At 36.3% G+C, this 72,089-nt stretch overlaps 5 protein-coding genes across 7 annotated transcripts; all 5 read left to right on the top strand.

Moving 5' to 3' along the window:
• Positions 1-906: 906 nt before the first annotated feature.
• LOC127805810 (NAD(P)H-quinone oxidoreductase subunit S, chloroplastic) lies at positions 907-1,927 on the top strand. Its single transcript, XM_052342595.1, has one exon. It carries the CDS (start codon positions 976-978, stop codon positions 1,687-1,689), a length of 714 nt encoding a protein of 237 aa, XP_052198555.1. The 5' UTR covers positions 907-975; the 3' UTR covers positions 1,690-1,927.
• Positions 1,928-11,998: 10,071 nt separating this feature from the next.
• LOC127805640 (secreted RxLR effector protein 161-like) lies at positions 11,999-12,439 on the top strand. The gene has a single exon (XM_052342390.1). It carries the CDS (start codon positions 11,999-12,001, stop codon positions 12,437-12,439), a length of 441 nt encoding a protein of 146 aa, XP_052198350.1.
• A 2,703-nt stretch (positions 12,440-15,142) lies between these two features.
• On the top strand, positions 15,143-17,105 carry LOC127805948 (uncharacterized). The gene is made up of 4 exons (XM_052342804.1): positions 15,143-15,332; positions 15,484-15,736; positions 15,835-15,893; positions 16,578-17,105. The coding sequence occupies exons 1-4, from the start codon at positions 15,314-15,316 to the stop codon at positions 16,811-16,813; spliced, it is 567 nt and encodes a 188-aa protein (XP_052198764.1). The 5' UTR covers positions 15,143-15,313; the 3' UTR covers positions 16,814-17,105.
• A 10,862-nt stretch (positions 17,106-27,967) lies between these two features.
• On the top strand, positions 27,968-38,351 carry LOC127806486 (BTB/POZ domain and ankyrin repeat-containing protein NPR1-like). Its single transcript, XM_052343826.1, has 4 exons — positions 27,968-28,774; positions 34,372-35,119; positions 36,896-37,102; positions 37,733-38,351. Exons 1-4 carry the CDS (start codon positions 28,244-28,246, stop codon positions 38,047-38,049), a joined length of 1,803 nt encoding a protein of 600 aa, XP_052199786.1. The 5' UTR covers positions 27,968-28,243; the 3' UTR covers positions 38,050-38,351.
• A 1,504-nt stretch (positions 38,352-39,855) lies between these two features.
• Positions 39,856-69,283, top strand: LOC127806083 (uncharacterized). 3 transcript variants are annotated; one of them, XM_052343085.1, is made up of 8 exons: positions 39,856-39,930; positions 40,054-40,141; positions 41,113-41,231; positions 58,954-59,036; positions 61,209-61,330; positions 62,085-62,249; positions 67,821-67,914; positions 68,779-69,283. In XM_052343085.1, the coding sequence occupies exons 2-8, from the start codon at positions 40,102-40,104 to the stop codon at positions 68,975-68,977; spliced, it is 822 nt and encodes a 273-aa protein (XP_052199045.1). In that variant the 5' UTR covers positions 39,856-39,930; positions 40,054-40,101; the 3' UTR covers positions 68,978-69,283. The 3 variants fall into 3 exon arrangements, with proteins under 3 accessions (XP_052199045.1, XP_052199046.1, XP_052199044.1); XM_052343084.1 differs by lacking the exon at positions 39,856-39,930 and having other exon boundaries at positions 39,939-40,141; XM_052343086.1 differs by lacking the exons at positions 39,856-39,930; positions 67,821-67,914 and having other exon boundaries at positions 39,937-40,141; positions 68,779-68,921.
• The last annotated feature ends 2,806 nt before the right edge of the window (positions 69,284-72,089 follow it).

The following is a 72,089-nucleotide window of genomic DNA, read 5'->3' as shown; positions in this document are numbered from 1 at the left end:
TAATTTTTCTGTCATCTTTTAATTCTTTTAAATTTAAAACGGTCCTAATGAACCAAACAGGCCCAATGTGTGTCGGTATCCTAGGCCGGCCCTGCCTGCCCATTAGGCTACTGGGCCAGCCAGGTATCATCAATTGTTTGTTTATGTGTGTAATATATACTAAAACTCTTTTTGGTACCATTACTAAATTTTATGTTATTAAATTAATAAACTATATAGTCGTGACATCTCGCTATAAAAAATAAAAAATAAAAAGTTTATCCTTGTAAAAATATAGATGTAAACTACACTCAATACTTGTAAAATTTGATAAAAATGCACAAATACCGTGACATTTAATAAATAATTGAGATTTTCTTTGAATTTATAATTCTAACAATATTTTTCCATTGTTTGTTTGTGGATGTTAAAATTTTCAATATCACAAAAGTATCTTCTATTTTCGTTCTCATCTCACTCTTCTACTAGTACAATAAAATAGTTAGATTTTAATTGTATGTCGGTCTCGTTTTCTCTTCAATGGTCCAATTTTTAATAAATTAAAAAAATATATAAATTGACAAATTATTAGATTCTTGTTATTTATCAAATAAAAATTAAAAAAGTAAATGAAAATGTAAAGAGTATTTTCGTTATATCAATAATTTTAACAATAATAAAAAATATAAATAAAATTATAGAATTTAAAAAATATTATAGTTTTTTTAAATATAAAAAATGTCTTTTTATCTCATACGTGGATAACGTAATTTACCCAAAATTTAAATACAAAAACTCGTGAAAAGATCGACCGAACGATGCTAGCTGGGTCCCACTTTGGTGGTACGATGAGTCGGTTCAACGATTACCATAATTTTATAGTTTATTTATTTTTATAACAACCCATTAAAAGGATGCTCCATCTGTGGCCAGAAATTGAAAACGTGAAGTTCAAAACTCCTCTCTCTCTCTCTCTCTCTCTCTCTCTCTCTGGCCATGGCTTCTACTTCTTCTTCTTCTTTCACTCTTCAAGCCCTACGAGCCCCTCTCCTTCACAAATCCCACTTTCTCGGCCAAACCCACGTCTCCCCAAATGGCAGTGTCGCCTCGCCTTCACCAATTCGCCGGAGCACTCTCAAAACAACCGCGAAATTCAACCTCTACGAGATCATGGGAGGCCGAGGTCTATGCAATGGCGAACAAGGCATCCAACAAGAGCTCCAAAAGACCGTCGTCGAAGAAACCCCATCAGCCGAATCTACGTCACCTTCTCCGCCGCCGCTGCCGTCGCCGTTAATCGCAGGAGAAGACGCATTCGAGAAGGAGTTGCTGGGCCTGACCGGCGGATTCCCCGGCGGCGAGAAGGGCCTCGAGAAATTCATCCAAGAAAACCCGCCGCCGGAGAAGAAGAGATCCTCGGAATCAGCGGCGGGATTCTTGATGGCCGGCGAGAAGCCGAGGCCGCCGCAGCTGCCGCTGCTGATGCCGGGGATGATCGCGATTGTGAAGAATCCGAACAACCCATACTACATGTACTGCGGGATTGTGCAGAGAATTACGGATGGGAAGGCCGGCGTGCTGTTTGAGGGAGGGAATTGGGATCGATTGATTAGCTTCAGGCTTGAGGAGCTGGAGCGGCGGGAGAAGGGGCCTCCAATGGTGAACCCTAGATCTGCTGTCCTGGAAGCAGCTTTGCCTGAAGAAAAGTGATCAGGAAGAATCGTTGTCGTCTAGTTTAGCGTTCTGGTTTTTGCCTTGTTTTAGAACTTTCTTCTCGCCGCCCATGTCGATGGTTTCCGCACAATGACTCCTTGTTTGTATATATATATGTGTGTGTTGTTGAAGGGATTTGAGGCTTTTGTATGTATGGCTGGCTGGCTGGCTGCTCTGTGCTAACTGTGAGGAAGGAAGGAAGGAAATGAAGGAATCGGTATAATGATTCAATTTATGTTTGTGTTTTGTTAGGTAGAAATTTCATTCAACAACAACAGGGAAGACAAGGGATAATAGGGAAGCCACCCAGGAAAGGAAAGGAAAGGAAAGGACATCTTCGAAGGACAAAAGGCTACCTACGTACGACAAGATAGGAAACAACAACAAATAACATCATCATACAATACAATACAATACAGGAAATTGATATTTTGCCCAACGCGAGTCCCACACCACCCCCCTGCACGTGTCGCCCCATCCCCCGCGTCACCCCACCCCATGCAATCCCCCCTCCCCTTGGGGCCCGAGCAACATGGGCAACATAATGTTGCCCATATGGCAATATATCAGTCCTCATATAATATATACATTTATAAATGAGGTGGTAAATAGTTTAGATTTGGATCATATATATATATATATATATGTTCCGAACTAAATATAGATGTAGATCCCATAATGAATGGACACGATCGATTTGTATCTGATGAATCTGGATCATCTTTAACAAATTTACACTTCACAGATCTAGACTATATCTATATTCATTTCCTCTCTTTTAAAATTATAATCATTTTTTTATAAAATAAATTATATTTTCGGAATAGCAAGGGAATTGTGTGTAGTTCCTTCCACTCCTATGGGGCCCATGATCTGTTTCTAAAATTATTCGCATAGTCAATTATTATGTTGGACAATTAGGGGCGGATGTAGGGAGAATTCTGAGATTGAGCTATATTAATATTCAATTAAGATTTTGTCTGAATTTTTATATTACTGCTATTTAATTGGGGCTGGCACGGGCCGAGTCCCCTACATCCGCCCATGTGGGCAACATAATAATTTTATTTTTTTTATAATAGAAACATCTCTACTAATATTTCTCTCTTTCTTTTTCCTCTCAAAAGATAAAAATATTTTTTAAAAACTGAAACTTAAAAATAGAAAAATATTTTGATACAAAATCTTCATAATCTTTAAAAAAAGAAAAAATCCAGGAAAAATAAGAATTGAAAAAAAAAAAAATGTGGTGGTCAGCAATGCGCGACTGCCACTGGGATTTCAATTTAAAATCCCAACCGTCATTGGAAAGAGTGTCACATACGCAATAAATAATAACTCGCATGTCTTGGTAAATTTTGAACGAAATCTGGGGGCATAAACACAAGTTTTTTAAATCTGTTAGGATAAAAGAATAATAAAACAAAAGTTTTGGAATGAAAGTGTCACCTACAAAAAGTTTCTAGAAATTGCTCTCGCCTCCCCTTCTTAACGGGAAATCACCTTTTGACCAGTGGCGGAGAGCTCGGGCTTTGGCCCAGCTGATTTTTTTATTTTTTATATATATTACAATAAATAATTATAATTTGACCAAGGCTAAAATTATAATTTGACCCAGACTTAAATTCTTTCTTGGTTCTGCCATTGCTTTTGACCAAAACCTCTCATTGTTGGAACCATCTGCTAATCTTATCTAAAATGAGTTAATCATCGTAGCCATTCTCATCATAAAAAAAAACTAGAAAGTTGTTAGAAAAGCTGCATCTTCGTCGTCTCCAACAAAATCTAGGTTGCTAAACCCGTTTTTCCAACGACTGTAAATCTCACTTTTCTCTTTTTCTTCCATTTTTCCTTACTCATTGCTTTCATTTTTTGAAGAAATCATGTTGTTTGTGAAGCACCAAACGGCGTCGTAAGGTATAGCAAATTGGAAGGCTCGTGCTGCAACCGTTGTTTGCCATTTGGCAACTGCTAGATGGCAGCACGTGGCAACCATCTGCTACCTCTTGATTGTGCCTGATTGTTCTTGTTGATTTCTCTCTCGCCTGATTGCCTTCTCTACCTGCTACTATTTCTGTTGGAATAATCAATTGTGCCTGCATGATGTGATCTCAGCCATCCATCTGTGCTTTATGAGGCTCGATCCCAACCATTCATCATTGCTTTTAATCTCGTGCCTCAAGATGTGAACTATCAGACGGAAAAACGAAAAAGATGAGAAGAAAAAAAGAAAAGAGAAAGAAAGATCTGGGGGTTTGGTTGAAGGCTCTCGTCTTCGAGTTAGGGTTCTCTATGTTTCTTTTTCTGTAAATGTTTTGTATAGTTTATGTTCTATGATTCGATAAAGTTGCCTTTAATTTGTATTAAGTGATTATAGGGCAAGTTTTTGAGAGGGTTGAATGTGGGTGTAATCTCTAATTCTATTCATAATTCAGTGAGCTCTTCTCACTAGAGCTCAACGTGGACGTAGCCCTAATTTGGGTGAACCACGGTAAAAATTTCGTGCTCCTTTTCAGTTTTCATTTTTTCATTTCAGTTTTGTGTATGAATGTTTTGTTTCCTGTTTTGTCCATCGAGAGTTTGAGATTGAAAGTTGTGAAAAACCCTAAGGTTTGTGTTATTTGTTCCCAATAGTGGTATCAGAGCCTTGTTAAGATCGGCTCTTAGGGTTTCTGTATGTTCAATCATTTTTTTTTAAATCTAAGGTTATCATTGGTCTAGGGGTTTCTTTGAGAGTCCGTGTCAGCGGGAGTTTGTTGTGTTGATTCTCATCAGTGTCTAAAGCCTTCTAAGTTACCTTCGTCCAAAGCAAAGAGGACTTCTACCCGATTTGAAATCGGTATATTTGATGGAAAAGGAAATTTGGGAAGTTGGAAAAAAAAGATGGGAGTATTACTCTCTCATCATAAAGTGCTTATAGCACTTGAGACAGATGATCGCAAATGGCCCACAGACCAGCTTGCGAGGACAGAGGAAATCAGAGAGGAAGCTTTCAATCTGATCTTCCTCCATTTGGGTGACAGTGTGATCCGCAAAGTAGATGATATGTCTACTTCCTTAGAACTCTGGAATAAATTAGATTATTTGTTTTTTTGTCATCATTGCACCTAATTTAGTTTACTTAAAAGGCATGTTGTTTAACTTTAAAATAAGTATATCTAAGACCATGGATAAGAACATAAACGAATTTACTAGGCTTGCATTATTATTCAGAGGAATTGATGTTCTACCCTTGTGCTTAGTTTTGATGATGAAAAACATATGTTATTAAATCCCTAAGTCATGAATCAAGGTGGTGGTTTTCAACAAAAATCAATTTCAAGTGCATTGTTAAAATGAAAACCAAAAAGATTTATGATTTTCTATTTTAGTTAGAGATTTGCAAAGTCAAGTTTTTAGTCTTAAAAGAATCTCCTAAAATGATTTTCAAATTAGCTTTGAAGTCGTTGGTCAACATAGAGCTAAAATTGTTCTAAGGCAAAAGACTAACTTGAACATAAATGTGTTTGATGAAAATTCAATCTTAAGTATGAAAAATCATTTATGTTAATCTCATTCTTCAGAATAAGCTTTCATATTTTGAAGCATGCATGAAAGGTTTTGGTTTGAAATTTAATCGTATGAAAAAATCCTTTAGTTCATGCATCATGTCTTGAAACTCGTTTTGATAACACTTCAATATTTTTCTATGTCTGGAAGACTAGCACCTTATAAGGAGACATATATGAAAATATTTCCTTTTTAGAAAACTAACTCCCGGTAATTCAATAGCTAACATTCATTAGTGATAAAATGATTTTTAACGAATTTTTCAAGAAATAGAAAGTGTATATCTTGGAAGTGGTAAAATCGTAAAATCCTAAGTTCCTACTAAAATCCAAATTCTACTTTTTTATTCTTATGGATTTTGATTTTTTAGATATTTTTATTGAATCCAAATGGGGGGTACTTTCTTATTTACATTTATGTATTAAAGTAAATGGAAGGTAAAATATAAATTAAACAAAATGAGGACATTTACTTAAACTAAAGAAATGTAAATATGTTGTAATGTTTTCAAAATTCATTCTGTTGAAAATCTTCTTCATCTGTCGACTGTGTGCTTCAATCTGTCGACTATGCATAAGGATAGTCGACTATGCTATTTCATCTGTCGACTATTTTTGTTCTGTAAATTTAAAATTTTTTTCACATTTTTGCAATAGTCGACTATGCATATGTATCTGTCGACTATGGGATTTTTGTGTTATAAGATAGTCGACTATGCTTTTCTGTCTGTCGACTATGGCTAGTTTTATTTGATAAAATAGTCGACTAACCTATTTGATCTGTCGACTATGTGTTTCACAGAAACTTACAACGGCTAGTTTTTCAATCTCCAACGGCTAGTTTCTCATTCTCCAACGGTCACAAACGGCTTCATTTCTCTTCAATCTTGTGGGAAGCTTATATATATATATCAAGGAGATCAAGAGAAGGCTAATGGACGGGAATGAATTAATTTGAGCTTACTGTTACTCGTTTGTATTTACAGTGATTGTGCTTCAATTTTTTTCTCTCTTCAAGGCTTTGATTTTAACTTGTATTAATTCATTCAAGCCTTGTTTTTATTGTGAGAGAACTTGTAACTAAGAGTGCCCACTCTTAGCATCTCGTTTACATTTGTATCACTCTTACTTTCCTAACTTTGTGCTAGAAGACTTGCTCGTTAAAGCAAGTGGCTGTTATTCCTAGCTAGGTGCTAGAGGGCTTGCTTATATAAGCAAGAGGTTGTAATTCCTAGTCTTGGACAAGAGGACCTACTTGGTTTAAGTAGGGGGTTTTAGTGGATGGTTTGAAAAATCCTTAGTGAGGAGCTAAGGTAATGGATTAGGCTTGGTTAAGCCGAACCACTATAAATCCTTGTGTTTTCTTATGCTTGTGTTCTTTGATATATTTATCTTTCCAAGCATTTCATTTTTCCTCCTCGATTCTCATATTTATCTTTGTTCATTTTTCATTTTTATGGTTTACTCTTTAAAACTCTAAATCCTCAATCTGTATCAAAAAGTTTTTATATTTATGTTCTATCATTTAAGTTTTTAAAATAACCAATTCACCCTTCCTCTTGGTGTGTGCCATAGAACCTACCTGTTCTAACAGAACTGATCAAGCATTAGGTGACTCGAGTGAAGCTATGATTCTGTTAAGTTCATTGCCTGGTGATTATGATGTTATTAAACATGCATTGAGATATACTGGCATTGTACTAGTCTAGACTTTGTTATTTCAGGCATTAAGGCTAGAGGACTGTAACTAGGAACATCTAAGAAATCTAGAAATAATCTTTTTGTAAAAGGTAAGAATGAGAAAAAACATTCTACTAGTAAACATATCTCTCAAATTACATGACAACAAAACTAGAACCTTAATTGATGTAAGATATGTTCCTGACTTAAAAAGAAATCTGATATCTCTTGGCACATTAGATGAGCTAGGGTTTTCTTATAAAGCAAAAAATGGATCCATGCATGTGTTTAAAGGAGATGAACTAATCCTAACTAGTGCTAAGAAAAATGGATTGTATGTTTTGGATGGCTGTTTTTTTTCCTTCTAATAACATTAATTTTGCATGCATAGTCAAAACTAATAAGACAGAATTATGGCACCTGAGACTTGGCCATATGAGCTTGAAAGATCTTAAGGCACTGTCTAACCAAGTTTACCTTGGATTAGTGCCTGTTGGGTCTCTCGATTTTTTTGAGCCATGTGTTCTAGGCAAGCAACACAGGCTGAGTTTCCATAAACAAACTCACTTGGAGAAGGTATGCCTAGAATATATACATGCAGACTTATGAGGGCCTTCTCAAGTCCCTACCCACGGTAGTAATAGGTATTTTCTTTCTATTGTGGATGATTTCACTAGGAAGGTTTGGGTTTTCCTTTTAAAATCTAAAGACCAGACTCTAGAGAAGTTTAAAACCTAGAAGAACATAATTGAAAATCAAATAGATAGAAAAATTAAGGTCTTAAGAACAGACAATGGTCTAGAATTTTATAACAAAGAGTTTGATAAATTTTGCAATACCCAGAGAATACTTAGACATAGGACTATGAGGTATACACTCCAACAAAATAGGGTAGTTGAGAGAATAAACCGAACCCTCCTTGAAAAGGTTAGATGCCTCTTATTCACCTCTAATATGCCAAAGTCTTTTTAGGGAGAGGCTTTGTCCACAACAGCCCACTTAATAAATAGAAGTCCCTCAACTACCCTAAACCTAAAATGCCCCGAAGAGAAATGGACTGATAGGAAGTTAAATCTTAATTACCTTAGAGTGTTGGTTGTGAAGCATATGCTCACAAGTCAGAAGGTAAATTAGAACCTAGGTCCACCAAGTGTGTGTTTGTTAGTTACCAAGAAGAGACCAAAGGCTTTAGACTATGGGAAAGACAATCTAGTGGGATTAAAATCATTATCAGTAGAGATGTCATATTTAATGAAGCCAATTTCCCTTGTAAAATTGTAAACTCAGGAGAAACCAACATTCATAGAAGTCCAAATGATTTTATTATCCTAGAAGGGTGTAATACCCGAGAAATTCTAAAGGACTCAAACGTAATTTATCTTGGAGCAAAAAAATTGAATTTAAGGATAAATGAAGGGTATAACGGTAATTTATTACTGTATAGATGACTGAATCGACTGTCGGGAATGCCCTGGAGTCGTGATGCCAAAGGAAAATGATGTGGCATTAACGAGCACCCTGGGATAGGATTTATGGTGCCGAAAGAAATCGGATCGGGAATAATTTTCGGTACAGCTAAAATACAACTGCCAATTAGGCTGTAATACCGAATTATTATAGATAACTTTCGGGAAGTCAACGGAAGCTTGAGAGGGCTTCGGTTTTTCATAAGGAACAACCCTTCAGTGATTTCAAGAAGAAACGAAGAGGTTTAGGGCCAAAACGAAGATTCGGGCCTAAGTGTAGTTTTATGAAATTGCTAGAGGGAGGCCGAAACGAGGATTTTTCGGAATCTTCAAGGGTAAAATGAATGTTTTAGGACAAGAGGGCCTTATAGGAAATTATCAAAAGTTGAGGGCCTTGGTGAAATGGGCCAAAGGGAGAAAGCCAAAGTTTGAGGGGCCAAAGTATAATTTTAAGAAAACCTCCAAACAACAATGGCCGACCAACCCATCAAATCACTGAAATCGGCCATAGGGATGGCATAAGGGTTGCTCAAGGAGCATCTTTTGTAAAGGGCTTGGCCAACAACAGCCAATGGGATGGCCAGAAAAGCGACCGAAAATTGGCTGAATTTTCGCACACCTGCAACTCGAGATTTTGGTCGGGTGAGGCTCGTTCCAGGCAGATCTAAGGGAGTTAGATGCTCTAAGGCTCATGGGTTGGCCGATCTCGAGCATTTGAAGCATCGAAAATGCCTATAAATAGGGGTTTCATGAAGGCCGAAAATAGAGAGAAATAGAGCTTCAAATCGAAAGCTTTAACGAACGAATTGGGCCTCCAAATTAAGGGGATTTTGTTGCCCATGAGAAGAGGAATATTTTTTAAGAAAATGAGCCATTTTGGTCGAGGTTTGATGGCCATTCGAGAGCTCGCCGGAAAATTAGGCGGACGGCCAAGTCGAGGCTTTGGCCGCTCGGTTGAGGCACTTCTGATGCTTGTTTCGAGCATCAAGACATGCCATTTGGATCAACTGGACGAGGGGAATCAGAAGGTGGTGTCAGCGCAGAACGCGACACGGCCGTCACCGGAGAAGACGACCGGCGCGTGCCGGTCACGCGTTGCACCTCACGCGCGCCCAGTCGCCCTAGCACGTGTGGGCACGTGGGGCTCGAGAAAATTCTGAAAAAAATATGAAAAAATCAGGAAAATTATTTTATGGAGGTTTGTGCAAAAAGATTGGAATTTGGGATTCCTGATGTATCGATTTTTGCACCAAAGAACCTCATTTTATGTGAAAACGCAACATCCGGGTAAGTCCAGTATTTTTCCCTTGAAGTTCATAGCCTATAATGAATTATTGTGAAATTAGATCTGAGAAAATAGTCCCAAGGTATTTATTGGGATTTTTGAAAAAGAAAAATGAGAGAAAATGAAAGAAGAATGAAATAAATAGAATATTGAGGATATTTAGTAATTAAATATCATTTTGGATTATTAAGGTGATCGAGATGATGTGATTGGTGCAACTTTTGAGAGTTGTCACGAGATTTGAGCTTGAGCACTCATATCGAGGCAATGCATGCTTTTCGAGATATCTTGATCTTTTGGGAAAATGTGAGTTTTCCTATCATAACTATGGTTTCATGAGTGGTTTTCTCACAATAACTTATATTCATGACATGTTTGCTATATATGCATGTTGTTATGAATGCAATATCCATTTTGTCATATTGCACGGAAAGTCGTAATAATTGCACGAAACGATATTATTGTCACATTGTTATTTGTGCATGGGAATAGGATGTCGCCCCCAGAATGTAGCCGTAATTCCCCTAGGGCAATGATGGAATAACGTTAGGCTTATCCTGCAGAGATTCGGGATTTACCCAGGATTCCGTGTCGAGCTGGTAGGCTTGAGAAGTTACATTAGGGGTAAATGTTGTTCATGTTATCGCATCATGTATTCATATATATGTTTTGGACCCTCACAAGAACTTTCATCTTCTAATGGGTTATGCCCCTAGAATATTCAACGTTCCAGTTTAGACTTGCAGCCTAAGCAAATAACAGGTTGAGATATGACGGCACGTGATGACGAGATCGATGGATTCAACGAGCTGACTCAAATATGTTTTAGCTTATGCTTTATTGATGATTAGTCTTGTTAGAATATTATGGAATCTCCATGTATTTATGTATTTCAATATTACGGATATGATGTTAACTATGGTACGGATTCTTATGTTATAAATAAAGTGAATTGATTATATACCATATCAGGTTTCGATTATCTCTTTCGCATTTTTAATGATTTGTTGGGGGTTTTGTTTGGAATTCGGTACTCAGGGTTAAGTTATGTACCGAGAAAGAAAGAAAAAATAAATTATGTATATTTTGGGCCCTAACATAGTGACACGCTCTATAAGAGAAAAGTGGAGTGTTACAAAGGGTCTCAAATCGAGGTGGAGCAAGCTGCAGATAATAACAATCTTCTAGCTGCTCCAACAGAATCCAACCTAGAGGGTGTTCCAGTCCCAAATGAAAATCAAACATCTGATCATGATGATGATCAAGAGGAACAAGAAGATGAACCTGAGATTGAGGTGGAGCATCATAGCTCACCCCAAGATCTTAGTGACTACCATCTAGCCCGCGATTGGAGCATGAGGGTTTCTAGGCCCCTTGCAAGGTATGCCTATTCAGACTTAGTGTATTATGCCCTTATGGTAGGTCTGGAATTAAGAAGCAGTGAGCCTTCCACGTATGAAGAGGCTGTCAACTCCAAGGAAAGTGTAAAGTGACAGCAGGCCATGGATGAGGAAATATCCTCTCTTAAAATTAATGGCACCTGGGAGTTGGTGTCTAGACCTCAGAAACAAAAAACCGATTCAATGTAAATGGTTGTATAAATTAAAAGAAGGTATATCTCCTATTGACCCAATTAGGTATAAACCAAGATTAGTGGCAAAGGGGTTTACTCAGAAGGAGGGCATAGATTACACTAAAATTTTCTCCCCTGTAGTTAAATTTAAAACCATTCGTATGATGCTATCAATTGTTGTTCAATTTGACCTTGAATTAGAACAATTAGATGTCAAAATAGCATTTTTGCATGGAGATTTAGAGGAGAAAATCTATATGGCTCAACCTGCTGGATATATTGACTCAGATAAGTCTGAACATGCGTGTTTACTGAAAAAATCCCTGTATGGCTTAAAACAATCCTCAAGACAATGGTATAAAAAGTTTGATAATTTTGTCTTAGGGATTGGATTTGTTAGGAGTCAATATGATAACTGTTTCTATTTTATTCTCTCCAATATCCCTGTTTATCTATTGTTATATGTGGATGACATTCTGTAATTAGCAAGTCTAAGTCTAAGATAAATGAATTGAAACATATGCTCAACACAAGTTTTGACATGAAAGACTTAGTGTCAGCTAAGAAAATTTTAGGAATGACAATAGAAAGGGATAGAGGAAATTTTAGTTTAAAGGTTCATCAAAATGACTATTTAATGAAAACTGTAAAAAGGTTTGGCATGCACAACTGCAAGCCGGTGAGTGTTCCATTAGCTGGACATTTTGTCTTAACTAAATCTCAATGCCCAACGTCCAACTTAGAAATTATTAAAATGGAAAATGTTCCGTATGCTAATGCAATTGGAACTATTATGTATGCCATGATTAGTACAAAACCTGATCTAGCCTATGCTATCTCATCCCTTAGCAGATTCATGTCAAATTCAGTTAAATCTCGTTGGGATGCTCTGAAATATCTATTAAGATATATAAATGGCTTTGTAAATGTTGGACTTAGCTACAAGAAAAGATTTTCTACTCTTGATCTTATTGGGTATGTAGACTTTGACTTTGCAGGTGAAAGAGATACTCGAAAGTCTACCACTGCTCTGTTTTTCACCTTGGGTGGAAATTGGATCAGCTGGAAATCACAACTGCAGCCCCTGGTTGCGCTGTATTCCACTGAGGCTGAGTATGTAGCAGTAACTAATGTTGTTAAAGAAGCAGTCTGGCTCCAAGGTCCACATGAGCAAGGTGGTGGTGTATTCAAATAGTCAAAGTGCGATTCATTTGACCAAGAATCCAGTCTACCATGAACGCACAAAGCACGTGGATGTTAGGTATCATTATGTTAGAGATTTGGTAGCTAATGACACTATTTCTATACTAAAAGTGCCTACAGAAAATAACCCAGCAGACGTGGGTACAAAGTTGCTAACTGCAACAAAGTTCAAGCATTGCTTAAACTTGTTGCATGTGGGTACTAGTTGATCAGCTCAGCCAGAGCTATGAAGGTGAGGATTGTAGCATGTTGAACTTGAGAGATTTTTTTTGGGATTCACCTACGATTTGCTACTTTAAGGTGGAGATTGTTGTTTGTGAAGCACCAAATGGCATCGTGAGGTGTAGCAAATTGGAAGGCTCGTGCTGCAACCGTTTGGCAGCTGCTGGATGGCAGCACGTGGCAACCATCCGCTGCCTTTTGATTGCGCTTGATTGTCCTTGTTGATTTCTCTCTCGCCCGATTGCCTTCTCTGCCTGCTGCCATTTTTGTTGGAATAATCAATCGTGCTTGCACGATGCGATCTCAGCCATCCATCTGTGCTTTATAAGGCTTGATCCCAGCCATTCATCATTACTTTTAATCTCGCGCCTCGAGATGTGAACTATCAGACGAAAAAACGAAAAATGTGAGAAGAATAAAAGAAAAGAGAAAGAAAGATCTGGGGGTTTGGTTGAAGGCTCTCGTCTTCGGGCTAGGGTTCTCTGGTTTGCTCTCTGTTTCTCTTTCTATAAATGTTTTGTATAGTTTATGTTCTATGGTTCAATAGGGTTGCCTTTAATTTGTATTAAGTGATTATAGGGCAAGTTTTTGTTTCTTGAACCATCATTTGTACAGAGTGATTGAGAGGGTTGAATGTGGGTGTAATCTCTGATTCTATTCATAGTTCAGTGAGCTTTTCTTACCAGAGTTCAATGTGGACGTAGCCTTAATTTGGGTGAACCACGGTAAAAATTTCCTGCCCCCTTTCAGTTTTCATTTTTTCATTTCAGTTCTATGTATGAATGTTTTGCTTCCTGTTTTGTCCATTGAGAGTCTGAGATTGAAAGTTGTGAAAAAACCCTAAGGTTTGTGTTATCTGTTCCCAACAAATCCATTAGCTTTTGTAGCCCATTTTTGATAACCTTTACATGCAACCATCACCTCACCATTGCCTAATTTTTGCCATTTTTTACTTGATTTCTTTGGATTTTTCAAGGTTTCTTCATCATTTTAGATCATTTGCTATTGAATCTAAGAGATTTCTTATTGAATTTTGCATATTGTTGAATTGCCCCATGGGTTTAAAGATGATCTTTTATTTTCTTTAATTTTTTTAAAATTTCTAACTTTGATATCTTACTTTGTAATGAAACATTAGCATAAAAGGTACTGACATGTTTTTTTTTTCATGTCAACTATAGGCTTTGTAAAAAGATTTGGCTTGATTGACAGTTGTTTGCTCGAAATTTTGATTCAAAATGGCTTATACAAATTATTGCTCGTGTCTCAAACAATTTTATTTGAATTTTATTCAAGTCCAAACTAGGTTATCTAATTAATTCGTTGTATACTTCAACTAACTTCAAACTCAAATAACTTTTAATTCACTTGTCGATTTTCGACAAACTTGAGTCCAACGGTCGTTGTAACCTCGTTTATGATATCTAGTATTGGGTTCAACCCAATTTGACTCATTTTGGTTTAATTTTGCACTCAAAGTCGGGTATTAACTTAGTTAAATTGGTTTATTTTATAATTTTTAACTAATTTCACTTAAGCCCAATTTTTCATCAATTCATGTTTGGCTTTCTTGGATTCCTCCTAGGCCCAAAAATTTCTTAAACAATCACCAAATCACTTTTTGAGTCTAATTTCAATTAGGGTGCATTTGATAGGGGTGAAAAATAAGAGTGAAATTCATTTTTTACCTAAATTTTAGGAAATTCTTTCAAACAATTTTTTTTTTTTTTTTATAGAATTCGAATTCCATTTTAGTTCAAAAAGTGGAGATTTCCCTTGAAATCAAGGAATTGAAATTTTTAGGGGGTGGGGTGAGAATTGAAATTCTATCTCACTTTTCACCCTCTAATCAAATGCACCCTTAATTCAAAATTAATTTTTCTAAATATCTAAAAATTTTAAATTTTACAACTAATATCCTTTAAAAAAATTTCTTTCTCGAAATTTTCTTAACCTTAACTCCTCAAAATTCCTTCGAAAATAATATGGGATATTGCACGAACAGTCATTGTCGGGTCTAAGTGTATGTGAGAGTGAGAGAGAATCAAGTTTTCTTATCTTTTATTGGTGATGCAAGTTCTCTTATCTTTTATTGGTGATGCATAGTAATGAGGTTCATCCCCTTCGTGGACGAGTGATGGCAATGACAAATTTAGTGACAACAAATGAAAGAGAGGTTGTCACGTCTATAAAAAGTTTTGAATAAATGAATTTTTTTTGACTTTGTAGATGTGAGAGGGAAAGAATGAGAAAGAAATGACTGCAAGATGGGGACAAATAAGGAGAATGGTAAATGATCTAGATTTAGATTAGTCAGAAGTTAGATAAGACCAATGTAAATCAAAAGAATTTAATCTAAACCTTAGTTAAATAGACTGGATTTTACGGCCCGGTGAGTCCGAATCTGGACGAGGCTTAATTACGAATCATATTACTCTTACCAAATTAAATGGAAGATTGGCTTTGCCGTGAGGAGAGTGACAATTGACACCCATGCGTGGTGGTTGCAATTCCAACTTTGCCTTTTCAAGTCTGGCATGCCGCTTATATCACACGTTCCATTCCGATTCCAATATCCTCATGCCTTGGCTCAATCGTCAAGTTAATCCAATCCCACCTCACACTTCTCACCACCAAAACTTCAATGGCGGAATCCACATCAGGTGCCCACATTTTCTCATTCCTCTTTTCCATTAGTGCGATCTCCCATTCCCTTTTCACTTTTTTTTTTCCTGATTTCATCAACGAATCAGATATCATCCCCCGGTGGAATTGCAAATTTTCTAGGACTAATGCTGTTCGTTGTTATGCCAGGTCAAGATGCAAAGGCGCCTAATCTGCTTGAAAGAACGAAGGAAGAGATTGAAGCGACACTCCACGCAAAGAAATTGCATCACCATCGCAAGGAAAGTCGCGTAGACATCGACGAGAATACCCCAATCGAGGACGTGAAAGGTCCCAATGTGTTTGAGAGGGTGCAGGAAGAGATTGAGGCAATTGTTCAAACTATTCATCCGAAGAAAGAAGCAAAGAATCATGGCCCTCCTTTGAGCGAATCTGAGAAAAGGTTTGGGGAATAAATTGAGCAGATTATTAAGTTGTTAGGGTTTAGCGAATTTGGTTGCTTACGTCTTGTTCTTGTCCTTTTGACAAATTTCATTGCAGGCAGCATGGAACTCTAAAGGCAGAGTCAAAGCCAGAGAACCCAGATTCCGTTTCTCAAGGTATTGTAGATTTTGATTACCTTTTCTTTGCAATGTTCATGGAGTCTCTGAAATTTGGAGTTGTGATGGATTGCCAATGTTGTTGTTTTTTTTTTTTTTTTTTCCTTTTCTTCCATATTCAACAGCTTATCTTTTAATACTATTTGATCAAATCATATGCACTATGATTCTGAGTAAATATAGTGTTTTTCATTTGTTCTTTCTCGTTTATTTTAAGAATAATATTAAATTCTGAACAGTAAATAATTCACTTTGAGCAGCAGAAGTTTTTAATTCTTTTTCTGCGTTTTAATTCATATTGCCATCATTTTGCATATAATTTGATTTTTTTCTAGTTCATTGACTCAAGATTCAAGATTTTTCTACACTGTTTGTGTTGTATGAATACCCAGCATTTTACCTGCTCAGAAATTATATGTACGTGTAGTTTATATGTTAAATAAGCAAGAAACACAGAATGATGGAACAATTTAAGGTGAAGATAGTGCTTAAAATGACGAGCCATATGAAAATGCTTTGAAAATGAGTTAAAGTGATGCTAATTCTCTTCTAATCAGCTGCATACAACTCCATGGAAAATGACGAGCAAAAGAAATAAAAGAAGTTCAAAGCATGAGCTAACTCTAGAAAATGCTGAATTGGTTCACATTTATTAATCTATATTGTGGTGTTTCACTCTTGCAGAAAGGGATGCAAAGTCACGCAATCTAATAGAAAGAGCTAAGGAAGAACTTGATGCGATGATGCACAAGAAGAAGCCGCCTCACCGCCATCACAAAGAAACTCATGGAATGAGTAATGACATTGATGAGCACACTGCAATAAGTGAAATTAAAGGCCCAAATGCGTTTGAAAGAGCAAAAGAAGAAATTGAGGCCCTTGTTGAAACCATTCATAGAAAGAAGGAATCCCGCAAATGATGTTTCTTCATCAAGCCAGGAAGTTGGAATCCTATGCTCTCCCTGGTGGCACAAGGAAGTAGATTGATGCAAGTAAGCTTTCTGAGTTTGAATTACCTTAACCTCCTACTTTTGAAAATTGTTGATTGTGTGAAATCGTGCATAGAAAACATGTACAAAAGAAGTTCTATTAGAAGAATGTGATAAAAGAATCTCATGGGCCAAACGGTGAGTGTTTTAATTTATGAAATGGATGAGGCACAAATAGTCACTTTATTCTTCATAAATATTTTATGAGAATTTTTTTGGCGCTCCTTATGTTTTAACATGTAAATTCATTGTTCCTTTATCCAATTAGGATTTTTTTTTTTTTTTCTATAAGTGAGAGATTCATAAAATACAAACCAAAGCTGAAACGACTATAAGTTAAGGCCAAAGCATACCCTGGATCGACCAAAAACTAGGGGCAAGAACATAACAACGATCACCCACTGGGCCAAAAGAAGAGAGAAAAGCTAAAGATAAGAAAAACGTAAGAAAAGCAAAATAAAAGACAATATGTACAAAAAATAAACAAAAGCCTGGAAGTGATTGAAAGTAACAATCCATCTCGAAAAAACAAACCTGTTGTACTAATCACGAGCAGGAAAACTGTAAACGAAGCAAGCCCCAATAAAAGAGGCAGCATCGAACACAAGGCACCTAAGGGACTGGCGTTGAATAGAATCACAAAAGCCAACCACCAACAACAAACAAGCAGCAACTCAATGAGAATGGAGAACTTGGTCCCTTGGAAAATGCTAAATATAACAAAGAGCATAACTCTGAATAAACGGTCTGAGTTGAAAAGTCGTCAAACGGGCTCACACAACACACTAAATCTGATAAGACAATTAAGAGACAAATCTCTTCCGATCACAAAAAACACCATTATTGCACTCTCTCTAAATAAAATACACCATAGCATAAAGCATCAATCTATTCACCACCTGTCACGGGCGCTTGCCACTCCATCTGCAGCAGCCCAAAGCACACCACAACATGAAGCACCATTCTAATCGGAGACCCTTGCCACTCCAATTAGAATTTGTTGGTAAACATTTTGAATGCTTGAATTTTCTTATTAAATTTGGTTGCGAAAGCCAAACAAGGCCTTCTCACTCTCTTATGTTTGATGTAGAAGGGAAAAAGACAAAAAGAAACATAAAAGTCTGTCCCATCTTGTCAGGATTGTACAAAGTACAAAAATTTAAAAAGCAAAAACAACACAAAAATTTAGTAGTGGTTTGGCTTTAATGCCTACGTCCACTATCTCACAACTCTGGGGAATCCATTAAATCTGTATAAATTGGGTTTTGCACGGATAAAACTGAAAAAAACCCCCATAGACTGGTAACTCGCACTCTTTTAAGGACTTTGCTTATCTGATTGTGGCATTCATTTTTTGTATAATTGTACTAGGGGTGGCCATAAGGCCCATAACAACCTCAATGAGATTAGAGGTCTTTTACCTCTTTCATATCTCCACTCAATATAGGATTAGGTCTCGGTGAATCAATAAATGAATTTTTTACATTTGGCTGAACCCATATATGGGTTTGATAAACCTAAATCATCTAAGTTTAAATTCTCTTAGACCGCCTAGATTTCAGTTAGTTGAACTCAAAAAATGATGTAAAAAATGGACAAGAAGATGATAAAAGAGAGAGCAATGGCACTCCCCTTTTCCTCTCCTGAAGCATCTCTAGATTTTTTTCATTGAAGAAGAAGAGAGGGAGCGCCAAGGTGGACGGAGTAGGAAAGGGAATGGAACTGAGTAGGAATGAAAAACAAGATATTTTCTCTCATTGGAAGAGTAGGAAATATAGTGAAAGAACATAACAAATATCCATTAATATCCTTGTAATGGAATGATAGAATGCTATGAAGTGGATAGCATTTTAAACACATTTAAGAAACTGATAAAATTAATGTTGTCATAATATATTACTTTGTTTTTTAACCACTCAGCCCCAATTTGGGGGAGATAAAAAGTTGAGGGTTGGAGGAGGTTTCATGTCATTTTCATTACTATTGTTTGGTTTCTCTCAAACAAAGAGACAACTGAAATGGCCCGCCTCTTGGAGTCTCCCTATATATAAAGAGGATCCGTGAGAGAGTTATTATTAAAATGATATCGAATAATAACATAACTACACTCTTATTAAAATCGCAATCTTTTTATCATAGCATATCACATAATCGTCTTTACAAAATCATTCATCAATTGGGCCCACATGGGCTTACATAACATACGACAATCTCAAAAATATAAATATTAATCTAACATAGGCATAGCGACACCCAGGATCTAGTTTCATGAGAGCTCTGCACTTGCTATCATGACACGACGGCCTAGACCCAAACCCTGCTGAACGTACCTGGAATGATGGAAAGCAAAAGTGAGTCGTGAGACTTAGCAAGCTCTAGAAAGAAAGGCTGAGGGTAAAGATTGGACTCTTCCCATGACACCCTATGCAATTCATGCCAATGCAACCACGCCATGTCATGAGTCATAAGTGCCTTACTTCTAAATGCATAACATAAAATTAACTGCACATAAGGAACCAAGGACCTACATAAGTCACACATTGACACCCAGGTCCCGCATATAAACCTGTTGCAGCCTAACATAGGCTACCATTTCATTATCCATAAAGACCCGCCTTTTCCTGACCATGATCGACTTTTCCTGACATTCAACGTTTGGCTTTTCCTGATACTCGTTACATGCTCTTCTTGATACCTATCATACTCTCATGTGTTCTTCCTGTCATCCATCACATTGTTATATACTTTCATGATCTTAGTCTTTCCTCGGGCCAACCCCGAGCTAATATCTAAGTCAAGCCAAAGCTCTCTTGGGTCAATCCCGAGCTAATATCTAAGTCGAGCTGAAACTCACCAAGTCGGTACTCCCGACACCTGGCATGGTACTCCCACCCAGAATAACAGTAACATTATAACCATGCAATGCAACACATAAGAAATGCAATGGCCTTTGTAGCATAAATGTGATGACAAGACTCCCATAAACCAAGCATCAAGCCCTGCTACGCCCACATAAGAATACACACATGCGGCATGCTCTAAATACACATGTTCACCTAGGGTACCCAAATTGGCTCTTAGACCAACCAGGTCGTGCAAATGTTCACACATCCCGTCACACACAAAGCATGTTTCCACGTGAATGCAATTCAGCCCCTGTAGCACACACATCATGATATGCACAAACCAAGGCATGAATCTGGAGTACTAGCTCTTCTGGCCGTCTAGCGCTTATCGTAACAACCGATGACTGGCTCTCATACATCCAGCCATCAACTGCCACGACCCACGGTCGACAGTCAGTGACTTTGTACCCCATACCCTTAGACACACTTACTGACACTGTTAACTTTATATCTTCTAAACTTTAACATTAGGCATCATTTCTCCATAACTTTTCATATACATAATCCCATGAACATCATAATACCGTTCTCATTCTCATCTCTTATAAACATGAAAATGAACCACTTACTTTTCCAATTAAACTCTTTAACATAATCCCATAAATCATACCAACTCTTCTAAGAACTTAACCCATCGGGTTCAGCATCATTCCCAAGGGAAGCAGAGCGATACGAAGCTCCGTGACGGATAGAATGAACGACACCAAAATATCGTTTACTTAACCTATTTAATCACCAATAGACTCATTATTAACAAACGAGTTATGAAATGATTGCCATGCGGATTAACGTTATTAATGCGTGAAACCGAGTCAAGGTGAGGGAGGGAATAAAATATGAAAAACTATGAAGACTTTCACGGGAAATAAATAACGCGAGGAGAGAGTTAGGAGCTTGCTTGAAAACGATTGATTCTTGACTTTTATGCACTCCCACTGCGAAATAATACAATTAAAGTAGATAATGAGTTCTCGAGCCCCACTTAATTAATTTCGACCATACAAAATAATTAATACATCTTTATCTACTTACCTGATTAATATATCTTGAATTTTCTCTCAAATTTTTCCACTTCGAAATTTCTCTCCCCATTTACTCGAATGTACAGCCTTTATATTTCTTTCGCAACCAGGTAATTCACGTTCCCAATAAGTTATGATTTAAGCCATTAAGTCTAATTTATTTCGTCACAGCGTCCCAATTATTTGGCTAATTCTTGGCCATACTTTGTCTGATCAAATTTGCATTGAGAATGGAGAAAAAATAAGCTGGAAAAGAGAAAGGAGAAAGGGCAGCGCATGCCACACATCCCCCACACACACACAACATATTACATTATTATATATATATATATTTTTATGTAATATAATACATTAACTTTAGATTACACATTACCTCACATATAATTACGTGTGTCTCCTTCCAAATTATTTTCATTCCTTTATTTAATTATTTTATATTATATATAAACATATTAATTAATATAATATTTTATTTACCTTAATCACTTAATAATCAAAGTTCTAAGAATTTTACAAATTTTCGGTCATTTTCCCATTTAAAAATATAATAAATTTAATATTCTCATTTAAATTTTTTTAACTCATAAATATTTCATAAATCATTAGTCACTCTAAAATATTAAAATTAATAATTATTATTTATCTTCAAAATTTTGAATGCTACGAGAACCTCTTTCATCTATTTTTATTTTATGCATTTCTACTTCATTCCCATGCTAAGTGCACATCCTAAGTTGGGAAGGGAAAGGACAAGGCGGAAAGGCCTGTGCGGCTAAGTTGAACTTATCAACAAATGAAATTTAGATTTTAACTTTTGTACCCCTTGTAAATCACAGACAATTTGGGTTTTTTTGTCCTAATATCAAGCTTGTAAATAAAATAAAGGGTAAAATGTCAAATACTGTACAATATCAAGCTTGTCCCAATACCATACGTTGGCTCAGATGCCAAATTGGATGTTTTATTTATTTATTTTTGTTAAGCAGCCATTGAATATATTAAAAAAAGGCTATATAAGTCATTATATTTTTTGGCACATACTACGTGAACTATTATGATTAATGTTTTAATCTTATCGACAATATTTTAATTTTATTAATAATGTCAATTTTATTTCCAATCAAACCCTAATTTGAATATTGGATCAAAATTAAATTTAAAATGTGTTGGACAAGAGAGTGTTTGTGACCGTGATTTATGGTTCTTGCTTGTAAGACCTTTGCCGCCATATTGGGTTCTTTAGTATGGATTTGGGGTTCAATTTGAACATTTGTGACTCTTAAGGTTTTGCCAATCTAGATTTGGGGTTTGATTTGGTCGATTGTGATTGTTCTTTAAATCTCGATTGTGAAGGTAGTGGATTTGCTCACAATTGAGATTAAAATGAATTAGAATATCATTGATGGTATTAAAAATATATCTATTACAATGATTAATGTGATTTCAGAATTAAAAGTACAGCGATCATTTTATAATTTATTTACCCATTTTTAAAAATACATTAGCCAATTTAGTTCCCAATTATTTATCATTTTGCACTGAAATAAAAAATTGAAAACATTTTTATAAAGTAATGGAGCTCTATTTAATGAATTTTAGTGTGCATTAAGTCTCTCTTTGTTGGGTGTAAAATGTTTTCAAGATAAATATTTTTCTCATTTTCTAATTTTTTTATTTGGTTAATAAAAAAAGAAAAAAAAATATTTTACACCAAATTGAAAATGACTTATCAAATTAAAATTTGTAAGTAATTTTATTATTTACACCAAAGTTTGATAATTTTGTTTTCTTTCAGTCAAACACCTTTATATATATATATATACATGTATATGCTTATATCAATATATAAATTCATCTGTAAATATACAGGCACATACATCCACACACACATTCATACATACAAATATACGTATAAACATACATACAAATAACACGCACTACACTAGTTAATTAATAGAATTTGTTTGTTAATATTATTATGGAAAATTCTATTCGCAGCCACCGATTTTGCTATTCGCAACCATCATTTTTAATATATCTAAAATACTCTTATTTAAAAATTTATTTTTACCCTCCTTATTGCAACCACTTTCTATTTTAATAAATTGACTGTCATCCGCATGTAGTTGATTGTCCATTCACGATGGGACAAAGACAGAAAAAAAAATAAAAAATACACAATCAGACACACATATATATATATACAATGACAAACACACGCATATATATACATATATATATATATACACATGCACACCATACTTGTCGGCGACGACTGCCTCCATCCCCCATGTGTGCGTGCATATATATGTATGTGTGTGTCTATGTATATATATATATATGTGTGTGTGTATTTTTATCATTTTTTTTTTGTCTTCTTCCCATCGTGAATGGGCAGTCGAGCAGGGCGACTGATGGACAATTTATTTTTGCCCCATCATGAATTCTACACATATATGTATGTATGTGTGCATATATATATATGTATCTATCGTGATGGTGGCACTGCTGATGTAATGACCCATAATTAAGATTTAAATTAATTATTTATTATCAAGATAATTTAATTTAAAAAGAAATATTAATTAATGATAATAATAATAGTCAACCATAGTTGCTGTGGGGATTCTGTGTATGTAATATAAATATAAGTTATGAGGAGTAATAATATGTTAAGAATAATAGCAGTGCGTGAAGTGCTGTAACTTAATGAAGGAAACTCAAGTTAACAATTAAAATAAGTGAATGGGTATACTATTATCTAGGTGCTTAGTAGATCAAGTGGCGCATGCGCATTGGGGCTGGGATTTGGATGCAGGACCAAGCATATGAAGAAGGGCTGACTGCTGCTGACTTCGCTGGAAATTATTTTCAGCCAATTAATGGTGAAACGGTGCCGTTTTTCTTGAGGTGGTGGCCTCCCAGCAGCTGCTCCAATGGCTGCCACGTGACTCCCTCCCCTCCACTCCTTTTTGCACAAATTTAAAGCCCAAATCGGGCGTTTTTAATGCAGCGAACAATGAGCGATTTACAGAAAATCCAGTGAGCTCGCGATCGTGAATTTGAGAAATTTGGGCTTCCAATCAAGATTAAATCAGGTTTAATCAGTGATTTAATTAGTCAGGTATGTAGCCTAGCTAGTAATTAATATTTTGTACGGTCAGAATTTCGTTTTGAGTCTAATTTTATTAATTTTGGCAAATAATTGGGATATTACAGTTTGTATAATTTTTACTGTTTTTGGACCCAACGAGCCTAAGGATATCTCTGATAAGGCAAGTTCTTCTTACCTATCTCGTCATTTCTTTCGTTGGCGATTTATTGGACCTCCCTTCGTTTGTGTCGGCTATTAATTAATTATGAAGTTTTGAAACGGTTAGTGTAAGATTTAATTTATTAAATGGATCTCGTGGGTTTTATTCGTTGGTTGCCTACGGGAGTTTGTGCCACCCCCTGCCTGTTGGGAATGATGCCGTACTCACCCGGGGCTAGGTTGTTAGCGGTTCGGGTATTATAATTGGATTTTTGGTTATTTTCTGGCTGGAGCGGTTGTGCAGTGGGGGCTAGGATCGGCGGTTTGGTGACGGAGTGACTGTCGTACGGTCTACCTTAGGCTGCCGACGGGTCTCTCCTACCCACTGACTGTTGACCGGTGCCAGGCACTGCTGACTAGCTTAGCTGTTATGTGATTATAGCATGCCTGCTTATATTTTATTCTTGTTGCATGGCTTGATGTGCACATAGATACGGGCTGCATGTTGGGATTAACATGATTTGGTTATGCTTGGTCACGGGCATTTTAGCTTGATTATGATGCATCCAGCATGGGCATATGCATCGCGTGTAGCTTACTATATGGGCGGAGCATGGCCTGATGCCTGGATGTATGGGCGCCTGGTATCACGTTGATACTCACTACGCCATTACATTTTATGTGCATTGCATGGCTACTGGTAGTATTTAGTTTTCGGACGGGAGTACCGTTCCGAGGGAGCCTTTGGCTCGGCTGTCGGGAGTACCGGCAGGGATACGGGTGACGGGAGTACCAACCCGAGACAGTGCACACAGGCTTATGGAGATATATGTTGCCTTCCAAGGCAGTGGCATGTTGGTATGGGACTTGGGTGCCAGGTGTCTTATGTGGGCCCCAAGGACCGGTATGTGCTTTTACTTCGCGGCACTATTGTTTGGTGGCGTCACATGGCTTGTGTGTACATGTGGGTTTGTATTTGGGGTGATCTCTTCTTCGATTCATGTTATAGCCTTCTTCCCTGTATATTCATCTATTGGCACAAGTGTCTGTATATTTTTATATATACTCCTTGACCGTTGTCCCAGCGGGATACCTGCGGACATGCATGTATATCATTTTGCTTTCGCTGTGGCATTTCTTTTATGTATGCATGTCAGGGCATTTTGTCTTGTATTTGTTTATCTTCCCTTACGTAAGCACTTTCGTTTGGATAGACCGGGTGGTTGGGATATCCGGGCGGGGGTGCTTACAGCTGTGATGTCGCATTTAATTTTGCAAAGGCGATCACACTCATAGCCAATCAATTTGAGTTGTTGGAATTTGAAGATGTGTTCAGGGATGACTATGTGTAGATGATTGTGGCCATGTATATTTTTAAAAAAAATTAGTTATAAACAATTATTAATTTTGCTCCAAAAATGTAAAAGAGAAAATATTATTATTAGTATTATTATTATTATTATTATATTAGCTTATAAATCTCACTCCTTGTGGATGTGGACGTGGATGATGTCTGCGTCAATCTTTTACCCCTTTTTTGGGCCTTATCCCAACTTGTGTTGCCGTCTTACAATTTTGTATTTTTATTTTCTTTTTCTTTCAGGCTGGATCACTGTTGGGTCAGGCGGATCTTTAAAATTGAATTTCAAGTTGAAATTTTGAAATTTGTTTTTTTTATTTATTAATACTTATCCCTAATCAATGTAACTTAGAAAAAAAATTCAGAAATGCTGTGTTTTTGATATTTTTTTTTAATGTTGTGAAACGGCTTAAAAATATTTTTAAAATTATGAAAATGATTCAAAAGTAAGGTTACGTTTTCTTTACTTTCCAATTTTCAGTTTCGAGTTTTGAATTCATTTTTAATTTTTTGTTTTGATAGTCTATTTTTAGAAAATTGAAGACACATTATTTTTATCATTTTGAAAAACTATTTCTCAAAATAAAAAATTAAAAAACATGTTCTCTTTGAAATTTTAAAAATAATTTTTTAATGATATTTTATTTAATAAATTTGATTATTCAGTAAATTAGAAATATTTAATGTTAATATATTATTAAAAATATATATTTTTAAAGTTAATGAATTTTGTAATATTTTTTCATTACAATAATAAAATATGAATAAATAAATAAATATATTTTGAGTTTAGAGTTTATTTTGTATGGAAACACTCAAAATAATATTTTTTTATAATTTTATTTATTTTCAAAAATATATTTTTAAAAACAACAAAGAGAACTCATTTTCATTATTTTAGAAAATTAAAAACTAAAAATGATTTAAAAACAGTAAAAAGAACGCAACCTACGGTTGCGTTCTCTTTGTTGTTTTCAAGTCATTTTTAGTTTTCAGTTTTCTAAAATAAAGAAAACTCGTTCTCTTTACTGTTTTTAAAAATGTATTTTTGAAAACAAAAAAAAAAAATACAAAAAAAACTCAAAACAACAAAAAGTTGTTTTGAGTGTTTTCATCCAAAACAAACTCAAAACTCAAAACACATTTATTTATTTATATTTTATTATTATAATAGGAAAAAATATTATAAAATTCATTAACTTTAAAATGTATATATTTTTTAATAATATATTAACATTGAATATTTTTAATTTACTGAATAATTAAATTTATTGAATAAAATATTATTAAAAAATTATTTTCAAAAGTTTAAAGAGAACGTGTTTTCTAATTTTCTATTTTGAAAAATAATTTTTTTAAATGACAAAAAGAACGCGTTTTCAATTTTCTAAATATAGACTATCAAAACAGAAAATAGAAAATGAATTCAAAACTCAAAATTGAAAATTGAAAAGTAAAGAGAACGCAACCTAAATTTTTGATATTTTTTAACATTTTAAGATAAAAAGCATTTAAAAAATACAAAGAAGTATAGGGGTGGGTATATTTCGTCTTTGACAATTGTGGATTTGATTCTCCACAGAAGTATTATTTTTATGGGAGCCTGCTATGTTTTTCACTGGCGGGCAATATAGCAGGCCCCATGTGCATGGGGCCCTTGCCCTCCTCACTGGCAAGCATATGCTATATTACTTGTTAGTGGACAATATAACATGATTGTATTTTTATGAATATATCTCAATCTTATGATATAATAACTTGTGATAGGCTTAAATAGTAGAAAAATATATTACCAGTCAAGCTCTTCTAGAAAAGTTGTCTTTAAAATAGCAATTTATCCACTTTGGTACAAATGTCAACTAACATTGAATGCAAAACCTAACCACTTTGACAAAAAAAAGAAATGAAAAGAAAAGAAAAGATTGTACTAATTTAAAGAGCTTTGATTGGAATAATAAAAAATTAAATAGAGTATAATTAAGGGAGCAAAGGAAGATGGATAAGAAAGAAGTTTCCTATAAGCAATCCTTTAAAGGGTTACATCAAGTCACCCCACCTTCCCTCTTTCTTTATATTTATTTTATATATATATATATATATAACACTACTATGATGCTACTAAAAAAAATCCCTAGTAAATAATTTTAGTCAAAGTAGTGAACTTAGATCTAAATTTTTGTTTATAAACAATGGTATGTACCCCACTAAAAGAATAATTAGGCTTATTAGTGAATTAAAAAATACTTTTAAGTATATTCATGATTAAGATTTTACCATATTAATTAATAAATCTAGATTTGATCTAAATTTAAGATTATTAATTGATGTAAGAAAATTTTAACCATCTAATAAAAGATGATCCCACAAACTAGACATAGCTAATTAATTTTTAAATAAATTATTATTCATTATATAAAAGTATTAATTAATGTGATAAAATCTAAACCATCTGCCGTGGGCATGGCATGGACGCGCCCGGACATGGAGGGTAGCTAAGTTATTTCCTCCTCCCCCCCCCCCCCCTAAAGGTCGGTGCAAGTTGTGCAATTAAATAAGAAAAGAGAGTTACAGCAAGAGGCAAGAACCAGAACACTTGGCCGCCCCAACGGGCCTCTCCGCTTCGCGCATCGCCTTTTCGTCTCTAGATGTCGTCTGACTTCTTGAGCTTTTCCTCCATCCATGATTCAATTCACTTCCGTGGCCGCCTTCGCTCTTCTCCCTGCAACTCGCTCTTCCACTACCATGGACTTCTTCGTCACATAGCTTCCTACCAATCGCTGTCACTCGCTCTTGCTCTCGCTCTCAACCTCCTCGCCTTCCATGGACAATCGAACGGCTTTCTCAGATTCCAACGACACCAGCGGCGGTAGCAGCAGCATGTGCTGCGTCGTGCACTCCGAATCCCTCTCTCTCGAACCGCCACCGTCTCCGGAGCTCGCCGCTCTGCGTCGATTCTCCGAAAACCTCGAGTCGATTCTCGAATCTTCTTCGCCGGAATCTGACTTCGCGGACGCGAGAATCGCAGTCTCTGGAGGCCGAGAAATCGCCGTCCACAGGTGCATTTTGTCCGCGAGGAGTGCCTTCTTCAAGGACGCGTTTTGCGGCACAGAGAGAGGCGTGAGCCTGGAGTTGAAGCAGTTGGCGAAGGATTTCGATGTGAGCTTCAAGGCGTTGGTCAGTGTCCTGGCGTATTTGTATAGTGGAAAGGTGAGAGCGTTGCCGGAAGGCGTTTGTGTTTGCGTCGATGATGAGTGCTCACACGAAGCGTGCCGGCCGGCGGTGGATTTCATGGTGGAGCTGCTTTATGTGGCCTCCACTTTCCAGATTTCTGAATTGGTTTCTCTTTATAAGGTACTCACACTCACTGTGTTGATTTAGCAGCGCTGAAATTGGGCGGGGGGGGCAGTTCTTCCCTTTTTCACTCTAGGAAGGATCATGATGGGGGGCCTAAACACATTTACTAGGCAATTTAGTTGTGATATTTTAAGTGATCTAGTAAATATTAATCATTAAATGATAAATATTAAAAATTAATTATTAAATATTAAAATTTATTAATACTCAATTAAAATTTATTGAATCTTAATTGAGTTTGTGGAGTCTGTTGAGTTGTCTAAACGTTTTCCCTCCAGAAAGAGCAAGTGTTGGCAGCAATAGTGTACTCTTTAATTTGTAGCTAAAAGATACACAATGGAGAAATAGTCTCTTTGCAAAATATTAATTAAACCTATGTACAAATACAATAATCACCCTACCTTTCATAAAAAAGGCAGTCTCTTATATTAGAAATGCCAGTATTAATAACTCCAAGTAGTTGTTCTATGAGAAAATATTTTTCTTTCTTTAGCTTATTAAGCAGCAACAAAGATCGTTTTTCAAAACCAAAGATTTCTTTTCTTATTTGTTTCCAATCAACTAATTAAGCTTTAAAGGAAATAGAACATTGGATTGTAAAAGAAAACCCAAATTTAGTTATGTTTTGTAAATACGAAAAAGCTCCCGTTGGTATCTTTTATTCTTTAAGAACTTTATAAAATTACAAAACTAATATACCCCATTTTCTTTTATTGGTCCTGAATATTTTAAAACATTATATAGTAATTAATTGTTTTATACTTTTGTTACTTAAAACTTTTGACTTTTTTTTTTTTTTTCAAATTGACCCATACGGACATTGAAAGAACACATAAGAGAGGGGTGAATTTGGTGTATTGTAAATTTTGACATTTTAAAAGAATTATATATCAAGGCTGGTTGATATTGATATCATTTTAAACATATAGCAATATGTAAATAGAAATTTTATGCATTGATGCAGTTAACATAAAGATCAACCTTGATGATTTTAAGATACAAAATAAATATAGGAAAACAGTTGAACTTTGAGATGAAAAACCAAATACAATTATGCTCTAAAGCAAAGAAATCATAAAAGCTGTGATGCTTAAAATAGACCTTTATGCTTGCAATGAGAACTGGAAAATGTTATGCTTAGAGCAAAAGAACTGTCTTTTTAAGATATGTAAATCATTGCACAGCAAGAGAAAAATAACATCATCAAAACACAAGAAGCATCATCAAGACACGACAATTTATAGTGGTTCAGTTAAACAACCTATTCCACTACCTTTGCTCATTACTAAGGATTTAAAACATCCACTAAGGGATTAGCTTTTAAGGGATCAACTATAATCCATACACAGTTTTTATGGGCTCAATTGAAATCTCTGCTTTTAATGGGCTAAGTAGTAATCCCAGCTTTTATAGGAACAACTATAACCTCTACTTTTTAAGGGTTAAGTAGGAATCCCAATTTTTCATAAGCTTAACTGAAATCTTGACTTTTCAAGGATAAGTTGGAACCTTTGCTTTTTTACAGGTACAGCAGTAACCTTTGCTTTTAAGGACAAAGCAACAATCGTACATACTTTTTACGAGCTAAAGTAGAACCCTTACAAACACTTGTTGGAAAGAGAGTTATAAACACAACAAGGTTTTCCCTTGTAATGATGTGAAATAAAGCTCATGAGGGTAAATACAAGAATGAATAAAAGGAATAGGAATTAAGCACTCCACTCTTTTTTATCTTTGCTGGTAAGGATAGGCTTCGTTAAGTGTGACCAGACTTCACTTGAGTTGGAAGAATTATATGATCACGAAGGCAACACTCAAGTAATGATATGGCCTGAAAACAGATTCAACATGACTGGACTTCAGCACTTTTTAGCTTAACATCATCAAGGATATGGCTGGAGGATCAACAGCAGCATCTCGTGCATTCCATGGCCTTATATAAAAGCTTGGAGTTTTGAATTAAGCACTTGTAATCTTCACATATACAGCTTCTTTGATTTGACTTATAATAGTTAAATTAGTTAAGACAGATATGCATATTATTAAGATAAAGCATTTTGCACATCATACATAAGCATATTTATCATTCTATTATAAGATAACATAATCAGACCTCATAAAGTAATGAAATAGAACTCAAACAGTCGAAATTGTCCTCTCTAACTTCTCTAAGTAATGGCTATAAAATTCAATTTCAGGTTGCCGCCTCTAGACTGTTGGAAAGAAGTATTTGAGTGAGTTAGCATATTATTTGAATGATTTTCTGCTTGAGTCAATTGAACTCAAGTTCACTCGAATAGACAAAACTCTTAGTTTGTAATTTTATAGATTACAGAGAGCCATTCTTTGTCATATCTAATTCATTTGACTGAATAAAACTACATACTCAATTTAATGGATAACACTACTCCAAGCCTGGTAGCCTTTAATTGATTTTCAAATATGCTATAGAAAGAATACTTGACTGACTAAAGTTTGGTATTTGATTTTTCATGTTATCACTTGACTATACTAATCCTAGCAGTCGATTTAACAAAGAGATGCAGAATCGTGCTCTCTGTTCTGTTCTAAGTATTCAATTGACACTTAATCTACTCAATTATTTAAGCCCAAATGTGTTCTACTCAATACCTGACAAGAGATCACTTGAGTGGTAGTGTGAAGGATAGTTGAAACATAACCTTGCTCATTTCATTCACTCGAATGCTAGCTAATCTCCTACTCAAGTAGATATGAATTCAAGATTCACTTGAATCATGTATAGGAGCTCAAAACACTTATCCATCCGAGTGCTAACATATGATTACACAAGTGCTGTTTGTGAAAGAGGGTTTAAACCATCTTTTCAATCACATTCACTTGAATACTTAGAAAGTCCTACTAGAGCAGAAATATAAGATACTCATAGAATTTTTCTTTGAGTACAACACTTGTTACTCAACTAGAAGATTTCATTTTCTAGATTCAAATAAAAATCATTCTACTTAGCTCTTTCATCAAATCTCAGCATATAACACAAAAATGCAGCAACTTGAGCATCATAATATTTCATTCATATTTACCAAAACAAGAACACACATAAGTCAAATGGCTTACCTATCATTTGACTGAATAGAATATATTTGATCTCTAAAATGCATCATATATATATATATATATATGAGTATTGCATATTATACCTTAAGAAATCACAACAGCTTGATCAATTGTTGCTGAATTTAATAAGCTCCAAATTTTTTCAAATACTTGAACGATCTTGCTTGATAAGCATCTACATTCAACTTTATAATTTCTTCAAGAGTTCCTTCTTGAATTTCAAGACTTTGAGAACTTTAGGAATTTGATATTAAATATCAAATAGACAAGCCAAGATCTATGGATCAATCCACAAACATTAAGAATATAAATATGTGAGATAGATTACTTCTCAAGAAATGCTCACATATTTTGGGCACCTAAAATACCCTGAGTTCCATATGATACTCATGCATTATGGATATTTACAATATCCCTTGAAACCCTGGAACAATCTCTATATGGGTAAAACAAGCACATTAATAGAAGAAGTCTATTTAATAAAAATAAGGTTATGAACCTTAGCACATCAAAACCATAAAGCCTAACACATCAGATATGAGAGCATCGATAGAGCACATAGATAAACCATGAATATCCTATATAAAGGTTCCTTGATCTTATAAATATCAAAGCAACCTCTTAAGAAATATGAGGACATTCTTAACACATTCGCAAGAACATTTTAAGATTACATTAAAGTTTTGCATAGAACATTCATCATCAAAACACATTCAATAACAAACTTAACAGACATATTAAAGAGAAGGCAATTTTGAAAAAAGATAATTGTAAAATTTAAGTGACTGGGTGGTCTGGCAATGTGGCTCTGCCACTATAAGTGTGAAACGTAGCATTGAGTAATGAAATTTGCCAAAACTTTAAACATACCATTGTCCAGAAATTCCTCTTCACCACATTCAAGAGAACCATATACTGCTATATGAGGTCTTTTACCTTACAGTTCCATGATCAGCAGATAGCTAGCTTTGCTTGTACCTGGGGCAGGGATTTGGAGGAATGTGTACAGATAATTTTGTAAATACCACCAAGCTATCTTTTTTAACAACATGCCATGCCTTATTCCCACTAGGTGGGATCAGCAACATGGATTCCTCCTTGCTAATCATCTAATCTTTTTTAGGAAACAAGGAGGGAAAAAAAAAAAAAAAAAGAAGAAAGAAAAGAAAAGAAAACAAAGAATGAAGGAGAAAAAGGAAAAGAAATGGTGTCAAATTGTTTCCAGTAGTTTAAAGACATCCTAAAACCATGTACTCTGATCCATGCCATGAAATTGGTGAAAACAAATCTATAAGTTGGGAGCTTTTTCATCAGGTAAACATGCATTACAATCAAACAAGCCTTTTTATTTTCTTTAGTTTAAAGTTTCTTGGATTACCGTTTATGTGGGAGAAAGGAAATTTATTAATGTTTAATGTGAGAGAGATGTTTATGTTTGCCAAGATCACATAAGGCATGGGATGCTAAGATATCTCGTTGCTAAAATTATAAAATTTAGATATGTGAATTGATATAAGAAAATGTTAAGAGTTGTTGTGAATGCCTTTTCTACTTGAGCTTTTGTGAGGCCTGGATTAATAAAAAACAGATGCCATTTTCTTATATCTAATTGTTTTTGCTGTAACACATTGTTACACATAGAAACTGAAAGCAAAATCTGAGCAGGAGGTAATAGATAAAAAAAGATACAACTACAACTTGCACACTGTATCTGTGTTGTTGGAAGAGATCACTAGGTTTGTATATTGTAAATCATTTTTGAAAAAGGAACAACAAACTAACCTTGCTTCAAGTTTCTATCCTTTCTCTTCCCAGAATAATGCAAATGAGAGAGGAAAGTTTTGAGGTTCTTTTACACTTGGAAACTTTTGTCTTTGATAAATTTTGAGGTAGATCAAAGTAAGGTGTGCAGCATATTGAAGCCCTCCGTTGCAATTATAATAAGAGTCTCAAGCACTTAGTGAATTTGGAAGCACCTTAGATACTCTTATTATGATAATTAGTTTCCACCAGAGCTCCTATTATGCTCTTATTATTGTGTTCACATGTGACAATCTTTCCTAGCAGTTTGGATCAAGGAAAACCAGTGAAAGAACACATTAGGGCGTTATCTATCAATTTAATATCCTCTCAGATGATATTATTTGATCCAAACTGAGGCCTGACTTAAATCAGGCAAGTGTATGTTAATCACAATGCAGAAATTTTTAATTTAGAAGTGTTCGTATATGCATAACATGGAAGCATTTTGATATTTAAAGTGGTAAATCTGGGTGGTGAATCTAATTACCTATATAACAATCTGTTAAATTGTGTCTCTGTATCATAAGACAATTGTTGACTATGGGGTTATTGGAACAAGAATCAGTTTGATGAGAACTAACTGGATCTAGCTGAAACTTGCATAGAGATCTACTTTTGCTGCAGTATTTACATCTTCACTGTTTCTTTTCTGATTGCCTTTTCTTCTTTTTCTATTCTCTTGTTTTTCCTTGCAGAGGCACCTATTATATATTCTTGACAAGGTTTCAGCTGATGACACTTTAGTGGTTTTATCTCTTGCAAATATCTGTGGTAAAGCATGCGAGAGATTGCTTGCAAGGTGCATTGAGAATATTGCCAGGTCTGAGGTTGATGTCATAACTCTTGATAGAACCTTGCCCCAACATATTGTCAAACAAATTCTTGATTTGCGCAAGGAACTAGGCTTGGATGGGCCTGAAACCAATGGTTTCCCTGATAAACATGTGAAAAGAATACATAGGGCCATTGATTCAGATGATGTGGAGTTAGTCGGGATGCTTCTGAAAGAGGGGCATACTAGTCTGGGTGACGCATACGCACTCCATTATGCTGTTGCATATTGCAATCCAAAAACCACCACTGAACTTCTTGATCTTGGAATTGCTGATGTTAACCAAAGGAATCTAAGGGGTTACACTCTGCTGCATGTTGCTGCACTGCGAAGAGAACCACAAATTATAGCTTCTCTTCTAACAAAGGGAGCCCAACCAACTGAACTTACCTCAGATGGTAGAAAAGCACTTCAGATTTCAAAGAGGCTTACAAGGGCTTTGGATTACTATACGCCAACAGAAAAAGGGAAAGCAACTCCCAAGGATCGGTTATGTGTAGAGATACTGGAGCAAGCAGAGAGTAGAGATCCATTACTAGGAGAAGCTTCTCTTTCTCTTGCTGTGGCAGGTGAAGAACTGCGGATGAGGTTATTGGACCTTGAAAATAGAGGTAAAGTTATTCTGGTGTGGCTACATTATTTCTTATTTCCTGTTGTAAATATGTACTGCCTTTTCTGGTTATGTTGATTATAGCTTATTAACTTTTGTTTTTGACGGGTTCTTAAATGATTTCTCTATGATGGGAATCTTCATTCATTTCCATTTTATGCGCTTGTGCTATCTAGCATAGTACTGCAACTGGATTTCATTCTAGTAATGGGAATAAATGTAATTATGTTGTTATACAGTTCTTTATTCAAGAGCATCGACAGTGGAATATGCATGAAGATTAAAGAAGAAAAAATAAAAGACAGAAGAACAAAGGAAATAAGTTCTCCTCTATTTTGCTTCAGGATACTATACACTGCTTTGCATCTAGTTCAGCTTTCTGTATAGACCCTTTTGTGCCTAATTATAGGAAAGGATTTACACCTAGTGTATCAGAATCAGACTAAAGGCCAGATTAACCAGTGCGCTAGTTTTAGGAGCGAGTGAACATGACCATGAACCAGCAACTTGGTGTGGGATTAAGGTGATCGACCATTATCCCACATGCTTCATTATCCTAGTACTCTTTCACATAAAATGGATGCAAGGTAATTAGACTTTAAAGAAGGAACCTTTATTTTTATAGTGCCACACAATTGAACTAATGAATGGGAACTAGCAATTTTTCTTGGATGTCCATTTCAGTTCTAATTACTATCAGTCCTAGATTTTCAAGTTCTTGTTGCCTTTATCTCCTAGTTTTTTGTAGATTGGTCCATGCTTACCCGGTGAAAGTTACTAGTTATGGAATTTCATTCGTAGACTTCCCTTGTTTAGGCTCCTTTTGCATTACACTTGTGTTTGTCTTTCTTATGTTTTTGCTGGAATCCATGAGTTTCGATGGTCATCAAACATCTGTGGCATCTAACATTACATTTCATATGTATCCTCAATTTAACTTCATATATGTTTTTGCAAAAGTGGAGTGCTGTTATGGTCTTATTAATCAAACATTTGGGCATCTGAATTACACTTAACAGTTCATCCTCAATTTCCAACATTGTCATGTGGCACAGGATTATAATAGAAATTTCCAGTAGAATAAATTGTTTCTAGAAATAAAATAGGGGTCAGATTGCCATGTTATTTTTGATAAGTTTTGCTTGCAGTGTGCTGCTGTGCTTTCTTATTAAGCAGAAGTTTTTGGTGCAACCTCTTGAGTTGGAACTACAGTTGCATTTAAGTCTGAACCCTAGAACCCTCTTAATTCTTGTTTTGGTCAATTAGGATTCCAACTTTAAGTGCCCTCCCGTTTAGAACAATTTCTCAGGGATTCATCGAAGGATATATTTTGTTCTAAGACCATATAGATGTTTAACTTCATTCTGGAATCTGTTTTGGTCCATTCATCTATATTATATATGGTAAGTTTTACATTATGAATCACCAGATTAGTCTTTCTGGCACCACTTTCACAATTTTTTGTGTCTAGTGATGATATTAACTTCAATGTAGAGATTTTGGGCCATTTCCTTTTATCTTAATATGAAATGGTTTGGAAAATAATTTGGAAACTAATAGAATTTGGTAATGACTCATCATACTCATAGGAATACATCGTGTTGTCTACAGATAAATTGCTTAGTTCAAAGGACAGAAGGATAGGTTGGTTTCAGGGTCTTGGAGTTAATGATGGTGTCTTGGAGTTAATGACAGTATTCTTCTTGGTCCACTTAAAGAGTATTTGTTCTGTGTATTGTTGGAGCAGTTGTTGATTTATTTATTAATTGACCATCAGTTGGAATAGCAAGACTTCTCTTCCCATTGGAAGCAAAAGTGGCAATGGAGATCGCTCGTGTGGATGGCACTTCTGAGTTTCCATTAGCCAGCATGAACGCTAAGAATGGTATAACTGGGACCCAGAGGACAACAGTGGACTTGACTGAGGCACCTTTCAAGATCAAAGAGGAGCATCTGAATAGGCTACAGGCACTCTCTAAAACCGGTAATGATATTTTGCTCTATTTTTCATTAAAGGCTCATTCTAACCAGGATATATAATTGCTGTTGTAAGTTTAAATATATAAAGAAATTGTTGCCATTTTATGAATAGACACCAAATATTATCAGAGAGCAAAATAGCATCCAAGTGGGGAATGTTACATGTTCAAAGTTGTGTTATTTGTTCAACTTTATGGCATCGTTATAACAAATACTAATACTTTGAGATTCAAACTATTCTTAGTTAGCCTTGGTGTATGTTGTTCCTTGAAGATTATGAACTTCATAGAGATATGGATTTTTAACATATTGATACAGGGCATATGCATAAACAAAAATACATGTTTGTCATTTAGGAAGGAATCTGGAGTAATTATGAAACTTTTTCTCTTGCCACTTCTTTCTCAAAACTGTGTAGAATTCTCACTGCCCAGTGACAAGTTTATTGTTTACCGTAATGTTATCACCACACAATGATTTGCTCTTGATATTAAACAAAATATACAATCATGATATAGTGCTCGTTATTTGTGTATGCGATCCCCACACTAGAAAAGATCAAACAGTGATTATCTGATAGTGTTGTACATATGGGAATAAAAACCTTAAGACTTCACGTGTTTTATATGGCCAGTGCAACTGGGTAAGCAATTCTTCCCGCGTTGTTCCGAAGTACTGAATGAGATCATGGATGCGGATGACTTGTCGGAGCTAGCTTCTCTAAAGAATGAAACTCCAGAGGAAAGGGAACGGAAGAAGCAGCGTTACATGGAACTCCAAGGCGTTCTTGCACAGGCATTTCATGAGGATAACGAGGAAATTGACCGGCCTGGCAACATATTTTCTCCCTCATCCTCGGCCTCCAAAAAGGTAGGAAAGGCCAACGGTAAACGCGTGTTCCCAAAAAATGATGGAACTCTTAAGATTCCCAAAAGGCATCGTTTGGTTTGATGAACGCCTTGTAGGAGGAGAAAGAGGACCAGATGGGGAAAGATTTCCATTCTGTGTTGCATTGCATCCAAGAGTGAGTACTGTTTATAGTTTTCCTTTTCAGTTTGGCCAATGCTTAAACAATGGGTTTTTTATGTACTGTTTTCCTTTTGTACTGTTTGTAGTTTTCCTTTTCAGTTTGGCCAATGCTTAAACAATGGGTTTTTTATATACTGTTTTCCTTTTTGAGCAATGTTTGGGAGGAAGGTTTTGTACAATATCGCTTCTACTAGTTATATTTCAACGGATTTTCTGTGGCAAAAGGATATTGTTTTGCGATGGTCAGATTGCAAGTCACAACGCCGCAAGGAGAAATTCTATTGGGCCTCTTAGGCGCGGCTGCATCACAATTTGTCGGTGTTCCAAACCCATGAGTTGCAGAATTTACAATTTTGCAACAGTGGTACAGGACTCGCAATTGCAGAGTAGAGCTACACAAGTGTGTTGACTTAATTGTTGTTCCACAAGTATTTCAACCTGACAAAATTGAAACTAGGTATTGGAGCAATTCAGTTGGAGTTGGATAATGCGATACCGTATCCAAAGCTAATGAGCTCTTTATTGCCCATTTGATTTGCAATTAGTGGTAACTCGTATCTTGCTGCCTGGTTAGAAAATGGTTGATAGGATTTGAAAATGAGGAAAAACGGATTAGAATGAGGAGAGGGACCCCAATAAAAAAAAAAAAAAATCAGTAGTAAGTAGGTTTTTTTAAAGTGAAATTGGTTATTTGGTTTTATGTTTTAAATATTAAAGTAGTTAGAAATTGTATTATATGATTAATATCTTAATACATAAAAAGCGATAATATCTCAAATATGTTTATTAAGTATTTTTGTTTGTAGACATCCTGACAAATATTTTTTACTTGGCATCACTAGACGTGGACTCTTTAGAGCATTTTCAATAAGGAGTGGCATTTAGGGTGTCATTTTCAAAACCGTCAAAATGGCATCCCATATTACAAATCAATCACTCTAATGGGGTGGGATCTAGGGTGCTATTTTCAAAATTGTCAAAATGGCACCCCGGATTAAAAATCAATCACTCTAATGGGGTATGATATGGGGTTGTAAAATGACAATAACCATCTTAGAGTGTCATTTTTATAATTTTTGGAGAGAGAAAAAGGAAAAGATGCAAATTCTAATTGTAATCGATCTATTTTAATTTTTATTATAAAATATTGATTATTTGAATTTAAAATTTAATAAAAAATATTAAAATATTAATGATACCTCTATTTTGACACTTGTCATTAGAGCAAGTTTATTTTTTTAGAAGTACTATAATATTATTCAAAGTTGTAAATAGATAATTCAGTACTCTAAAATAACACTCCTGAAGGTGCTCTTAGTACATTAGGCAATCATTTGGCTGCGAAGAACCTTTCGGTACATTAGGTAATCATATACCCTACACTTAGACCAACATAACACTCCTGAAGGTGCTCTTAGTACAATAAGCAATCATTTGGCTGCGGAGAACCTTTCGGTACATTAGGTAACCATATACCTTACACTTAGACCAACATAACAATTTTGGGATGATTTTATTTATAGATAATGAAAATCAAAATTTATTGTACCCAATATACATAGGATTGTGTAGTAACATAAATATCTACAATGATTATACTTCAGCAGTATATTACTAAATTTTAGATGTATATGAACCCCAGAGACCAAAAGGGGCTCTAAGATCGTCAAAATGTGTATTTGAGGGTAAAAACTTGCTAAATATACAGATTACATTCTTCAAATATTGATTTTGTCGTCTGGTCCCAGTGAGGCGTTAGCAGGAGAGAGTGAGAGAGAGAGAGAGAGAGCAAGAAGCAGACAGGTCTCTATTAAACTCAACTCTCCCGCAAAAATGACTGTTCTTTCCTGCAACGTCAATTCTATTCTCTCTTTATCCTTTCCAAATTCCCTAGATCCTTCGTCACTTGCTCTTCCTTTTCACCAGGTACGCTTCATTCCCTCGCGCAGACGCAGCATCCACAGAACCCTTAACATGGCTCAGCCCAGTTCCGCCCACCTTGCACAAAACCCAGGTATCAAAAATTTTTAACTCAATATTCATGTACTGGAAACCTGCTTTATGACCCTAGGTCAATTGATCGGAGATGATAATCTGAAGTTTTTAGACACGCCAGGTCAATTGATCGAAAATGATCTCTACTTCTGTTTAGCAATACGTGATTAGGTGTTAGATTGTTGTTTCTCACTTAAAAGAGCAGATTTTGTCAAACCTTGATTGTTTATTTGTTTATTTTGATAATCGTGGACTAAATTATTAGAAAGTGATTTGAGTTTTGATGCTCTGTGTTGTATTGATATATAGGGATTTGGTGGATAGGGTTATGGGGGTTCAATGTCTGTTGCCTGGAAACTGAAGACATTGTTTTATAGTTGGTTCGTTTTGTGGTTTGATTCTTTCTTAAACGTAAAGATTTGTCATTGATGCATCTTTGGATTGCTTCATAGAGTTGATTTTGCTTTTCTAAATCATCCTTTTCAAACTTCTTGACCGTGAAGGACATTTGAAACATTGAAACTTGCATTGGGCTCTCTTCTCACTGTCCTACTACAATTCTGCTACTCCCCGGTGTATGATTTGATTTTATGTGCTACTAAGGTGCCAACTAAATTTTCTCTGATGTTTATTGTAGATTTTTTTTTTTCTGAACTCTAAGAACATGTAGTGCTAGATCACTACACCATTAATTTCTCTGAGAAGTTATGGTGTATCTCGGAAGTAGAGACCCAAAAACCAACATTTATGGTGGCTTCAACATTCTCATGAAAAGTATCATACAAATAGTAGTCATGGTATCTAAAAAACATCAACTGTGTGTATTTTATGGTTTAGAAAAGATGAAACTTCACTCATTTATTTTTATGGAGAGAGTTCAGAGCTGGTTGCTTATAACCCACCCTTAATATGAAAAGTGAGATAATCACCTACTAATTGCTTTCCTCTCAAGGACTGTATTTTCTAGTGCAATGAATTGCCATGTTTCAGTAATGCAGCAACAGAGAGTTGTAATACCAAATAAACATGGAGAAAAACTTGTTGGAACATTACATGAGACTGGATCTAAGGAAATTGTGATCTTGTGCCATGGATTTCGATCCACAAAGGTCAGTACTTGTGATTCTTGGATTTGAAGCTCTATTTTGCATTCTATAGTGGTTGTGCTTATGATGCATGGATGATGTGGTTGTGCTTATGATGCATGGATGATGATCAACCATCTCAAGGTTTCATTTGTGTTTCACTATTTTTTGCATGTACTCTAGTATTATATGCCAATTTCTCTTTTAGAGACCAAAAGTTATTCCTACCTTTTTGGATTAGCAAATTTAATCATGCATTTAAAAAGGGAAATGTTCTTTATACTGTCACACAGTGCAAGTCAATTTGGATTAGACTCAGTATAAATTAAGGTCTTATTTGATTGTGATTTCTATGTCTTTGTTCGTTTTTTGTTTTTGTTTCTGGAACTGAGAAATATGGAAGCTTTGGAAAACATCATTCTCATATGATAATAATTTTCTATTTGTCTAGTGGGATTAAGGCTTGATATGTTGTTGTTATTGTTGTTTATTATAATAATTTTTAGGACTGGTGAAAATATTCTTTTATTGCTTCCTGCTGGAGTGTTCTGCAATGAATTTTCTAAAACAATTGTTTGAACCAGTTCACTAAATGTGTTATTTTGAATTAATTTGGTCTTGGAACTAAGAAACAAGTTTTGAAACCCTAACCAAATGAAACCTAAACTTTTTGATGTGACCTTAATCCCACTAGGCAAGGTCATCTACATGAATTCTAGACCTCCAGCCATGACCCAAGTTAGCTTGAGAATTAGCTTGTTAGATCCTTCAATGTTTACATGATAAATTAAGTTGATATATGTTGGAGAATGTTTTCTTATAGCACAAAAAAGAATAGGCATTCTGATGCATATAAATGCTTTCATTGCTGTCGAGCCTATAGAATAACCAAGTAGGACTGTATATCTTAATCACTTTGACTCATATTATTCTTGTTTACCAATGTCAAGATGAACAAAATGGTAAAACTTTGGAAAAACCAAGGCTACTTTAGTTTGTATTTATGCTGTAAAATATCTACAGTTCTAAAACTAAAGTATACCCCTGAGTAAATACATAAACACATATTAGCACTCCCCGTCATGGTGGGGCATATAATTTATGTTCCAAGCTTGTTATGAATAAAACTTAACCTAGCTCCCCACAAAACTCTAATACCTGTTTGAATTTGCTATCAGTTTTCATATATTCATTTTTTGTCAAAAAAAAAAAAAAAAATGAAAACGGTCTATTTTTAAAAAAAATCTAAAAACAAAAATTTTACAAATCATTTGAAAAAAAACTTGTTTATTTAATATAGTGATTAAATATATATAATAATTCAGTTTATAGAAAGAAAATAATATTAACCTAAAAAATTTTGACCTAAAAAATATTCAGTTTATATAAAGAAAATCTTCTTCTTATGTTGCTTCTCCTCCTCCTCCTTCTCCTTCCTCTTTAGCTGGCAAACCTTCTTCCTTTTTAGTTGGCAAACCATAACATATGTCTAGGTTCGGTCGATGAGTCTAGACCTATAGGCCATTCTTCTTCTTCCCCAAATTTGGGTCTGGTCTAGCCAAGGGGGGGGGGGGGGGGGGGGGAGGAAGAGAGACAAAACCTTTGTTGCCTTTGTTTTGAGAGAGAGAGAGACAGAGAAAAGATATATGTATACCCTCTTTGGCTACAATAGAGGTGGTGTAGCTAAGTAAAAAAGGGAGCAACCAGAGAGAAGAATGAAAAATGAAAATTTCATGCTTTGGCCATTGTAATACCTGAGAATTTGCAAAGGGCTCAAGAGTAATTTATCTTGGGGTAAAAATAAAATTTTCAGAAGATTAAGGCTATAATGTAATTCTCGATACAATTTTGAGTGACTGAATTGACTGTAGGGAGTGCCCTGGAGCCGAGATGTCAAATGAAAATGATATGTTATTAACGAGCATCTCGAGATATGATTTATGGCACTGAAAGAAATCAGATTAGAAGCGAGTTTCGGTACAACTAAAATGCAACTACGATTTAGGCTGAAAAATGAAGCAAATGATTCTTTAAAGAAGTCAAATATTACATAAGGAATAACCCTTAAGTGGCCTCGGGATGAAACAAGGGGGTTTCGCAATCAAAGCGTAATTCCGGGCCAAAGTGTAATTTTTAAAAATTCTTGAGAGAGGTCGAAACGACATTATTTCCGAAACTTCAGGGGTCAAACAAGAAGTTTAGAACGTGAGGGTCTCAATGGAAGTTTTGGAAAACTCAGGGGCCTTGTGGAAAAGGGTAAAAAATGCATTTCAAAAGTTGAGAGGTGAAAGTTCAATTTCAGAAAAGTTTGGACAGCTATGGCCGACCAAGCTTCTGGCCACTCATTCCATCACTACTTTCGCCCACGGGAAACTCTAGGAAAAAGGCTAGGGGACCTCTAGGCTTGGCCTAGAGCGATCCATGGCTGACAAAAAGGGATCGAAATGGCCAGAAATTCGGCCGAAAGTGGGCCACTATAATCGAGCTTTGGAGGGCCATTTTCGGTGGGTTTTGGACTGATCTAGGGCATGAGAAGGTATTAGTGGCCTTGGATGAAGCAAGATTGGTCATTTTATGGCTCAATTTTGGCTATAAATAGAGAGGGTTTGGCAAAGTTGGAGCTCCAAATTGCTCCCGTTATAGACCGAATTGAGGCATGAAAGTAAAGGGCTTTTGTTTCCCAAGTCGAGAGGAATGTTTCTGGAGATTTTGAAGCATTTTGGTAGCCATTTGATGGGGTTTCGAAGCTTGGTCGAAGAAGGAGGGGGACGTCGGGGTCGAGGCTTTGGCCGGCTAGTTGAGGGCCTTTTGGTGGTTCTTTCGAGACTCAAGTCATGCCATTTGGATCGACTTGAGGAGGAGAGCAAGCTGGTGGAGGAATCTAAAATTGCCGGTGCTGGAGAAAATGACCGACGTGTGGGCTGCATGTGCTGGTCATCACGCGCATACCACGCGCCAGCGCATGAGGGCGTGTCCCTGGACGGAAAAATCGAAAAAAAAATCCTAGAAATTCTATAAAAATATGGTCTCGAGAGTTGTGCAAAAAGTTTTGGTGTTTTCCTTTCTAATTTCTTGGTTTTTGCAACAACTAGCCTCGTTATGCGTGCAAGCAAAGCATCGGGGTAAGTTCTAAAATTCTCTTAAAGTTCTTAGAATATTATGAATTGTTGTGGAAAAAGGTTTGAAAAAATAGTTAAGGAAGTATTTATTTGGAATATTAGAGAGGAAAATAAGAGAAAAATGCAAAGAAATTATGGAAAAATAGGTTTTAATGTTTATTAGAATAAAATGATGGATAGGGTGCTTTGAGGATTGAGGTGAAGTGATTTGTGCGATTTTTTAGGCTTGGCACAAAAATCGAGGTCGGCCATGCAAATCGAGGTGATGCACGTTTTTCGAGGTGTTTCGAACTTCGTGCAAAAGATAAGTGGTTTTTTTCAAAAGCTTATACATGTTATATTTTATCTATGTTGAGCATGATAGTCATGAAAGTGGCTAAGTTATATGTATTTTATGCATATCTTGTCATATCTGTACATATATTGTTGCATCGATGGTTATGATATTTCATTCGGCATGATATTATTTACATATTGATACTTGTGTCGGGATGGGATGTCGCGTTGATAGTGTAGCCATAATTCCCCAAGGGCAATTGATGGAACAACGATAGGATTATCTTGAAAGCAGGTCGGGATTTTGCCTAGGGATTCGTGTCGGGATGGCGGGCTAGGGAAGTTACACTAAGATATATGATTGTAAATGTGATTGCATCATGCATTCATATATCATGTTTCTAGACCTTCACTAGAAGATTCATTTTCTAATTGGGTTATGTCCCTAGAACATTCAAACGTTCCAGATAAGACTTGCATCTTAGGCAAGGAAGTGATTGAGAGATGACAACACGTGGTGACGTGTCTGATGGACTTGGCAAGATGATCCCAGTATTTGCTTCTTCAGGAAGATTCAGATATGTTTTTAGCTATGTTCCATTGAGGATTAGTCTTGTTAAATGTAAGTATGGCTCAATGTATACTTGAGATATTTAGTTGCTATCTCTTGATGATGAGTCTCCATGTATTTAGGTATTTGAAAATATAATGGTACGGATTCTTATGCTATGATTAAAGTGAATTCAGTGATGTACCATATCAGGTTTTCGATTATTGCTTCCGCATTTATGATGATTACCTGTCTTCGCTTATCGATTTCTATTTTGGTATGCTGAGAAAGTAGAATAGGATTGTCGGGGAATGATTTATATTGAGTTTATATTAAAAAAAAAAAAATACCCTAAAATTCCTAAGTTATTTAATGCTCGGGAAAAGTGGGGCGTTACAGCCATGACTTAGACACTTAACATCAAAGAAGACTGAATTTTGGAGATGAAAACGTGACTTCTGTTTTCAACACAAACGATCACATCAAATTGGTAAGTTAGCTTTTTGCTAAAAAATGAAAATGTGTTCAGTTCTTTCAGAAACAAAGCACCCTACCAAATGGTATTTTTTTGTTTTTTTTGGGTCAAAATTTTGAAAACAAAAAACCCCAACAAAATCAAATGGGCCCTTAATAAATAACTGTGTAAGCTGATTTTTTTGCTTCATATGAGTAGTCTTGAATCTTGATGGCGTCTTATATGACATTTTCCTGAATTCTGTTATAATTAATCAAGATGTGTGGTCCTCTCATGGAATATGGTACTGGAAGCAACTGGAGCTGGTAAGACTCTGAATAAGCCAACTAGGGCTGCCTTCTTTTCTACTTATAAAAAAGAATATAAAATATGTACAATTTTTATTGTCATACCTATTAACGTTCCCCCTCATTGTAGAGCATATATATCATATGTTCCATGCTTGTTGCAAATAAATCTTAGTGTATAGCTTCCCTTAAAGCTTTAGTAAATAAATCTATAGCTTGATCTTATGGTTTCTCATGAGTAGTCATGATGATATCCTACATCACATTTTCCTGAATGAAGTTGCAATCAATCAAGATACATTTGGTCCTTTCATGGAGCATGAGGTTGGAAGTCATGTGACCACTGTTTGATACTCATATATTAACTCCATAGATTGTATATGATGCACTCAAAGCTCCTCAAAATGTGTTCAACCATAAAAATTCTTGTTGTATGGGATGCACTCAAAGGTCCTCAAAATGTGTTCAACCATAAGAATTCACACGTCAAGTGTCATATCTCTCACTTAGATGCTAAGTTGGGCTGCAACTCTCTGCTTCTAACTTAAATTACCTGTAACAGAGATATAATACTGACATGATCTCAGATAGAGGGTCGATCAATTAGGTAATTCCTGGAGAATTACCTAGAAAAGAACGAAATTTAGGAAAAGAATTGATAGATTGAGAAAGAAGGAGATGGGAGAGAGATAGAACAAAGAGATACAACAGAGAGAGAGAAAGAATTCAAGAGGGAAAATATAGAGTTCTCTTATTCCAAAGGCTGCCTACTACTATTACACCCACCTTCTTAAAGGAACTCTTCTAACTGTTTTGTAACTCCCACTCCCTAACAACATTCAGCTAACCCTTATAACTCCCTAACGGTATACAACAACTCACCCCCCTCTTAGTTATAGTAGTTATAGCCCAATTGTCTCTTATACCGCTAGGTTCGTGACAAATACCTTGTTGGAGATCTTTTGTTAGGTGGAGAATCTGCCTCTTATGTATCCCTGAATCTGTAAAGACCATGGCCCTGATACGATAGTTCACAGACGCATCATTAAGACGTCTCAAAATGTGATTGCCACATCCCAATTGTTTGTTCACAATAAATCTATAAACTAAGCTATATGTGGTCCAAATAATCAAATAGTTCACATTCCTAATAGTCTTTAATACTAACTTCTCTTAATTGATCACTTTTGTTTATTGCAAGTTCATTATTTAGATATATAGGAATATCAATGGGCATGTCTCTTAACTTCTCCGTCTTAGCCTTAGATGATAAACCAACACATACTTGTGTCAAAAAAGAGGAGTTCCAAGTTGGGAATCTAGTAATCTTAGTGCCTAAGAAATACATCAAAGGGTCTGACATCCTTAGTGTGAAATAAAAATTGTAGAAATAATATCAACATAGTGTTCCTGACTTTGCCCAAGTAATGAACCCTAGATGTTGCTCCCTGTAGACTATCTAAGAATGCATTCTTAACTTAAAGTTGTCATGTACCTACAGTTATGGGGGGTTATACTTTGTATTAGTAGTTATGGCTGTGATTGATTGTACTTAGATAGTAGCTTGGGCAGTTGTACCCATTTGAGTTGGCAGCCTTTTGGTGCCATTCTCGGTGGCTAGGATTAGTATATAACAACTAATCTAGCCAATTCAAGGGCATTGAAGAATACGTTTGAGACACTTCTACTTTCCCGCTTCAAATTCTCTCTCTGTCTCTCAATCCTTCCCTTTCTCTCTCTCTCTCTTTGTTCTCTCTCTCTCTACATTTCCCTCTAATTCCTTCCCAATTCTCGCCAATTTGGTTGAGAATTTTCCTTTCAGATTCAAGGGTCTAACAATTGGTATCAGAGCTAATGCTCCTTGGCTGTAATTCCTGCAAATCATTACAGTTAACTCTGGGAATTGATTGAGCAATGATTTCAAGAGATTCCAGTGAATTCAAGAATTTCAACGATTTTAATTGGCTTCGGCATTGATAGGCAAGCGCGAGCAGTGTTACCAATCTGATACTGAGGGTAACAACGATCGATCGAAACTGAGAGAGAGCAAGCAAGGTCTCAGCTCGAAATTGAAGGCTTCTTTCGACCTAATTCTAGGCAGTGTTGCAGCCGATCAAGGAAGGCGAAGCCAATTCAGGAGGCAGTTTCAGAGAATTGACTCTCTAACCCTAGGCAATTGCTGTTCAATCTTCAGGACAACTGATCAGAGCAGGGTTCCTTGGCCGACGATTCCACCAGCGATCTAAATTTTGATGGCGGATGGCACCAGGATGAAATAGATGGAGGCACAATTGTAGCAAGTGTTGGCAACGATGTCGGAGATGCAGATCTGTATTGGATCCATAGAGGGATCTATTGAATTGGTGGTGGAGAAGAAATTGGATAGTGCAATTGATCTGTTGTGCGAGGAAATCAACAATCAGATGCATGAACAGAATAATCAGGTGCACAATCAGATGCAACAATTCATGGTGATGTTCACAAGGCAAAATCCAGTAAGGTTATCCCCTGAATTTTCTCCTAGGGAACGGAGTGATCCAATCCTTTTAGGATTCGGACCAGATCCTAGGATAGCTGGTTCTGTGGAATTGGAGGTGGAACTTGCTTTGTTTGGAGAGAATTTAGAGGAGAAAGTTGTCGGGAGGCGGTAGGGAACACCAGCTACACAATATCAGCCATGTTTTCCTATGCCCAAGTTGGACATTCTGATGTTCGAAGGCTAGAACCTGAGGTGGTGGGTGAGAAGGTGTGAGAGATGTTTACCTTGTACAATGTTCCAGAGCAGCAGAGGTCACGTTGGCCTCAGCTTACCTCAATGATGTAGGAGATGCCTGGTTCTAGGGCTGGATCAAGGTTAGAGATGGCTGCCAATGGGCAGAGTTTGTGGAAGATCTGTGTGAAAGGTTCAGAGACCAAAGTATGATGGATGTTGTTGAAGAATTTAACAAATTAAGGCAAGAAGATTCAGTGCAGGCCTATCAACTGAAATTCAAGGAGCTGAAATCCCTAATGTTGAAACTGAACCCACATTTCATTGAAGCCTACTTCGTCTCAAGTTTCATCACTGGCTTGAGTGAAGAACTAAGGCCAACAGTGAAAATGTTGCAGCCAAGAACCGTTAAACAGGCAGCAGAGAGTGCTAGGCTGCAAGAACTTATAGTAGAAGCCTTAATGAGAAAGAACATAATCCCGTATAAAGGAATTGAGTTGGGCGAAGCACAGGTGTCCTCGGTTACTAGAAATTTTGATGGAACCAATAATGGAAAACTCTTACAAAAACCTTCCCATGGCCCATCCTCATCCTATTAACCGAATATGACAAAAACCTGATATTACAGAACAAAGCAGGCAGATGGGACTTTGCTTCAAATGTGGAGAAAAATATTCTCCTGGGCATGGCTGTAACAGGAAGCTGTTACTTTTGGAAGGCAGAAATGAAGAGGTAATAGAGGAAATGGAAGCCACTGGTTAGGGAAAAGGAGGAGGAATTTCATTACATGCCTTAAAGGGGTGTCCCTCAAACAAAATCATCAAAGTGGAGGGTCTGGTAAGGGATAAAAAGTTAAGGATATTAATTGACAGTGGCAGTTCAAAGTTTCCTCAATGAGAAAACTTCCAAGGACTTGGGTTGTGAGTTGCAGAAAACATTTCCTTTGTCAGTCACTATGGCAAATGAAAGCAAGGTGTATAGTAAATCCAAGTGTGTTGACTTCAGCTGGGAAATGCAAGGGGAAGAATATATCACTGAATTACGGCTATAAAATTAGATAGATGTGACATTGTGTTAGGAGCGGATTGGATGCAAACATTCAGTCCAATAATATTTGATTTCAACAAATTGGAGGTTACCTTTGAGAAGACAGGAAAGAAGGTAACTCTCACTGGCAGCTTGGAGATGGGAACCTGCAAAGTGATTCGTGGAAGGAATTTACAGAGAATTTTCAAGATTTCCCCATGCAAGCTATGGAAGAGAAGAAATAGACGAGGCTGAAAATTGGAGGGCTGGAAATCTACTCCTATAGGAGGTCATTGTATTTCTTGAGGACAAGAAATTTTAGAAGGGGGGGAGGGGGCTTGTCACATACCTACTACCTACTGTTATGGGGGGTTAATGGGTTATACTTTGTATTGGTAGTTATGGCTGTGATTGATTATACCTAGATAGTGGCTTGGGCAGTTGTACCCATTTGAATTTGGCAGCCTTTTGGTGCCATTCTCTGTGGCTAGGATCAGTATATAACAACTGATCCAGCCAATTCAAGGGCATTGAAGAATACATTTGAGACACTTCTACTTTCCCGCTCCTAACTCTCTCTCTCTCCCGATCCTTCCCTCTATCCTTCTTTGTTCTCTCTCTCCCTACATTTCATTTCCCTATCAAATTCAAGGATCTGGCACAAGTCAAGAAAGAAGTCAATGAAATACAACTAATGAAATCATAGGATGATTAAAGACAATCTTACCATTAGGGAGAGTCAAAATAGTTTATCTCATAAACCCAAGTTTAGGGGCTGTTTGAAAATGTTAGTTATTTTTTGTTTGTTCTTAGTGTTGATTTTCATATTTTTATGTTGTGTCTATTTTAGTTGGAAAATAGCAACTGGACTTGTCGTTTGATTTTTCTATCAATTGACAAAAAAAGAAAACTAAAATTGAAAACAAAGTTTGATTTTTATGTTTGTGTTTAATTTTTTAATATAATTATATTATTAATATAACATTAATAAGAATTAATATTTGTATTATATTAAATTTTTTCATATGAAGATGGTGTTGGAACTTTATCCCATTCATTCCCTTGCTAGTGGGTTGTGTCAATAAGGGCATTTGGCATAAAAATTTGCCATATTATTCTTTTGCATAAATTTGTACCATTAATGTGGCTTTTAGAAGTTAATTGACATTATGAATACCATGCCACTGACGTTAACTTGGTTAGGATAAGGTGCGGTTAATGATGACGATAATGATATTATTTTATATTATAATAAATTACAATAAATTATAATGTCTTAATTGTTAAGAATATGGATAAGAATAAAGAAGTCTTTCAAGCCGAGGAGTCTTTTAAGACAAGAGGACTTGGAGATAATTAGATAATTAGACTTTAGTGTTTTATTTATCTGTTTTATCTTTACTTTTATCTTTGTGTTTTATCACTTTTATCTCTTTATTGTATGTTTAAATAGTATTGTAATCTAGTTCTAGATATAAGGAAATCTAGATAATAGGGATGTAATCTAGGAGAATTCTTAGGGTATCTCTTGTATAAATATTTTTGCTCATATTAATAAAATTATATGGGAATACCACTTCCCTTTCTCCTTTTTCTATATGGTATAAGAGTCTTGTTAATCGGATGATACAGTAAACCCTAGGGTCTTCATTGCTCTATTCGAGTGCCTTCATTGCACCAGTGAGAAGAACCCTAAAAAACTTTTTTTCTCTCTCTCATCACCACTTCTGTCCAAGTTGGAACACCATTGTCTAGCCACGGTCTACCTGCACCGCCATTACCATTGGATTCGCTGTCATTAGATCGATCGACCACAAAAGACCCTTTGCCGATGGAGCCCTCATGCGCCGCCGTTCAGCTCGCCTCCAACCTCACACACCGGCGCGTCCGCCACCCTTTCTCCTCCAGTTGCTCCAGATTGGACCTCCAACATCTGTTTAGCCCATCCCTGGTGTCTAAATTCTTGTGTTCAACGTGCCTTCATTGCACAAGGTTCTTGCCACACTGCCAATTGTGCCTTACTCTTCCGCCACAGTTGTTCTTCCCTGTTCCTATTACTACCAAACCATTATATCAATTGGATCAAAAACTCCTGTAGCCTCCTTTGTGTTGTTTTTCCTTGGTAGCCATGTCAGAAACCTCGGTTAGTCGCTTCTCAACTCCAACCATCACCATTGGGGAAGGAATTTCAGTGGATCAGTCGTGACTTACCAGTAGTTCATCAGTCCTATCGATTTAGATGGTTGAAATTTCCTTCAATGGTCTTAGTTGATCAAGACTCTACTCATAGGACAAGGGAAAGGCAATCATCTCACCGACAATTCCCCAGTAGAAGAAGATCCTAGCTTGAACGCTTGGGATGTCGAAGAGTCACGCATCATGTCATGGCTGTGGAGTGCGATGCAGCCTGAAATCAGCCGGAACTTTATGCTCCTCAGCAATGCCCGAGAGATTTGGGAGACTATTCAGCAAACTTACTCAAAGGTCAAAGATGCCTCAGTGATCTTTGATGTTAAAACAAAGATTAATGTTGCAAAACAAGGCCAATTGTTTGTCACTGAGTATTACAATCTGATTAGAGGCCTATGGTTAGAGCTTGACCAATATCAAGTTATTAAGATAGTATACAAAGAAGACATTGCCACCCTCAACCGAATCCTTGAAGGAGACCAGATAGTGGAGTTCCTAGTAGGCCTAAATCCCGAGTTTGATCAGGTTCGTATACAAGTTCTTGGTAAAAATAATCTGCCTAATTTAAATGAGGTGTTTGATATTTGTGAGGAGTGAAGAAAATATGAAGGGTGCCATGCTTAGTGGATCTAACATGGAAGGTTCAACACTCCTATCCAATACTAAGGAAGGAGTAGGAGGAAAAACATGGAAACCACCAGCAACCCGAACCAAGGCTTCCGGAGGTGAAGGACAGTGGTGCACTTACTGCAACAAGCCTCAGCACACCAGAGAGACATGCTTCAAGTTACATGGGAAGGAGGCGGTTCTCAGCCGAATTGGTGGGTTTCGGAATACGAGGCCTCAAGGTAATCCAAAAAACTATCCACAAAGCTATCTTTCAAACAAGAAGCAAGAGGGAGAATCAAAAAAGGAAGAAATAACCAGTTCTGGAGCAGATCTCAACCAGCTCAATAAAGAGGAGATAAACAGGTTGAAGGAGTTCCTAAAGACCATCCAAGATGGAGGTGCATCCTGCTCTATTGCACAACAAGATAAACAAGTATATTTTACTCTTTTTTTAGCCTCCATTATTGATAGGAATAACACATGGATCTTGGGTTCAGGAGCTACTGACCATGACACCCAATTTCCATGTTTTTGAGACCTGTGAGACTTTTGAAACAATCAAACGAATCACTATTGCCAATGAGATGATGCGGTCACCAATCAAGACTCGACCCAAGTCTGACCCGACCAAACCGAAACAGTATCACCGGAGTAGTAGCGCCGGAACAATATTTTAATACTTCTTAAGTTTTAGAATTCTACTTGATTTAGAATTCTACTTCATGATTCTATTTGATTTAGGATTCTACTTCATGTTTCTACTTGATTTAGGATTCTACTTCATGTTTCTACTTGATTTAGGATTCTACTTCATGTTTCTACTTGATTTAGAATTCTACTTCATGTTTGATTAGGGTTTTATTTTTATTAGGATTCTAGTTGACTTTTACTTAGGATTTATTTCCATTAGGATTTTAGTTGGATTTTGTTTACAAATATTAGATGGATTTGGACTAACCAAATACTATAAATATGGCTAGGATCTAGAGTTTGTAATTAAGTTTTTCTCAATCAAATTTCAGCAACTTATTTGGGTTTTCTTAGCAAAATAGTCTTGTTTTTGCATCTTTTTGAAAGCCAAGCTTTGGCCATTGAAGTTTGTTCTTTCAAGAGTTTATTTTGGAGTGTTTTCTTCACACACGCGCTACACGCTGCGTCATGGGACCTCCATTCCCATTAAAGGAAAATGCAAAGTGAGTTTTGGCCCATATTTATCAATAAATCAGGTACTCTATGTTCCTGATTTAACCCTAAGCCTTATCTCCATAAAACAACTCACAAAAGATCTCAATTGCAATGTTGTTTTCTCTCCATATGGGTGTAAATTTCAGGCCATGAACACAGGGAGTATGATTGGTGTGGCTAAAGAGTAACACGAGCAATACATCCTACAAGAGAGGAATTCTTTGCCTAAAGAAGACAATCTGCAGCCTATTCAACCCAAAATTCAGCATTTGATCGAGCTACAATTTGGCTTCACCATCTCCGTCTAGCGGTCTAGGTCATCCTCCTTTTAGTCTATTGAAGGGAATGTTCCCTACTTTACTTAAAACTCTTGATTCTAGCAACTTTCAATGCGATGTGTGTGTTATGGCAAAACATCATAGATCTTCTTATCCCATTAGCAATAAACTTTAATCAAAGCCATTTTCTTTAATTCATTTAGATGTTTGGGGTCCATAAAAAATACCAAACTATTCAAGGGCAAAGTGGTTTGCTTCTTTTATAAATGATTGCACCCGAATGTGTTGGATTTTTCTTTTAAAAGATAAGGCTAGCATTGGGACTGTTTTGCCCTATTTTTGCAAAATGATCCACTCAATTTGGAACTCCAATTAAAAAATTTAGGACATATAATGCAAAAAATTATTTCAATGCTCACTTACATCTTTTTTTCCAAAATGCGGGGATAGTCCATGAATCTTCATGCATAGACACTCTACAACAAACTGGAGTAGTTGAAAGGAAGATGAAACATCTCCTTAATGTCACTTGAGCCCTTCTTCATTATCACAATGTTGCTAAATATCTATGGGGGGGAGGCTGTTTTAACAGCCACTTATGTAATTAATAGGGTCCCATCCAAGGTTCTTAATAATCGAAGTCCATTCCAATGTCTAACTGATTTTTACCTGGACCTAAAGTCACATTCTCCTTTGCCTCTCAAAGTTTTTGGATGTGTATGCTTTGTTCACATACCTAAGATTCATCAGGACAAACTAGACCCTAGAGCAAAAAGGTGTGTGTTCATCGGATATCTCCAACCCAAAAGGGCTATAAGTATTACAATCCCGCTTCATGAAAAATCTATGTTTCTAAAGATGTAACATTCATTGAGTCTCAACCCTACTTTGACTCTTAGCCTAAGGGGGAGGATAATCAATGTGAAACCAATTTGGATAGCCTGTTCTCCCTTCCAGAAACAACTACCGATGTTGTCCATCAACTCCCGAAGCCATCCGAACCTTCCTCTCCTCAGTTCACTCCATCAATAGCCTCTTCACTTCGTCCAACGGAGCTTGAACTAGCAAAACCAGCAGTTGCATTCTTCTGACAGGTACAAAGGATCCTCCTATGTGTACAAGAGAAGACAGCTTAGTGATAGTCCGCAACCCACACCAATTGCAGCCCCTGATTCAAGCATGTAAGAACACATACCTGGAGAAACAAATACAAATCAGCCAGAACTAGAATTTACTGATTTGGACCTTCCAATTGCAATTCGAAAAGGAGTTAGAAATTGCACTAAACATCTCTTAGCCAATTTCCTATCCTATCATCGTCTTTCTCTTACCCACAGAAGCTTCTTAACATCCCTAGATTCTATTGTTATTCCAAAATCAGTGGAGGATGAGTCTTCTGTGTTCCTTTTGTTGGAGCTACAAAGGCTTTTTTGGTGATGATCTAGATCTTTCTTGGAAAAGGAATTAGGTGATCTATCCATGACCAAGATGAAGCTTGGGTGAAACAAGCAATCGGGCTTTCTGTTCACCTTGTTATACTCTTTGGCAATAGAGATAAGAGATGCTAGAACTAGGCAAGGCGCGAGGAGTGGGACCCTCCATAGCATCAGGTGACCAAGTATGCGATCCTATCTGTGGAAGCCATGTTAGAAGAGATGAGGGCTTTGCATAAGAACCAAACGTGAGAATTAGTGTCTCAACCCAAGGGAGTTAGACCTGTGGGTTGTAGGTGGATCTTCAATCTAAAGTATAAAGCTAGTGGTACCCTTGAAAAATACAAGGCTAGGTTAGTTTCCAAGGGCTATACTCAATCCTATGGGATTGATTACCTTGAGATCTTTGCCCTAGTAGCCAAGATGACAATTGTTCGAGTACTCATATTATTAGCAGCTAATCTAGGGTGGAAGTTGCAACAATTGGATATTAAAAATGCATTTTTACATGGGGATTTAAAGGAACAAGTGTTCATGGAATTACCTCTAGGTTTTTCACAGAAGGTTGAAGAAGGCATTATATGGACTCAAGTAGTCCCCACGAGCCTGGTTTGGGCAATTTTCTACAACAATGAATATTATGGAGTACCATCAAAGCCAAGGGGACCACGCTCTCTTCATCAAACATACAGGAAATAAGGTAACCACTTTCTTGGTTTATGTTGATGACATTGTTGTGGCAGGTAATGATGAAGCTGAACAAGAAGGCCTAAAACAAAAGCTTGCTAAAGAATTCGAAATTAAGGACCTTAGAAGAACTAAATACTTCTTAGGGATTGAGGTGGCCTACTCCAAAACAGGGATATTCCTATCTCAGCGTAGGTATACATGTGACTTATTGGCTGAGACCGGCCTATTAGGAGGAAAATGAGCACGGATTCCAATAGATCCAAACATCAAGTTGCTGGAAAATCAATCTGGAGAAGCAATAGATAAAAGGCAGTTCCAAAGATTGGTGGGTAAGTTGATATACCTCTCACATAGTAGGCCAGACATAGCATTTGGATTCAAACTAGTAAGTCAATTCATGCATAGCCTCAATGAGGAACACATGCAGGCAGTAAAAAGAATTATTTATTATCTAAAGGCTACACCAAGAAAAGGTATACTATTTGCATCAGGAGCTAATCTAAAGGATCAAGGTTGCACATATGCAGATTATGGAGGCTCTCTAGTAGATAAACGGTCCACAATTGGATATTGTGTGTTCTTCGGGGGTAATTTGGTGTCTTGGAGGAGTAAAAAACAAGGGGTGATAGCAAGATCAAGTGTTGAGGCTGAATTTAGGGCTATGGCCCTTGGTGTGTGTGAACTTTTGTGGCTAAAGATAATTCTTGAAGACTTGAAGATTCAAATACAACACCCCATTGAGCTATTATGTGATAACCAATCAACAATAAATATTGCCCATAACTCGGTACAACATGACCAAACCAAGCATATTGAGATTGACAAGCATTTTATTAAAAAAAAAAAAAATGGAATCTGGATTGCTACACGTCTCCTATGTTTCATCTAATTAACAGGTGGTAGATATCCTTACTAAAGGATTGTCCATTAAGCACTTTGAAGAGCTAGTAAGCAAGTTGGGAATGGTAGATATCCATTCACCAGCTTAAAGGGGAGTGTTGAAGAATATGGATAAGAATAAAGAAGTCTTTCAAGCCGATAAGTCTTTCAAGACAAGAAGACTTGGAGATAATTAGAGTTTAGTGTTTTATTTATTTGTTTTATCTTTTTCTTTATCCTTTTATTTTATCACTTTTATCTCTTTGTTGTACGTTTAAATAGTGTTGTAATCTAATCCTAGATATAAGGAAATCTAGATAATAAGGATGTAATCTAAGAAAATTTTTTGGATATCTCTTGTATAAATATTTTTGCTCATATCAATAAAATTATATAGGAATACCGCTTCCTTTTATTCTTTTTCTACATTAATAATATTTTATTATAAATATAGCATAATATATATATATAGAGAGAGAGAGAAGAAATGGAATGAACTCAACATGGAAAGAGGTCTTGGGCATTTCCAAAATCTTCACTTTCTTGGCTTGGGTTTTTATTTTTTCTAACACCATTGGCTAATGAGACAGTAGGAACTAAATGTGAATGCTGAATATTGGCAGACCATGGTGAGGTAACATTTGATCTGAGATCAATTTGTCAAATGGTTTTTTGCAATCTTGACTTGTTTAAGGCTAGGAAAGTATTTTGTGGCAGATTAGTTCCCCTGTTGCAATTGAAAATATTCCATGGAAAGATCACTTATATGGGTCAAATCAGTTAGCTAGCGAACATACTCGTATAAATTCTTACATGTGTCCAGATGGGACACATGTCTAAAATTTAGAACTCCATTGAATTCCACAAGAGACGTCAATATGCTTGCCCTCTTGAACCCATGTATCAAACTGTACATCATTAATTGTTGGGGATTCCTTAAGAGATACTGTACCAGCCTCAAACCACTACAAATAGTTGCAGCCATTAAGTTTTTGGGTAGTCAATTGTGGTGGTGACACTGTAGATATTAATATCTTGAATTCCATTGGTATTCTTGCAATGGGCGAAATTCATTGTCATGTTATGAAGGTGCTGTAAGCATTGTCTTCGCCTAATCAGATGTCAGCACTCAGTCTGGGCCTGAAGAAAACAAGTACACAATGCTTTGTTCTTACAATGTTTGAAATGGCTGGAAAAAGTCACCAACTGATAAATTGGAGGGGGAAAAAAAGCTGGAGAAGGTTCACTTGACTTGGGCCAGAGAATTTACACATTGCCATGCATTGATGATAATTCCGGCAAATGAGATTCATGCATTGGTAAATGTTCCATGTATTAGGGGCTTCATGCATGGATCCATTTGGCCTAGATAATTAGTCCTCGTTTGCTTTCTGCTATGTGACTGCAGCTAGGTATGCTTTTGAAACTTGGAAAAACACAATCCAAACAAACAATAGGATAATTGCAATGGACATAAAAAGAGGTTGAATGCTTTGGTAACAAGTAAAAATGATATAAAATAGTAAAACTCTGGACCACCAACTAAAGCTACCTTTATGACCGAAAGGTCATGGGAAACAAGCTAGGGTAAGGCTGCATACAAATATGACTCTTTCTCAATCCCCACAACGCAGGGAGTCTCATGTACTGCCCTTTTTATACCCCTGATCTCAAAGAATTACTAACTGTTTTAAATATGTTGCTTTATGAAGTTTAAGGATCTTGAAAATGATAAAGAGTAGTATGATCTTGGGTTGAACTAAAATTAGGTTACGATCTCTTCTTTGGCATAGAAGATGAGGATCTTTAAAAAATAGATCTTTACATCTAACCTCAAATTACTAATCCATTTAAACAACATCATCAACAATCAGAAGCCTTAATCCCACTAGGTGGGATCAGCTACATAAATTCTACCTCTCTAGCCATCTTACTGATGCACTGAAAGCTAATACAAATTTGTTCTTTGCTTATTTTGAGAGTTTGATCCTTTGGGATGATTGAAAAAATGATCTTGCAGTTTGTGTTTCTATCTCCAGGAAGATACTACTATGGTGAACCTTACTAGTGCTTTAGAAAAAGAAGGAATCACAGCTTTCCGATTTGACTTTTCTGGAAATGGGTAAGTATGTAAACTGAGAGGGTTTAACAACTCTCAAAAGTTGTTTGGGTTTGTTTTTGTTATGTAAGATGCAATTCTTTAGTTGTTTTGGTTGCACGGGTAGCCTTCAAAAAGAAAAAAAAATCAAGTGGTAGGTTTGATTCATAGAGACCAGTCTGCTGGGTTTACATCATCTATTTGTTCTTTTCCCCGACTTGACCCTCTCTTTGTCCGACTTATATTATTCATTTGTTTAAACAAAAAGGTGCTACCTGGCCTTTAATTTGAATATAGCATCTATATAACCATTCAATGATCATTTTTAACTTGCATCCTTTATTTCCTTTTCTTAACTTTCCTAGTTGTGGACATGATAAATGGAGTATCATTTTTTTAAAAATACATAGATATTTCAATTCTTATATATATATATATATATTCAGTATGTTGGCTATGTTGTTTGAGTTCAACTATCTATTTCTATTTACAAGAATATGGCTATGGGATGCACCTTTGACTTAGCAAACACATTCCAGTAGTGTCAAAAAGAAGCACTTCATGATGCTGTTAAGAGCTTGACAACTTTGTTTCATGGGTCCTTACAGATGTTAGATGACCAGTCTTAAAAGCTATTAGACAATCAACCCAGCATTGTATTTTAAGCTCTTGAATTATTATTCACATCCTTTTCAAGCATGAAGAAATTGACTCGCCAGAAGCTATAATGATCCATGTCTAGAAAGGTAGACAAAGGTTTCGAACTAGAAAAGGAAAAGGGTTAGAACAGGATTAAATTGGGTTGTAAAATAGTTAATTAAATAAATAAAAATCTAAAAAATTAAAATATATTACAAAAAATATGAAAAAATTGTTTCTATACAAATAATATGCTACCGTATATTTCTAATATGTATAAGGTATAAAAGTTTGTATAACTTTATAAAACTAAACCACTTGCTTCTCCTTTTTGGTTTTCCCCCCCTCGTTTCTCCATTTTCAGCCTTCTCTCTCTCTCTCTCACGTGCGCGCGCACACACATATTCTTAGATGGTGAAAGAGTTATCTTGTTAGGGCCCACAAATCTCGTTTGTCCCCTTTCTCTCTTGCTTTTTCAGTATCAAAGAACAATGGTGTTGCAATGGGTGAAACAGGTAGGTGTTGTTTGTTGTTATTGTTTCGCACTCCCAATTTTGCAATTTTCTGCCAAATTTTCTCTCTCCTCTCCTTCTTCGTCACCACCACCAACAACAAGAATCCCAACCCTTAATCTGCATCTTCATGTTCATCTTCTCTTTTTCCTTTCACTTTCTTCAGTTTGTGGATCTTCTCTTCTTTTGTCTGACATGAAAAACCTCGAGGGATCTCCATATACACCTCTCTGTATTCTCCAAATTTACACCTGCCTGATTAGCAACACAAGAGGGAAGAACCCAAATATAGGTCATCTTTGCTATGGAGGCTAATGTTTCCTTACAGTCCACCCCATAAGTCTAGATGAATCCTTTTGCAACAAGCCTCACTTTAATCTCTCTATTGTTCCATCGGACTTGTGTATAATAGTAATAACCCATTATATTCCAGTGTGCTTTTCCAACTGGAAGGTTTAAAAGTTACCAAATACCATTCTTAGTTCAGGCCTTCTTTCTTTCACCATAGCTTCCACCTTGTATAGCTAAGTGCTTCATATCAATTCTTCGGAATGGAAATAGATAACACGGATGAAACAAACACACTATAGGAGGTAAGAGAAACCACATAAAACAGAAGCTGTGTTGGCATTTTCCAGTGACCTCATTGGAAGTGGGGTGACCAGTGATGGTGCTACGTATACTGTGGTGTCTGGAGGTCATATTGGTTTAAGTTGGATGGTCTGTTAGTGACTGGAAGTGAAGAAGTAAGATGAAGAGAAGGGGTTTTTTGAAGAAATAGGTAAGGTAAGTCCAAGGCAAACTTTAACCCATTTTTGAAAGTAAATTCTTTATTTCATTCATTCTTCATGCATAACGACTAACAAGATGGTTTTTAGGGATTTTTTCAGATCTGATTTTTTTTTGCATTTCTGGCATGAATAGTTTTTCTTGGATGTTAAAATTTTGGTGTTTACTTTAGTTTCTGATTGTCCTTGATCATCATTCTTCTGTGAACTTTATTTCATGGTGTTCTAAATAACTATGGCATAGCTACTAACTGCAGGGACAGTGAAGGTTCCTTTCAGTATGGCCATTATTTAAGAGAAGCTGAAGACTTACGAGCCGTGGTTGAGCACTTCAATGGAGCAAGCCGTGTCACAAGTGCAATCCTTGGCCATAGTAAAGGTGTCTCTTGTACTGAATAATCAGTCTTCTAATTTCTCATCACAGCAGCCCATTTTTTTTGTTGGTTCAAAACAATTTTTTGGCCATCCATAAGAAGCACAAGAAAAGAAAAACAAAAAAGTTCCAAAGGAGATATAAATATATGGATCCATATTGTTTAGGTTATAGGTTGCTATACTGCTGGCCTTTTCTTTTGATTTTAGTGAGTTAACTATAGGAGTTATGTATATTTTGGCAATTTTAATTTTTTCTGGACTTTGAATGTGTTGGTGTGCCAGATGGTCTATTTTAAGCCTAGTTACTTAATATAGGTTTATTTAAGTATATCTTTGGTGTTTCAATGATTTATGCCATTTGTTAGTCTTGATTCTGTGCAGATTTCACCTAACAGATCCCTACTGAAATATAACTACACGCCTGAATCTATCCTATTCGCCTAGACTAGAATACAGTTGCAAAGAATTTCCATGAAAGGAAAAACTTAGTTGTTTCACAAAAAGATGCACAGGCTTTTCCTCTGCAGATGAAACTAACGCAAACCTAATTAACAATATGGTGTTATTGGTTGATAGATCTGCTTATATTTCAAATTTCTCCACAGATCTTAAAGTCCATTGCAATAACATTTATGTAGCCTTTTCTTCCCCTACAAAATTGCTTGAACTAAAAGGTTTTTCTTTTCTTTTATTTTTATGTTTCTTACTTGTTTTCAAATTGCAATAACCTTTATGTAGCCTTTATTGCTTTTTTGCAGGTGGAAATGTGGTGCTTCTGTATGCGTCAAAGTATCATGATATCACTACAGTTGTCAATGTTTCTGGTCGTTACAATTTGAAAAGAGGCATTGAAGAACGCATGGGTAAAGATTTCTTTGAAAGAGTCACGAAGGATGGATACTTCGATGTTAAAAGTAAAACTGGTAATGTAACGAGCTCATATTGCGTATGTGTATTATTTTGTTCTTTTATATCCTTTACCTCTGACATCAAATCTAGCTAATACACTAAACCTTCTCACTTATGCTTTGATGCTAAAAGTTAAACTGGCAATTTAATCAGTTTGTTACCCAACCTCAAAGCTAGCTAGTTTACTCAATCTTTTCATTTCTTCAACTTAAAATTGAAGATTATCTAGTGTCAATTCATTTGCTCCTGTGGGATAGTAATAAATAGTACATGCTGCTCCTTTGCCTACCCGACCAGTCAGATTGCAGGTTGTCCTGTTATTTATGCTAAAATAAATTGCACCTTCTCTTTCTTGGTATGGCATTTTCCTTTTTGTTTCTCAGAAGTAATATGAAAAATGCTAAATGCTAATGAGTCAGCAACTACTGAGATCACCTCTGCTCTTTTAATGGGCATCACATCTTACAAACCAACTTTTGTCTTTGCCTTGTGTGTGTTACTTTTCTTATTTATTGAAAGAAAGGGAAGAAACATGGCAGCCCACAATTGGTGGATAAACCCTTTTCTGATTGAGAATACGGGTTTCACTTTTCCTCTAAAATTTTGGCCTTTTGGCAGTCGTAAGCAGGTTGGTATCTTCTATCTCCGCCTTATGTGTATGTCTTTCTTGTAATTGTTGAGGAGGGGAAGGAAAAGAAGGAAAATGTCCATATTGGTGTGTGAATCCGTTTCCCAATCAAATTTAAGACCCCACTTCCCTTCAATATGGTGTTTTTAAGTAGGTTTTAGCCCTTCATCTTTCCTTTATAATGTATTTCTCTTTACCACTGGGGGAAAAGGCCCTTAGGTCTTTCAAATTCTTTGGAGGAAAAAAAAAAGAAAAATAATGTCTAGTTATACATATTTTTAGCCAATCATGTGCACTCAGCTATGGAAATATTACTTGTCGATAATTTCTATCTTTTTTTCTTTTTCCCCCTAACAGACATGTTTCCATGGGTATGGACACACAATACATTGATTTGGAAAAGTAAGCACATGAATAATAATGACATGAAAATTTCATTGTTTTTAGTACATATATGGCCATGGATATTGGAAACAGTAATAGAGACGGTTGGAGGTCTAGAATTCATGGACATTATGTCTTGTGATTGTTGTAGTTGTTTGTTCTCTAGGTATATAAGTTAATGCCTACAAAGTACCAAAAATATATTTATTTTTCATACAACATGGAAAGCGTTGTAGCAAAGAAACATTATTTTTATTATAAAAGTATTTAGATTTAATAGTTAATAAGTTTTCAAAAAAACATACGGATTCAGTCCAAAGGTTATAATCAGTCATCATTTCCATAGCCATCATAACCATGTCTCTCATGAGCACCATACATCTGAAATTTTGCTATTTATGCTGCCAGAGACCTTTCGTGCATAAATTGTTTAACATCCCATGCATAAGAAACTATATAATGCATCTTATCTTAGCCAATGTAGATAAAAAAACTCGGCATCTTGTTTTGTTCTTCTTTCAAGCAGAATTTCCTTCCTCCCTTCTTTTCCTCTTTTTCTTTCCTCTTTTCTCTCCTTTTGCTTCCCACATTGAGACTTCTCTCTACCCCCAATATATGTTGAAACCAAATGAATTGAAGCCCATTTATAGGCACTTCAAGCTGCTAAAGCAGTTGGTGGTGGCAGCTCCTTGGCTGCCATATAGCACCACTTGGTTCTACTCCCCTTGAGTGAGACCTAGTTACCGGTTTCACCATGCTAATAGACAGCTCACCGGTATTCTAGAAGCCCCTGCTTGGTGCTGGAGGATTCTACTAGCTGCTGGATCATTTAGAGATCCCCTAATCTCATTTACTTAATCATTAATCACTTAATTAGAGAGCAATCCCACTTTCATAAATCTTAACCAACGTTCACAAAATTTATACAGTTAGTATCTTCTCACCAAGCCTAGCAACATTTGCAAAATGCAGCTGCTTATCTCTTCGTTTAACCCCTCAAAATTAAGTGTAAAGTCAGCTGCTCAGCTGCTTAGCTGACTTTTTCTCCTGCTTCACCAATCCAATTGTCCACCGTTGATTGACTGTTGGCTGCTCTGAGTTGCTTCTCCTTTTAGTTGACTTGTGGTCTATCCTTTTTTTGATCCTCAAGCAAAACATATATTACAGGAAAACCATCCACAAGCTACTGTTCCTATTCGATCTTGTGACATATCTTCCCTGACTAGTAATCTATCTTTAGTATCCAATCAATCTTTCAGACAAATTCACAGTTTTACAGTTATTGGTGGTGACATTTGACTTATTTTGTCATTTGGTATCCTATTTCTTGCATTGAGATAAGACTTAAATGCAACTATAAACACAGGTGGATTAGTAGATCACGAGTGATAGCAACCAAAACTGGATAATTATTTTTGCATGCTCTCCACCATGTGAAAGTATTAGAAATTATTACTTCATCTATGTAAGGAAATTTGCAAAATTGTTGTGCAAGTAAGACGTAAGTTCATTAAAAAATGTTTGTGTTGAATCAGAGAACTTGAGAGAGAGAAACCCTAGTTGGAGGAAATAAATTCCCCACTCAAACAATAGATTGTACACCTATATATACTAAATACTAAATGTGTCATGACATAAGCTAATCCTAATGATATAAGCCATGACATGAAGATAAATCTCACACTCCCCCTTAAGCTGGCACATATATATCATATGTGCTAAGCTTATTACAAATATAGTTTATCTGAGGGCGCGTGGGGGTGTTGCTGTAAAAGACGGCCGCGAGGAAGGAGGCGGCGACAATGGCAGATTGGCGATGCAGCGGCAATGCAAGATCTGTGCGATGCATAAGATTCGAAAAAGAGGCCGCAAGATCTGAGTGTCGCCCTAGAAGGAGAAACAAGCGCTAGATTTGAGGGCGCGTTGATCTGAGAGTCAAGCTAGAAGGAGAAACAGACGCGAGATCTAAGCTCGCACCAATGATGGCAATGCTCCGATGCTGAAGAGAGGTTGTCGATCGACTAAGGAGATGACACTGACAAAGAAGAGGCGGCCCGACGAAGGAAAGAACGGGCCGACAACGACGTTAGAGGGACAGATCGACGGTGAGAGGTCGTGAGTTGATGACGAGATCTAAAATCATATCTGAGATACCGACGTTGGCGTGAGATCTAGGATGGCCAGAAGAAGATGGTCGGATCTGAGGACCTACAGTCAGAGCTGAGGGATTGACCGTCGAATCTGACGGAACGACGGCTGGATTTGACAAATGATGGCTGGATTTGAGGTCTAACAGCTAGATCTAAAGGATTGATGGCCGGATTTGAGGTCTGACAGCCAGATCTGAAGGATTGACGACTGGATTTGAGAAATGAAGGCAGGATCTAGGCAAAGATAGATTTGAAGGCCGCAGGCAAATCTAAAGGTTGGCTGCTAGCGAGAGATGGCAGCAACAACAAATCTGGAGGTTGGAGGCTGGAGGCTACAGGACTGAAGGCAGTGGCACAGGGCTTTTGTGGACGACAACGAAGGGTGATAGCGCTTGACGACTATAGAAGGTAGCAACAACGGACGGTTGCGGCGGTGAAAAATCTGGAGAAGGCAACGATGACGGACGACTGTGGAGCGATAGATCTGGAGAAGGCAACAATGACGAATGGCTGCAGGGCAACAGATCTAGAGGCGACGGTCACGGCGAACGCGTGGGGTCGTGGAAGATCAACAAACTCATAAGTGAGGGCAAGATCTGAGAAGCCGACAACAAGATCTGGTGGCGTCGGCAAGGGGCAGTGACAACAGTGGCAGATCTGGAGAAGGCAATGAGATCTGGTGGCGGCTGCGGCGAAGACGACAAACAGAGTGCAACGAGGAGCTGGAGGTTGCTACGGCGATGACGGACAGAGTGACCACTGCTAGAAAGAAGGGGACGCATGCCTGAGTTGATGGAGATGCACGCCAAGTGGATACTCACATAGTGGAGGCTAGATCTGGAGTTTGTATGGTGGCTCTGATACCATGTTGAATCAAAGAACTTGAGAGAGAGAAACTCTAGTTGGAGGAAATAAATTTTTCACTCAAATAATAGATTGTGCACTTATATATACTAATATTAAATGAGTCATCACATAAGTTAATCCTAATAACATAAGCCAATGACATAAGGATAAATCTCACAGTTTGATTATCTAGTTTTTTTTTTTTTTTTATTAATGATAATATTTTCTTGATGGTTTTGTTCTTACTAGTGCTACTGTTAGGTGTATAGTGGAACCTCTTTTTATTCTTATACTGTAAATTCATAAATACCACATGTCATACGATAAAGTTTGAATATTTTGCCCAATATTATCTACATCAGAAACATACTCTCTTTACATGATTCAACTAGAAGTTCAGCAATATTTTATTTGACTCATAGGGTTCATTACCTTACAAAAGGAATATTCTCTCAAAATATTTTTTTCCCTGGTACACTGATTCTGTGCTCAAGATAAATATCATTCTTATAATCTACAAGACGAGTTCTAAGGAAATACAATTAAAATATTGCAGTAACATCCTTATATTAATAACAATAATCTAACGTCAAATAAAATTTAATTTCACTTGTGATGAATGTCTAGTTAGATGTGTGAGTCATTATTAAAATAGCTTTTTTATGTGAAAGAAGACTTAGAGGCTTCTTGAGAAGAGTGGATGGACTAGAACAAAGTCTTTAGCAAAAGATGTATAGGAAGACCAAGAAAACGTTGTTGGAAAACTCCTTGGTATGATATGAATTATAAGGGATTTAAAGAAGATATGGTTATAGATAAAAATGATTGGGAAGCTAGTATTTATGTAATCGATCCCACTTAGTGAAATTAAGGTGATATGTTGTCAAAGTTGAATATCCAATGAAAGTGTTTTTCATTTTTTTTTTTGGCATCCAAAGTGCATTAATTTTTAAACTCTCGTCTCCCTGGCTTAAAGATTGAATGAACAAAATTCAATTTCTAATTCTTTTAGTATACAGTGAAATGATTTTTAAACTGTCTTGAACCTCGCAAAATTCATATCATGGCATACACATTTTACATGAAATATTTTTCATCTATAATAGGATCCAAATGTGTTTCAACATTTACATAGCAACATTATTATTGCTAGAATTATCAAAAGTAATAGAATTTTTTTTGTATTCTAGATGAATTATGTATTCAAGTATTCTTCAGCAAAGTAGAACTAGAAATAGCAAATGCATATTGTAGCCTTTCTAACATTGTAAAACTCAAAATTCCTTTTGTAAAAGTCATGAATCATCAATAAAATAACATGTAACATAAATAACTAATCGTCTAATTAGAATTACAATATCAAAAGTAACCCATGGCCCGTCCTTTGATTGTGTATCTAGCCTGACCCTTATGCTACAGTGCCAAGCTATGCCAAGCATGGCCCACACAATGGGCCGTGCGAGCACATAGGTTGCTTGGCCCACTTTACACCTCTATGAATAGATTATAGTTTGAAAGAATGCAAATGTTTTGCTATACTTTTGTATTTGGTGGTTGATAATGATTCCCTTGTGTAGGAGAAGTTGTATATCGAGTGACTGAGGAAAGTTTGATGGATCGCCTAAATACGAACATGCATGAAGCATGCCTTCAGATTGACAAAAACTGCAGGTCAGAAGAAAGTTCCATTTTATGGAAATATGCCTACGTTTCTGCTCTTTTTCTCAGAACAATAATTACATGTTATAGGAGAAATTCCATCATAGAAAACTCTATTTCTAGAAGCTTCAGAAGCAGCAGTCTCAGCAAACTGATTTGATGAAATTTTTTGTCCATGAAGGAAGAAAAGAAAAAACTCGTTCTGTATGCTTATAGTATCCAAGTTCCTTGGCATAGTTTTTGTAGCAAGAGTAACTATGAAGTTGGTGGGGAAATAAAAAAGAATAGGAACATGTTTTTGGCTTGTGAGGTCTCTCTTCATTGCCAGTCCCAGCCATTTGGGTTTCTATACCTAGTTGTCAATTGTTGCTGAATCATTTTCTGGAGGTTTGCAGACTTCTTTAGCCTTATCCTTTAATCTTTTATGCTGAATCTCTACATCCTTATATTTATTCTCCACAACTTATGACAAGTAATGTCACTGCTTGCATTTAGCACCAACATATTGGCCACCAATCCTAATTTCTCACTTAGAGAGGCTCATTTCAAATTAACTGTTTTCATTTGCTTCAAAGTATGCTGGTTTAAAGACATTAGGGATGCATAAACTGTCTTGATCTGTAAGAATGATGTCCAATCAATACAATTCTGCATTCTTCTGTGAGTAAATACAAGAGTAGAAGGGGATCAAGAAGCATTTGCCACTTAGTGTCCTGTCTCTCTTTGTTGCTCGTCAGCTGTCCTCTGTCAACCCCCCCCCCTCCTATGGTGGTCTATTCGTTGCTTGCTTTTTTGATTAATTGAAAGCTGTTTTTCCCATTATCTACAACATTTTTTCATAATCCATGCCATATATGATGGACATTTTGTTCGTAGGGTCTTGACTGTCCATGGTTCGGCTGATGAAATCATTCCTGTGGAAGACGCCTTGGCTTTTGCGGAGATCATTCCTAATCACAAATTACACATTGTTGATGGAGCCAACCATTGTTACACATCTCATCAAGATGAGTTATCCTCAATTGTTTTGCCATTCATAAAAGAAGGCCTGCAGCAAGGCAACACCATATATTAGAGTTGTACTATGCCCCATTATTCTTACATGTTTCATGGGGTTTCACGTTTCAAGCTTTTTAATTCTTTACCTGGCGGTGTCTGACTCCTTTATCCTCAAGCAGACTTTTTAGTGCCAAAACAACTTGCTTATAGGCACCAAATCTATAATTGTCTGAAAGCTAATGAGCTCCGATTCTGTTGAATTTTTGCTGTCTCGTGACCATAATATATTGTATTACAGTTTCATGTTGTTGTAATTTTCCAAAAGGCTCACTTCTATTTATCATGAGTGATTACTTAGCCGAGTATGTTTTTCAATCTTCCAGTTATTGGTTATCTTTTAAGCTGCGTCCTTGCAGTTTAGATAGAATTTTCTACTCTATTGTTGATAATCATTCTCTTATTTTTGAAGCACTAAGTATCTTGCCCTTGCAACATACTTCTGATGAACTGTAACAATGACATGATGTAAATACCCATTGTATTTTGCAGTTCTACTGCTTTGGTTTGCATATAAACTGTCAAATCACGAGGATACTAGCAAATTTCCTAAATCCTAGATTAAGGAATGGTTTCTAAATCACATTTAGGAAACTTACTAATTCTATTTCCTTCTTTGTTTTTGATTTGTTTCCTTATAGATAGTTTTCATATATTGTAACATTTTCCTCTATTAGAGGATTCCCATGTACAGTCAATCAATCAAGGAAGTATTATTCAGTTTTCTTACATGATATCAGAGCTAGCCCTTCCACTGCCAAAGTTTCTAAAACCCTAATAGTGCCTTCATTGCACTCTTTGCGCTGCCACCTCTAGGGTTTCAGATCTGTTTATTTTGGAACCTTAATACAGCCTTCGTTGCTGCTTTTCTTCCTTTGCACCCTTCGTTGCTTCTCGGTTGTGGAATTCCTTCCCAGTCTCCGACTTAGATTCTGTTTGGTGCCTTTCTTTCTTCAGATTCAATCAAAGGTTCTACTCAATTCCTATTACTTAAAGCATGTTTGAGGTATATGAAGCCACTCTAACCATGACTTCTATTGAATCCTATCCAAGTGATCAACAATCAATAGGAATTAATGATCTGCTCGGTATGCATCCATCCTACTAGTTCAATGGAAGAAACTTCTTGCAGTGGTCTCAGCTTGTGAGAACATTCCTCAAAGGTCAAGGGAAGCTAGGCCACTTGACTAGAACACCTCCAAAAGATTCAGATCCCACCTTCTTAGCATGAGATACTGAAGGTTCATCAATCATGTCATGGCTTTGGAGCGTCATACAGTCGGAGGTAAGTAAAAACTTTATGTTTTTGACCTTAGCTAGGGATATATGGGAGACTATGAGACAAACCTATTCCAAGGTCTAAGATGCCTTGGTTATCTTTGAGATCAAAACTAAGATTAGTGGGACAAGACAAAGGAGCATCCACTATAAATGAATATTACAATAAGATGAAGGGGTTGTGGCTAGAATTAGATCACTATCAAGAGATCAAAATGGAGTGTAGCAAGGATGCTGCCACCCTTAACCGAATTCAAGAAAGAGACAGGATAGTAGAGTTTCTAGTAGGGCTCAATTCGAAATATGACCAAGTAAGGATCCAAGTGCTTGGTAGGGAAAAATTACCTACTCTTAATGAGATTTTTTCTATTGTTTGAAAGGAGGAAAATAGAAGGGGAACCATGCTAGAAGATCACAGTGTAGATGGCTCAGCCATGGTGTCAAGTAATAGAGAAGGAGCACGGTTTAGGGCAGAAGGTTCAATGAAAAATTCAGGGCGTGAAGGCTTATGGTGCACTTACTGCAAAAAGTCCAAGCATACTAGGGATAATTGCTTCAAACTTCATGGCAAAGAAATAGTGTTGAGCAAGATAGACAGATTTAATGGTTTGTTGCCCAAGACTCAAGCCTATGTATCTAGCAAAGACCAAGGGGAAGCTGAATCTGCAGGTAAAACTAAATCTTTTGGATCTAATTTTACACGATTAAATGCAAAGGAGATGATTAAACTTAAAAACTTCCTAAGGATAATCCAAGATGGAGCCTCGTCTCTTGTCCAGCAAGGTAAAAACATACATTCTGAGTGTTTTTCTGCCTTTAAAACTACTAGGAATACCAATTGGGTTCTTAACTCAAGAGTTACTGATCACATGACCCCTCACTTGACTTTTTTTTTATACTTATCAACCTTTTGTAAACCCTAAGCAAATTGTTATTCCTAATGGAACTACTGTTCCTATTACTGGCCAAGGCATAGTTACTTTCAGCCCTTTGTTATCAGCCAAACAAGTTCTTTATGTCCCACAATTGACCACTAATCTTATATATATTCATTAACTAATCAAAGAATTAAATTATCGTGCGATTTTGTATCCTCATATGTGTGAATTTCAAGACATAACCACGGGGAAAATGATTGGTGTGGTTGAGGAACACAATGGATTGTACATCTTACATAAGGCAGACCGTCCTAAGAAGAAGCAACCTGCAATTGCTTGCTCATCACAGTTCGTTTCAACCTCTACCACCATTTGGCTTCAGCATTATAGACTAGGTCATCCTCATTTTCCTTTATTAAATACTATGTTTCCTCATTTGTTTAAATCTTTAAATCCTAGGATGTTTCAATGTAATGTGTGTGATGTCGAAACACCATAGAGTGTCATATCCGATCAGCAATATATTATCCTCTAAACCTTTTTTCTTGGTTCATTCGGATGTTTGGGAACCATTCAAAATTCTCAATTGTTCTGGGGCTCGATGGTTTGTGTTTTTTATTGATGACTGTACTCGCATGTGGTGGATCTTTCTATTAAAAAAAAGGTAGCCATTAGTACTATCTTACCCTATTTTTGCAAAATGGTTTCAACTCAATTTGGTACATCTATCCAAAAATTCAAAACAAATAATGCTAAGGATTATTTTAATAATCAGTTGAATCAATTTTTCCAACCAAAGGGTATGGTTCATAAGTCTTCTTGCATAGACACTCTACAACAAAATAGAGTGACTGAGAGGAAGATGAGACATCTTCTTAATGTGGTTAGAACCCTTATTCATCAAAATCATGTCCCTAAAACCTATTGGGGTGAAGCTATTCTAACCGCAGCATATGTCATCAACTAAGTCCCTTC

The sequence above is a fragment of the Diospyros lotus genome, chromosome 7 (genome assembly GCF_014633365.1).
Source record: "Diospyros lotus cultivar Yz01 chromosome 7, ASM1463336v1, whole genome shotgun sequence".
Classification (NCBI taxonomy): domain Eukaryota; kingdom Viridiplantae; phylum Streptophyta; class Magnoliopsida; order Ericales; family Ebenaceae; genus Diospyros; species Diospyros lotus.
The sequence above is the reverse complement of the archived record's forward strand: the minus strand, read 5'-3'. Positions and strand labels throughout refer to the sequence as shown.

What these genes read in the sequence shown, in the direction of transcription:
- LOC127806083 (XM_052343084.1), top strand. Translation starts at nt 39,961, where the DNA reads ATGACTGTTCTTTCCTGCAACGTCAATTCTATTCTCTCTTTATCCTTT. An exon ending in AATCCTTGGCCATAGTAAAG is followed by an intron (nt 61,331 to 62,084) that starts GTGTCTCTTGTA and finishes GCTTTTTTGCAG; the next exon opens with GTGGAAATGTGGTGCTTCTG. An exon ending in CGATGTTAAAAGTAAAACTG is followed by an intron (nt 62,250 to 67,820) that starts GTAATGTAACGA and finishes TCCCTTGTGTAG; the next exon opens with GAGAAGTTGTATATCGAGTG.
- LOC127806486 (XM_052343826.1), top strand. Translation starts at nt 28,244, where the DNA reads ATGGACAATCGAACGGCTTTCTCAGATTCCAACGACACCAGCGGCGGT. An exon ending in AATTGGTTTCTCTTTATAAG is followed by an intron (nt 28,775 to 34,371) that starts GTACTCACACTC and finishes TTTTCCTTGCAG; the next exon opens with AGGCACCTATTATATATTCT. An exon ending in ATTGGACCTTGAAAATAGAG is followed by an intron (nt 35,120 to 36,895) that starts GTAAAGTTATTC and finishes ATTGACCATCAG; the next exon opens with TTGGAATAGCAAGACTTCTC.
- LOC127805810 (XM_052342595.1), top strand. Translation starts at nt 976, where the DNA reads ATGGCTTCTACTTCTTCTTCTTCTTTCACTCTTCAAGCCCTACGAGCC.
- LOC127805948 (XM_052342804.1), top strand. An exon ending in TTGAGCGAATCTGAGAAAAG is followed by an intron (nt 15,737 to 15,834) that starts GTTTGGGGAATA and finishes ATTTCATTGCAG; the next exon opens with GCAGCATGGAACTCTAAAGG. An exon ending in CCCAGATTCCGTTTCTCAAG is followed by an intron (nt 15,894 to 16,577) that starts GTATTGTAGATT and finishes TCACTCTTGCAG; the next exon opens with AAAGGGATGCAAAGTCACGC.
- LOC127805640 (XM_052342390.1), top strand. Translation starts at nt 11,999, where the DNA reads ATGGAAAATGTTCCGTATGCTAATGCAATTGGAACTATTATGTATGCC.